The sequence below is a fragment of the Papaver somniferum genome, unplaced genomic scaffold (assembly GCF_003573695.1).
Source record: "Papaver somniferum cultivar HN1 unplaced genomic scaffold, ASM357369v1 unplaced-scaffold_115, whole genome shotgun sequence".
NCBI lineage: Eukaryota > Viridiplantae > Streptophyta > Magnoliopsida > Ranunculales > Papaveraceae > Papaver > Papaver somniferum.
Genome location: NW_020620492.1, coordinates 1,899,114 through 1,971,202, shown reverse-complemented (window position 1 = coordinate 1,971,202; position 72,089 = coordinate 1,899,114). Strand labels below are relative to the sequence as shown.

Below are 72,089 nucleotides of genomic sequence, written 5' to 3'. Positions count from 1 at the left end.
TTTGATGTCTCAAGTTTTTTTGTGTAGCAGGTTCCTACGTGTGGCGTGGCCAAAGTATTTGGCGTTTGTAGCCAAGTTGGTGCCGTGACCAAGAGTTAGCATCGCAGCCAAGACATTGCCACAATTCGTTTGTTGACAGGTTTGTACGGATGAGATCTGCATCTCAGGAGGAAGGGTAGTCGTAGATTGTTTTAACCCTTCGTTTGGCACCCAGCGGCATGGTTGCAGTGCTTGCATGCTCTTGGCTCGGCCAAATGAGGGTTTTAGCGTTGTGGCCAAGAATTGGCGTTGTGACAAAGAGATTGCCACGAATCGTTTGGCGGCATGTTTGTTTGGCTGAGATTCGTATCTCAGGAGAAAGGGAAGCCGTTGATTGTTGAAACCCTTCGTCTGGAAACTAATGGTATTATTGCAGCGCGTGCATGCTCTTGACACGGCCAAATTAGGGTTTTGGCGTTGTGGCCAAGAGATTTCCACGAATCGTTTGGTGGCAAGTTTGTATGGATGAGATTCGTATCTCAGGAGGAAGGGTGGCCGTTGATTGTTGCGACCCTTTTTTTGAAATTCAGCTGCATGTCCTTAGCATAGTTTATGCGCGGCCAAGCTAGGATTTTGGAAGATTTTAGGCGCGGCAAAAAACTAGGGTTTTGGCATAGTTTAGGTGCGGCCAAAATTAGTGCTTGGCATTGGGAAAAAAGTTTCCATGCGTTCGGTGGCAAGCTTGTACGGCTAAGATTTACATCTCAAGAGGAAGGGTGGACATTAATTGTTGCAACCCATCGTTTGCAGCCACTGGCATGGTTTAGGCGCGACTAAGCTAGGATTTTGGCGTAGTTTAGGCGCGGCCAAAATTAGGGCTTGTCATTGGGCCAAAAGTTTCCATGCGTTCGGTGGCAAGCTTGTACGTCTAAGATTTGCATCTCAGGAGGAAGGTGGTCGTTGATTATTGCAACCCTTCTTTTGTCAGCCAGCGACATGTGGTAGGGCCGGCATGGCTTTGGCATATTTTAGGCGCGGCCAAAATTAGGGATTTGGCAAAACCGTGATGTTTGTCCTTGAGACAGAAGTTGCCATGCGTTAGGTGGCGAATTGGACGGCTGAGATCAACATCACATATGGAAAGGTAGTCGTTCATTGTTGCAACCCTTCGTTTGGCAGCCTGATAGACGCATTTATGTGTCTATTTTGTTCTCAATTTTCTGTATTGTTAGACTCGATTAAGTACTTATTGTGTTATTTTGTGTTCTTGTAGGAAATTTTAGAGAAATAAGCCCTTGCGGCGAAATGGGCTCAAAAAGCAGTGTTTTACACCCCAGAGAAAATTACTCAAGGCACCCTGGAAATGTACCGTAGGCACCCCAGAAATGCACCGGAAGCGTCCCAGAAATGTCCCGGAGGAACCCAGAAAAATTACTATTTCCACCCAAATAGTTATTCGCACCCCAGCTTTGGTTAAGGGGCAACCCTTCTTCATCATTTGAAAATTCGAATTGGCGGGAAATTTAGTTATCGTCTGCAACATTTTGTGGAGCAGAATTGGACGAGATCTTATGTGAGTTTTTTCACGGGATTAGATTGCAAACAGCCTGTTTCACTCAAACAGGAAAGGTAGTTGACTCATGCACGTATTAAAGGGAAGATATGATACGATTCTAAGTGACACATGGAATGGAAAATTTTGAAGTTAAAGCAGAGAATACGTATCTTATGAGAACAGGGAAAGAATATATTCACAGGGTAATCATATATATCACATCCACAGAGTTTAGGAAAGTTTGGAATGCTGCAGACGCGTGATCAGAAAAGAAGGGAAAAATCCCGTGAAAATATTTTTTATTTATCACGGAGAATTTTGGAGTTATTAGAGGAGATTCAAAGTCCTGCTGTGTATAAATAGTCTACTGTGGTTGATTGGAAGGGGTTGTCGAGAGTTGGGAGGAGAATAGAGGAAGCTGCAAAGGAAGAATCACGAATTCTCTCTGCTGTTGCTGTTGTTCGTGATGAAGATGAAGAACATGAAGAACGGACTTTCCAAGACAGTCGTTTAATAACTGTCATAGTTTGCCTTCATTTGCAGCAGTTATTCGCAACACTTCCTTTTTATCGTTCTGTAATAGTGGAGTCTGTAACGCTTATAAACGTTGCAGTTTCCCGATTTTCCCGATTTTCTCCATTTTTCACCATTGTAAACCATTTTTGAGCCATAATTAAATATTTTGAGAGTATGTTTGCGATGATGAGCTAAAACCCAACACTGGGACGACGGAGGAGGCCGAGCTTCATACATGGGTAATTTTATTAATTCTTTGTAAGACTTTTGCATTAAAAATTAATTGAAATATGATTTGATAAAATTTGGTTGTTATTTGATTAGATGGGTCATGCTTAGCTTAGGTGATTTGATGTTCCATGCTAAACATTTACAATCAATTTTTTTGAGAATCTACTTTGGCAAAATAAGAGTCCATATAACTTATGTTTTGAGCGATTATTGTCGAGAATAATTCATTGAGCCCTATTTTATGAAGATTGGCCGAATCATTAGTCCCAGTACCTCTCACCATTGTTAATATTTTATTGTATATATTTATCTTTTTTATTAAGTCTAAAAAATTATCCTTCACAAATCTGAGAGTTTGATCCTTCATTACTACAACCCCAGAAAATCTTTAAATCATTTTGGCGACGCCGACGCGGAATTGTGTTTAGGTAGAATTTTTTTTAGATTTATTTTTCTTTGTTCTTTTTTACGTTCTTTGGGTATTTGTCTATGTGATACAGGTTTTGAGGCTTGGATCGAAAAGAAAAAAGAAGAAGAAGTTGTGAAAGATTTTTGGTGATTTCATAAAGACTAGGAGCAAAGCTTAAAGCAAAAAGAACGAAAAGAAGACGAAGGACTTTTTTTTTTATTATTATTTTTTAGATATTTTTTTTATTATTAATTTTTTTTAGAAACTGTAGTTAAGGTTTTTATTTTTGTAATCTTTTATTTTTAGACATTTTTTTCCGGACATTGAACGTTGGACATTATTTTTAAAACCCTACGGAAGGCTTATAAATTAAAAAAAAATAAAAAAATTCAAACTGCTTGCAGGGAATGACGACGATTACTATATCGTCTCGGCCCCTCGGGTTCGCACACTGACACCGGAGTCAGTGGCCCGAGTCGACTACAGAGGTTCTTCGCCCGTTTGGTACGGGAGGTAAACTTCTAACACCCACGAATCTCCTGCAAGCGGGTTTACTGTTTGCCTTAAGGTGAATATATGCTGAGGACTTGAATACGGTTGTTTTAAATTCCTAGTAAAGGGCAAGGACTGGCCAATACAAGATAAGGGTTCGGATTTCATCACCGTTCTCTTCTTGCCCGCCTTAGGAAAACGAAACCGAACGCGAACCTAAGCTTTAAAATTTGGAATAGAACGAGACCGATAGGTGATGGTTTTCCAAAATTTGTTGTAGTTGTGGTAAAAACTGGGTTCTTTTCAGACTTGTGAAGGAAATAATTTTTAGACTTAATAAAAATAAAGATAAAACAAATTAAATTCAAAGGTAATGTAAATATTATGGAAAGACCAGGGTTTAGGATTTCACCATTCACCAAAATTCATGTGATTCAATAATAATTATTATCATGCAATTCTAGACATTATAATTCAAATCAAAAATAGTTGTGATTTTAATCATTGCCTAAATCAGATTTTCAAAACATCCATTGTTAATCGCAAGCATGAAATATCAAAAGCAATAAACCAAGCATATTTCATCAAGAGAAAACATAATTAATTAATAAAAATCATTTATTCAATTTTCATTCGGTGCAATTAATCATAAAAGGATTGCATAAATAAATTTAAATGAATTTTACCACATAACTTTTGGAAGAATGGCTTCCTCCATCACCCCTGGGATTGGGTTTAGCTTCTCATCCCAAAAACACACTCACAATATAAATTCATGGCTAAAATAGGTGTTTTTATTGATGTATATAAGATGAAACAGGAATTAGCAACGTTGTAGAAGTGTTACAGTGTCACTGTTACAAAGGGGTAAGTGCGACTGCTGTAAACGATAAGCCATTACTGTTGTAAAAGAACGACACTGGTATTGTTTTTAAGACTGTTGAAGAACGACTGACTATGTGTGTCTGTTCTTCGTGTTCTTGAAGCTCTTCAATGGCAGCAGCAGCACTGTCTTCTCTGTAATCGCTTCTCCTCGGCTCTCCTGGACTCTAAACTCTCTCCTAAGGTTTTCTAACCCTTCTATGATGAAAACACAGCTATTTATAGGCTTTGAATCACCTTGAAACACGATCAAACTTGTTGAAAATCTCCATTATTCTCTACGGGAAGTTTGAAGAATAATCCTCTTCTTATTGCGTTTCACCCTGTTTTTAGCTATTCTCTCGTCTCAAATATCTTCTAGGACTTGGACTCAACTTATTTGAAGTATATCCCACGCAAGAAAATCCCTTAAATATCTCAAACTAATCTCAAACCCTAAACAGGGACCGTGTTTCTGTCTTGACTTTGTGTGGATTTTCCGACTTACCCAGCCCAATTGGATGGGTCTAGATGATTGCATTAGGCCTGTTATGTCTCCTAGAGTCCGTAGGTACCAAATATACCCGTTTAATCTCCTCAGAACTCGCTAAGAATTCAACTCCAAAACTGTTGTCGCTGCAGCCAATTCTTCCCGCCAATTTCTGTTTTGAATTTTGAAGATGACCTCCCCCTATCCAGTTCCGGTGTCCCTTTAGTACATGCCCTGAAATGGGGTGCCCCTTATCCAAATTAGGGGTGCCTTTAGCAATTCTTCTGGGACGTTTTCCGCACTTTTTCAAAGTTCCTCCGGGGTATTTCCGGTACACTTCTGGGGCATTTCCGGTACACTATCTACGGAGGTTAAAATGCCACATTTTGAGCCATTTCGCCGCAAAATATTATTTCTCCAAAAACACCTACAAAGAGATTAAAAACCAAAATAAGTACAACAATGGGCACTAACAATATACACAATTGAGATAAATTAGACACATAAATGCGTCTATCAAATACCCCCAGACTTATTATTTACTAGTCCTCGAGCAAATCTAATCTAAAATAAAATGACTACGCTTAGCACGTGCAGTAAGACGTTAAACCACTAGGTGGCCCTAGTGGCGGAGTGTTGTCTCCGGAGGGTTTACCAGAGGTGTACCCACAAAACCTTTACTCCTAATTGGTCACAAGTATCCAAAGAGCTATGAGGACATACATATTCTCAACCTATCTCCAAGTAACTAGAATTCCAGAGAAATTAAAGGTGTCAGCTCTAAAGCTAACTGAAGAAAAGGGGAGACACATCCACACGACTTCTAGATAAAGAGATATCCGCTACACAGCTAGATAAACATTGTAAGATGCATCCGCTGCTTTACAGCTGGATAAGATTAGGAGAGAGATAAAAATGAGAGGGACATCTGCTACACAGCTGGACTAATTACGTGTGATGAGTTAAACCAGTGCTAGAAAGATCTTGTGCCAGATTGAAAGCAGACTAACAAAGCAACCAAAATGCATCTTTCTTCGACTCTCTCACAGTGCCCAGTAGAAACAACGCCTTCTTCGGTCTTCAATTGTTGATGATAAACTCTCAAACCTCATAGAACCTTGACAATTAACTCTTCTCTTCGATTTCTTTCTTGACTTATAAATTTCTTCTTCCCTATGGCCTTATTTAACAAAAAGAACGTAATGATGTTTCATTTTATTTTTTTTTCAATTCATTTTTTTTTTCATTCATTTTTTTTTTTTTTTACAAAAATTTACATGGCCATGAGAGAAGGACTTTCAAAACTTGGATCTTCGCAACTTGTGATGTCTTGGTATCATGGATTCTAACAACTTATATCATTTGCTCTTATAATTTAAACTTTGATTTTTGAATTATTCTCTTCTATTGTTGCTTCTAAACCTAAAACGTCTTCACTTTCTTCGTAGATTTTGATGTCGCTCCGCTTGTTGATGATGATAAGTTTCTACTGAGAGAGAGTCGCAATCCAGTAACTAAGACTACATTGTGAGGTTGCTTTGTCTTTCTGGCATTTCCTGACCTACTTGCCTTTCCATCATGTATGGTTAGGTCCATCAATGTTACCCTCTAAAAGGAACAAGTTCTCTCCTGAATTTCAAGGATCTCAATGTCTTTTTCTCTAATGTCTCAATAAGTTGTTATCTGTAGCATTCCATTTTCTATCTTTTCGGTGAGAAACAATATGTAAACTTAGCTAACCGGATACCATGTGACGCTAGAAGTTTCAAAAGTGCAACTAAAAAGTTTCTTCCATACCCCAAAACTTAAATCTTATTGTCCTCAATGTTTCTAATGATAAAATTAACAGCATGAACGAGGAGAAATTGTTACCATTTGAAGCAAAAAGGGTTGAGGAAAGATATTACCGTGTTGCGTGAGACTGGGTTACCTCCCAAGAAGTGCTAAGTTTAAAGTCTTCAGCCAGACATCAAATACCTCAAAAAGGATCTTTACCTTCCAAAGTCATATACCAATAGCCGAAAAAGTTGTGGGTCCATAATACCAAATAGAGCTAACACCAATATGAGACAACTGCACTGGTTCAGAAAAATGAACAGAAGGAGCACATCCTCATCTAAGGTTTCTTGCAAGACAACCGGATCTATCCAGAGCCTCCAGTTGGGCTTCATAAGAGTGTCTTGAAAAATAGATTCATCCGAAAAACGGGTTTCTAATATATGGATTTCCTCCTGAACAGTATCAGGCGGATCATGTTGTGGAGTCTGAATAGACTCAAGCGATACCTCAGATGCACTAGGCTTGAGTCCCAAGTTAGGGACTTCTACTGGGTATAATTGACAATCTCTACCCCCAAATTTAGGGTAATCACTATTCTCCGTAAGACCTTTAACTATGGCTTGAATTTCCGGATCCGGAGAGTATTTAAAATACTCTAGAGATTCTTCTAGTTCACTACCCCCAAACATAGAGTTTTGGGTGTCTCTAGATAAACTAGTCACAATATTCCTAATTTCTAGACCATCCGATTCCTGAAAAAGGTCAATTGATTTCTCTGAGTTATAATCAGGTGGTTCATCCTCTAAATTCTTTTGAGGTATACTAGGTATAGGACTTATATGTTTCATATCCTCTATGGTCATCCCTAGAGTTTCCTTATTGTGTTGAAGCACGGTTACTGGCCTAATCTCATGATCACTATCCAAACCGGAAGTTATAGGCAAAATCTCAGATGGGCCTACAAATGCATAATTGGGGTGAAACTTAGGAGGATATTTAGGCTCTTTGAAATAAGGGCTCAAGGTATATTTGGTAGCTAGTAATGGTTCAAACCTAGATTTCCATCTATCGATATCTAACATAGGAATAAAATCTTTTTTTTGCTAGGTCAAAACATAGGAATAGAATACAACAGAGCATTTACTTGTTCAATGTTGCTATCATCGTCGAAATACATGCTAAAAAGGGCTAGACAACTCTCTAATGGATCTTCCGATTCGGTGTTTGGTACAGACTTCGGGACTAAGGTTCCTATCATGTTGACCTATTCAATGCACGTGTCATCTAGCTCAGAATGTAGCTTATTGACATTAAAAATATTCAACTCAATATTCATATTACCAAAAGATAGATTCATAATACCATTTCGACAGTTTATGATCGCATTAGACGTGGCTAAAAATGGGCGACCTAAAATCACTAGTATTTGGTTCTCTGGGTCAGGGACAGGTTGGGTATCTAGGATAATAAAATCCACTGGATAAATCAACTTGTCAACCTCTATGAGAACATCCTCGATCACACCACGAGGAACTTTAACGGACCTATCATCTAACTGAAGTGTTACCTGGATAGGTTTCATCTCACCAAGTCCTAGCTTAATGTACACATGGTACGGAAGTAAGTTCACACTGGCTCCTAAGTCAAGCAACGCTTTCTCAACACGGTATTTACCTATTGTGCAAGCAATGGTAGGGGAACCTGGGTCTTTATACTTAGGAGTAGTGGTATTCTGAATAATAGAACTCACATGACTAGCTATGAAGGCTTTCTTCTGGACACTGAGCTTACGCTTTCGCGCACACAAGTCCTTAAGGAACTTGTCATAAGAGGGAATCTGCCTAATTTCATCTAGTAGTGGAAGGTTTATAGTTACCTGCTTAAAAACCTCCAATATATCATTAAAGTTTGACTCCCTCTTATCCAGAACTAGCAGCTGTAGGAATGGGGCTCTGGGAACAAAGTCGGGCTCATCAGGATCCACATTGGTCTCTTTGGAGACTCTATCAGTCTCCTCATTTTCTGGCTCAGAAGGGTGAACTACAGCATGTTCACTATCAGGCATGGCAACCTTTTTTTCAACCTTCTTTCCACTCCTCAGGGTTGTGACAACATTCACATGATTGTACAATTTCTCTCCTTTGGGGTTAGGATCAGTATGACTAGGGAACCTTCCATTTTCTATCTCACTTATAAACTTAGCTATTTGTCCTACTTGAAATTCTAATTTGGCAAGACTCTGGGAAGTATTCTTCAATTCCTTCCTAGTTTCTTGTTGAAAGCTCATGTGGTTCTTTGATAGCATGTCATGGTTACTTACTAACATAGTGATAGCTTCCTCTAAGGTAGAGATATTTTTCTCAGAAGTGTTCTGAAACTGGGTTTGACCTGAAGAGTTCTTAAAAGCAAAACCTGGGGGAGGCTGAGAATTGCTAGACTTGCCTTGACTCTGGCCCTTAGACCAAGAGAAATTAGGATGGTTTCTCCAACCAGGGTTGTAGGTTTCTGAGTATGGGTCAAACTTCTGACGGTTCTCAAACCTAGCATTGTTATAGACAACATGGGCTTGTTCTTCACTAACCTGACCTTCCCAAAATGAATTATCGGGTTCTATTCCACAACTAGAGACTTGAGAGGCTCTATTCCTATCACCAGGTTCAGCAAGAGACCTATGTTTAGACGGATTCAATTCCAAAGCTTCTAACCTTATGGACAAAGCAGCAAACTTAGCATCTGACGCAAAACTCGTATCTACCATATTGGTGCTACTTCTTTTGACCAAGAGTCTTTTAGGGGGTTCAACACAAGATTCCCACTGTTGGGATTTTTCAGCGATAACTTCTAGGAAGGTAAAAGCATCATCAGCATTTTTACTAGTGAACTCACCAGCGCACATAGACTCAACCATGGCTTTGGTCGAATATTCTAAACCATCATAAATAATATGTACGAGTTTCATATTATCAAATCCATGGTGAGGACACTGAGATAGGAGATCATTGAATCGCTCTAAAAACCTATAAAGAGAATCTCCATCTTGTTGCACACTAGCACTAATTTTCTGCCTAACAGCTGCAGTTTTATGCTTAGGGTAGAACTTCATATAGAAGGCAGCGATAAGTTCCTGCCATGTTTCTATGGATTCATACGGTAGGTTGTTCAGCCAGGTCTTGTCTTTGTCTCTCAAAGAAAAGGGAAACATCTTAAGTTTCAAGACTTCATCGGTAAGGTCCTTTATCCTAATTGTTCCACAAATTTCCTCAAAGTCCCTAATACGGAAATAAGGGTTCTCATCATCTTTTCCTAAGAATATAGGGATCATCTGAAGAATACTAGGTTTTATCTCAAAATTAGCCGTAGTGGATGGCAGTTTAATGCATGAAGCTCGGTTGGTCCTAGTTGGGAACATGTAATCTTTCAAAGTTTCCATCGCTGGCACAACAGAAGTACTAGGGGTACTTTCCTCACGAAGAGATAGGTTCTTAAAACTGAAGTTTCCAAAAACGGGGCTCTCAAAAGAAGAGTCTTCGATCTCCCCGCTTCCACAAGAAGATCTTTCGGCTCGTCACTAATCAAACGACCAAAATTATCTCTTTTCCAAGCACGCTCTGTAAAGGAATCGAGCGCTCTTGGATTACAAAAACAAAAATCCTAAGGAAGGGAGGTTCTAAGCAAACACACAGCAGGCCGACTCCACCAAATCAAACCTAAAAATTTCTAGCAAACAAAAAGCATGATGGCTCCACTTAGATTGTTTCTAGACCAGCTTCTAATCCTTCGAAAGGGAATTCGTTACAGTTGAGCAACCCCTCTGGATCAATCCGAGCTAATGTGAGATGAAACTGAGGCGAGGGAAGCTCAATGGAGCTTTGATACCCAAGGCCTCACCGGCGTTACAAGGCGGCTTGTTTCAACTCCCAGAAGTCATCATGAACTTTGAAGTTGCTTAAAAGGTGACCAATATCCTTCGAAAAATTTTCCTAACAAGCTCGATACCCTATAGATCTCTTTCTAATCAGATTTTAAAGCTTGGGTTCGCGTTAGGTTTTGTTTTCCTAAGGCGGGAAAGAAGGGAACGGTGATGAAATCCGAACCCTTATCTTGTTTTGGCCAGGCCTTGCCCTTTACTAGGAAAATAAAGACAGTCTGGTTCGTCCTCAAACAATTAGCGACTTAAGGAGTACAGTAACTCGCTTGCAGGGGATTCGCGAGTGTTTCGATTGGACTTACCTCCCGTACCAGACGGGGGATGAACCGCTGAAGTCGACTCGGGACACGACTCCTATGTCATGTGCGAACCCGAGGGGCCGAGACGATATCGTAATCGTCGTCCTTCCCTACAAACAGTTTGTATTTAAGGATACCCTTCCGTAGGGTTTAAAATTAAAATAAATTTTCCAAAGTCCAGAGTCCAAAGTAAAGTGCAAAAATATTACAAAAATTTCCTAATACAATTCTAAAAAAATTAAAAATTAAAAAAAAAATGAAATAATAAAACTAAATCCTAAAAAATTATTTGTCTTCTTTTTTTTCTTTTCTTTTAGCTTTGAGCTTTGTTCCAAGTCCTTAGTATCCAACTTCAAACCTGCAAATCAAAGACACACCCAAAGAAACGTAAAAAGGAACAAATGAAAATAATAATAAAAAAAAATCTAAAAGTGCTACCTAAACACAAATCTGTGTCGGCGGCGCCAAAAATTGGATGGTTTTCCAAAAGTTGTTGTAGTTGTGGTAAAAACTGGGTTTTTTTCAGACTTGTGAAGGAAATAATTTTTAGACTTAATAAAAATAAAGATAATACAAATTAAATTCAAAGGTGATGTAAATATTATGGAAAGTCCAGGGTTTAGGATTTCACCATTCACCAAAATTCATGTGATTCAATAATAATTATTATCATGCAATTCTAGACATTATAATTCAAATCAAAAACAATTGTGATTCTAATCATTGCCTAAATCAGATTTTCAAAACATCCATTGTTAATCGCAAGCATGAAATATCAAAAGCAATAAACCAAGCATATTTCATCAAGAGAAAACACAATTAATTAATAAAAATCATTTATTCAATTTTCATTCGGTGCAATTAATCATAAAAGGATTGCATAAATAAATTTAAATGAATTTTACCACATAACTTTTGGAAGAATGGCTTCCTCCATCACCCCTGGGATTGGATTTAGCTTCTCATCCCAAAAACACACTCACAAGATAAATTCATGGCTAAAATAGGTGTTTTTATTGATGTATATAAGATGAAACAGGAATTAGCAACGCTGTAGAAGTGTTACAGCGTCACTGTTACAAAGGGGTAAGTGCGACTGCTGTAAACGATAAGCCATTACTGTTGTAAAAGAACGACACTGGTATTGTTTTTAAGACTGCTGAAGAACGACTGACTATGTGTGTCTGTTCTTCGTGTTCTTGAAGCTCTTCAATGGCAGCAGCAGCACTGTCTTCTCTGTAATCGCTTCTCCTCGGCTCTCCTGGACTCTAAACTCTCTCCTAAGGTTTTCTAACCCTTCTATGATGAAAACACAATTATTTATAGGCTTTGAATCACCTTGAAACTCGATCAAACTTTTTGAAAATCTCCATTATTCTCTACGGGAAGTTTGAAGAATAATCCTCTTCTTCTTGCGTTCCACCCTGTTTTTAGCTATTCTCTCGTCTCAAATATCTTCTAGGACTTGGACTCAACTTATTTGAAGTATATCCCACGCAAGAAAATCCCTTAAATATCTCAAACTAATCTCAAACCCTAAACAGGGACCGTGTTTCTGTCTTGAATTTGTGTGGATTTTCCGACTTTCCCAGCCCAATTGGATGGGTCTAGATGATTGCATTAGGCCTGTTATGTCTCCTAGAGTCCGTAGGTACCAAATATACCCGTTTAATCTCCTCAGAACTCGCTAAGAATTCAACTCCAAAACTGTTGTCGCTGCAGCCAATTCTTCCCGCCAATTTCTGTTTTGAATTTTGAAGATGACCTCCCCCTATCCAGTTCCGGTGTCCCTTTAGTACATGCCCTAAAATGGGGTGCCCCTTATCCAAATTAGGGGTGCCTTTAGCAATTCTTCTGGGATGTTTTTCGCACTTTTTCAGGGTTCCTCCGGGGTATTTCCGGTACACTATCTACGGAGGTTAAAATGCCACATTTTGAGCCATTTCGCCGCAAAAGCTTATTTCTCCAAAAACACCTACAAAGAGATTAAAAACCAAAATAAGTACAACAATGGGCACTAACAATATACAAAATTGAGATAAATTAGACACATAAATGCGTCTATCAATAGGGTAACGAGCTTAATAGGAAACTCGTTTGAAAAATACTGGTTGCTCTTTAAGCACACTTCAAAGTTCATGATGGTTTCTGTGAGTTGAATGCGTGACTGCGCCGCCTAATGCGGTGAGGCCCTGGGTATCAAAGCTCTACTAAGCTTCCCTCACCTCTATTCAACTTACTTTGACTCGGATTGATTCCAGAGGGGTTTGCTCATATTGCAACAAATTCCCTGTCAAAAGATAGAAGCTTGTCTAGAAACAATCTAAGTGGAGCCATCATGCTTTTTGTTTGCTAGATTTTATAGGTTTGATTTGGTCGAGTAAGCCTTGTTTGTGATTGTGTAGAATTTATCTGTAGTTTGTGTTTCTTCGGTGATGAATCCTTTTCAGGAGACGCCACCTGAAATGACGTTACGAGAATATATGAGTAGAAATTCTCGTTATCAAGCAACTTCTTCGAAAATGACTCTTGGTGAATATATGCAAGGGAAATGACATTGGGATGTTCCAACGGTTAGCGATGAATCACCTCTAACGATCTACGAGAAGTATTATAAACATAGACCGCCTAGTTTGGAACAAAGATTGAGAATTATTAAATGTCAAAAATTATATTATGATGATGAAGATAGTGCTGATGAAGAATCGGAAATGTGTGGGAATAGTGATCAGGAATTTGTTACCCCAGTTGAGCCTTATAATGATTATATTATTTCTGGTTCAGATCCTAATAATTTTAAAAATTATTCACCTATTCAAAAGGACGAGGATTTGACTAGAGATGCCCCCGTTTCAGACGATGTAGTATGTCATGTTTACGAAACCAAGAAAGGTTTAGAGGAACCGGTTTATCCTGAGAATACTGTTTTAGAGTCATACGATTTAGATACAATAGTCTTAGATGAACTCGTAGAGGTGAGTGAGGATGCACCGCAAGATTACAACTTAGAAGAATCAATTTCCCATTTTCAAGAATCTGATGACCTACAAATTAGGGAAGTTGTGACTAGTCTATCTAGAGACACTGAAAACTCTAAGTTTGGGGTTGAGTATCATCCTCCATGTGCTTTAAATCTTAGTAAGGTCCCTCACTTGGGACTTGACATCAATTCCTCAACCATCTTACAAGATTATCTTCATACTCGTTTTCCAGAACCTAATGATATCCAACAAGAGTCTCAATTGTTAGAAACCCATCCTCTGGTTGATGTGGTTAACCCAGGCAATAATACCAAGATTGATTTGTTTTCCTACCAAATAGTTTTCTTCCAAATGTGGGAACATATAGATTTCAAATGTGTCGAATATTAAGTTGTGATACTAAACCTAAATACTTTAGGAAATTAGAATCGACACATTTGCTTAAGAATGACCACTACTCTCACTGTGGTCAATTATGTAAGTCAAACCCGATTGACTTAGAGGATCCTCAGTTATTTAGGTTATTATTATTTTGTGATTCTAAGTTCTTATTTGAGTTTTTCCAGACTCTAGGACCTAATAATTTGGATCCAACCTATGAAGAAACGCAGCCAATGAAAATTTTCTATTTAGACCCTTTCATAGAACCTGAACCTGAACCACAATTAGATATAAATTTCTTAATCAGGAAACTAAGTAAGGGAATGCTAGTCTTGTTCACTTTCTTGGTTCATTGTAGTTTCCTTTGGTCAGCTCTATTTAGTTTTGAAGACCCACAGTTATTTCGACTGTTACTTTATGGTTCGAGTTGACTAATCCTTTCCTAAGTCTGGCTGAAGACTTTAAACTTAGCACTTCTTGGGAGGTATCCCATGCTCATGCAACACGGTAATATCTTTCCTTAACTCTTTCGCTTCAAATGGTAACAGTTTCTCCTTGATCATGCTTTTAGTTTCATCTTTAGAACATTGAGGACAATGTTAGATGTAAGTTTGGGGGTATGGGAGAAACTTTTTAGTTGCAATAAATAAACTCCAGAGCTTAGAAATTTATGCCTATTTAGGATTGCACTAACTAATCTAAGTGGATGGAAGCATTTTGATCGTAGGAGTTGAGGAACCAATCTCAATAGATGGAAACATCTAAAGAGTCTATTCATAAAAGCACAGAGCTCAGGTGTTAGAAATAACATAATAGTTTCACCATATTTCGTTGAGTCCTTTTCACTTCTATTTTTATTTTATTTTTTTTTCATTTTAAACCATGTTTCTCTAAGTGATTAGGTGGGGCACACGATTCAAGTTGTTACCACTGCTAGGGTGAATTAGAGTGATTGAGTTACTATATAAAAAATAAAAAAAAAATTGAGACCGGACCAATTAGACCAATCGGAATAAATATTAACACTTGGATAGCAATATGCGTGTGTTCTCCTTGTTTCCGTCGCCTAAGCAAGCGTGGAATGCAGGACCCGTGGGAACTATCGTGTAATATGCTGACAAGAAGCATGCGCTTGGATCCAAAAGATCTATTCATGCCGTTAAAAAAAAAAAATCGAGAAAAAAGGTTATTATTCTATGTAGTCAACCACTGGTTCCCTTGTATATTCCAGTTTGTTGATCTAGATTTAGGTTATCGGCCGCTGGTTCCCTTGTATATGACAGCAGTGTTGATATTAGTCAGACCGGTATCTCAGTCCATTAGGATAGGTTCATTTTAGCAGTGGCCTTCAGACAGATATGTGAAACATAGATCATTTGGTTAACATCAACACCATCTATGTTTTTTCTATATCCATCTCTTAATATTTCCATGTGATTAGTTTGACTCCGAATATGATGTCCATAGTGCAACTATCTGAGTAGAGCTCTGTCACTTATATATGAATTTTAGTATGCTTGAGTGCAAACTCGTGTACAGCAATTGGAATTTCGCATCAGGGTTCTTCCTCCCATAAGCAATAAGTATGACAACCAATGAGGTTCTTTAGTGCCTTCCAAGGTTCTGTGTAGATAGTTAGGGTCTGGAGTAAAGGTTTTGTGGGTACACCTCTGGTAAACCCTCCGGAAACAACACTCCGCCACTAGGGCCACCTAGGGGTTCAAATGATTTTCCTTTCTAGAATAAATTTTCTCGAGGACTAGCAAATAATAATTTTGGGGGTATTTGACAGACGCATTTATGTGTATATTTTGTTCTCAATTTTCTGTATTGTTACACTCGATTAAGTACTTATTGTGTTATTTTGTGTTCTTGAAGGAAATTTTAGAGAAATAAGCCCTTGCGGCGAAATGGGCTCAAAAAGCAGTGTTTTACACCCCAGAGAAAATTACTAAAGGCACCCCAGAAATGTACCGTAGGAACCCCAGAAATGCACCGAAAGCGTCCCAGAGGAACCCAGAAAAATTACTATTTCCACCCAAATTGCTATTTTCACCCCAGCTTTGGTTAAGGGGCAACCCTTCTTCATCATTTGAAAATTCGAATTGGCGGGAAATTTAGTTATCATCTGCAACATTTTGTGGAGTAGAATTGGACGAGATTTTATGTGAGTTTTTCACGGGATTAGATTGCAAACAGCCTGTTTCACTCAAACAGGAAAGGTAGTTAACTCATGCACGTATTAAAGGAAAGATATGATAAGATTCTAAGTGGCATAGGGAATGGAAAATTTTGAAGTTCAAGCAGAGAATACGTATCTTATGAGAACAGGGAAAGAATATATTCACAGGGTAATCATATATATCACATCCACAGAGTTTAGGAAAGTTTTGAATGCTGCAGACGCGTGATCAGAAAAGAAGGGAATAATCCCGTGAAAATATTTTTTATTTATCACGGAGATTTTTGGAGTTATTAAAGGAGATTCGAAGTCCTGTTGTGTATAAATAGTCTACTGTGGTTGATTGGAAGGTGTTGTCGAGAGTTGGGAGGAGAAGAGAGGAAGCTGCAGAGGAAGAATCGCGAATTTTCTCTGCTGCTGCCGCTGTTCGTGATGAAGATGAAGAACATGAAGAACGGACTTTCCAAGACAGTCGTTTAATAACTGTCGTAGTTTTCTTCATTTGCAGCAGTTATTCGCAACACTTCCTTTTTATCGTTCTGTAATAGTGGATTCTGTAACGCTTATAAACGTTGCAGTTTCCCGATTTTCTCCATTTTTCACCATTGTAAACCATTTTTGAGCCATAATTAAATATTTTGAGAGTATGTTTGCGATGATGAGCTAAAACCCAACACTGGGACGACGGAGGAGGCCGAGCTTCATACATGGGTAATTTTATTAATTATTTTTAAGACTTTTGCATTAAAAATTAACTAAAATATGATTTGATAAAATTTGGTTGTTATTTGATTAGATGGGTCATGCTTAGCTTAGGTGATTTGATGTTCCATGCTGAACATTTACAATCAATTTTTTTGAGAATATACTTTGGCAAAATAAGAGTTCATATAACTTATGTTTTGAGCGATTATTGTCGATAATAATTCATTGAGCCATATTTTATGAAGATTGGCCGAATCATTAGTACCAGTACCTCTCACCATTGTTAATATTTTATTGTATATATTTATCTTTTTTATTAAGTCTAAAAAATTATCCTTCACAAATCCGAGAGTTTGAACCTTCATTATTACAACCCCAGAAAATCTTTAAATCACAGCCAGCGGCATGTGGTAGGGCCGACATGGCTTTGGCATATTTTAGGCGCGGCCAAAATTAGGGTTTTGGAAAAACCGTGATGTTTGGCCTTGGGAAGGAAGTTTCCATGCGTTAGGTGGCGAACTTGGACGGATGAGATCTGCATCTCAGATGAAAGGGTAGCCGTTGATTGTTGCAGCCCTTCGTTGGGCATCCAGCGGCATGTGGTAGGTCCGGCATGGCTTTGGCATATTTTAGGCGCGGCCAAAATTGAGGTTTTGGATAAACCGTGATGATTGGCCCTTGTACAGAAGTTGCCATATCTTAGGTGGCGAACTTGGACGGCTCAGATTTGCATATCAGATGGAAGGGTAGTCGTTGATTTTTGTAACCCTTCGTTTGGCAGCTAGCGGCATGTGGTAGGGCTAGCATGGCTTTGGCACGGAGATGTGGCTGGCATGGTATGTCGTTGGCACCATGGTGCGGCTGGTATGTTATGCCATTGGCACCGTGGTGATGCTGGCAAGGTTGGCATGCCTTGGCGCGGAGATGTGGCTGGCATGGCATGCCATTGGCACCATGGTGCGGCTGGCATGGTTGGCATGCCTTGGCGTGGAGATGTGGCTGGCATGGTATGCCACTGGCACGGTGGTGCGACTGACATGGTTGGCATGCCTTTGGCGCGGAAATGTGACTGGCATGGTATGCCATTGGCACCGTGGTGTGGCTGGCATGGTTGGCATGCCTTGGCACGGAGATGTGGATGGCATGGTATTCCATTGGCACTGTGGTGCGGTTGGCATGGTTGGCATGCCTTGGCGCAGAGATGTGGCTGGCATGGTATGTCATTGGCACCGTGGTGCGTCTGGCATTGTTGGCATGCCTTGGCGCGAAGATATGTCTGGCATAGCATGCCATTGGCACATTTGGCTAGCACGCACAGCGGGCATGTGTAGAGATGATGCCATTCAGTACCGAGGTCTCTGGCGTGGAGCATGGCGAATACATAAAAAGGTACCCCGGTAATTTTACGCAGGCATGTTGAATGGTTCAATAAATGTGCTAGTGGAGACACTATTACTCAAGTGTGATGTCACTGTTTGACTAAGGTTTTATGATTTTAACCCTAAGCTAAAAACCACCATCAAAATTAAGTCCCCTGCTTATCTCGGAACAGGGGATTTGTTGCGAGGTAAGTATAAGATGGTGACAGACAAGGACAAAATCGAAACGGCAAGTCATGAAGAGATGGTCAGGAAGATTCGTCTAACCTTTTTCGGTAGTGTTTTGAGAATCCATGATTCATGCGTTGCCGGCTTTGCGTAAATTCTGCTCATGGTACTGCTGGATAGGTTTTGAAATGGTGGAGGAGGATGCTGGCTGAGATGTAGAATGTTGGCGTCGCTTGGGATGGCTGTGCGCCGTCTGGACTAGGCTTGAGAATGTAGAACGGATCCGTCATCATAGACTTGGCACTAAGTGGAGCTGCTAGCATTGGATTGGCTCGGAAGGAGTCGTTAGCGTTGGTCGGCTTTGGATGGATCCGCTAGCATTGGATTGGCTTGTAAATGAGCCGTTAGAATTAGATGGGTTTATACTTGGAGTGGCGCGGACTATTGGCGTGGCGCGGACTATTGGCGCCGTGCAGCCTGCTATTGCGATCCTGGTTTCCTCTTTCCATGCGTGGCTTCAAATAGGAAATCCCTTCCTTATTTAAATTCCAAAAGCGCTGCGGCTACAAAAGGGGAGGTGATTTTTCCTTCTCATGTCATATCGCTGGTTTTTCTTCCGAGTCTCGGTGTTAGCCGTGGAGTGGTAGCAATAACGCTGGCAAGCGTATTCCCGGTACGTATCTCCATTTTTCTTTACTCTTGATTAGTGTTTTAACGGGAGATTTCACTGAGACTGAGTTTTTGGATGTAATGTAGGCCCGTCTTGTCCGCTCAGCATCCATTTCTCTTTCTATTTAGGGTTTTTGCAGTATATATACCGGTGAAATTGTATCATCTCCCTCTTTTCAGTGCAAAGGTTTCTTCTTGCCGAGTTCATATTTCTTTATCATGTCAATCAGAAGTGGATCATCCTCGAGCCATCTAGATTCTTCAGCCAAGCGTGTGAGGTCTGGCTCTCGTAAAAATTCACCTACCCGGTTCATTCGAGTCAAGAAGATTATATCGATATACTTTCATTGATCAATAGATGTTTCATTGTTTGATGACGAGTGACAAAAGGTTTTCTTATGTGCAAAGATATCATGTTGGAGCATGCGTGACTATCGTTGATGAGGATGAATTGGTTTCCCCCCTTCTTTCGAGTCCGATCCTGCCAACCGCGGTAGATCTCGAAAACGCCGATTTAGGCATTTCTTGTCATGAGTATCCCAATGCAGGATTGTCGTTTGAGATCCGCATGAAGTGTTTATCTTCCAACTACCAGAATGTTGGTGGTTTTCTGGTGCGGAAGGAATTCATGACTCTTTACAAAAAGATATGGAAAATATACGGCCACATCGCTACCAGGAGCGTGGTGCAACATTGCTCGTTTGCTTTGGTTTCCGCAGTGAATTGTCTGTTGCCTATGGTCGCTGAAATGGAAGGTATATCCATTCGCGCCGTCGTGGAACCAACTATTAAAAAGTGGGAGAACATGGTGTCTACCTGTGAATCCCTGAAGTTCAATGTGAGTTTTTTAAAGAATCGTCTTGACATCGTGAAGGTCGACAGAGCCGGTATTCTCGTTGACGTCGTCCCTGCTGCAAAGGCTATTTTGGAAGAGGAGAAGACTCTGGCCATGGAGTCACAGAAGGTGGAAGAGTCAATCCAGAACTTGAAGAGCAGGACTGAAAGGTATCAAAACCGATTGAAGATGATGCTTTCGAGGAACTACAATCTGTTGGATGGGCTTTTATGAGTTACGTAGTTGCGAGATGTTTGGTTTCTTTCTGGATCTCGGGCGCGTTTTTTGTTATCGTTTTTTTTTGTATCCTTTTTTTTTTGAAGAAATAAGAGAATGTTATTGTTTTGCTTCAATTAAACAAAATAAAAGAAACTTGATAACTGATATGTGAAAGGAAGCGGAAAGATTCCTGGCTAGCCGTGTTATGATATGGCGAGGTGTGAGGCGACGGTCAGGCGTAGTATGCCTTGAGCCACTTTCCGTTGATGACCGCTTCCAGTTTTCCTCCGTCTTCTTTAATGACCTTGTAGTACCCACTGTTGTATGCTTTCGTGACTATATAAGGCCCTTCCCATTTTGGGGAGAATTTCGGTACGGACGCGTCTTGATGGATGTATTTGGCAGTCTTCAGTACCAAATATCCCACTTGAAAACCCGAGGCTTCATGGATTTTTTATATGCTCTGGAAACCCTGTTTTTGTACGCTTGCGCGCGTTCTTCCGCTCTGGATCTTCTGGAATCCACAGTGTCAACGATGCTACCCTGGCGCTTAATGCTTCAGCTTCATTCATCGAACTTCGCTTGCTTCGGAAATCCTAGCTGATGGGATTTTAGCTTCTGCTGGGAGGATGGCGTATGTGTCGTAGACGAGGGAGTAGGGAGAGGCGCCAGTGGAACTTCTTGGTGATGTCTGATACGCCCAAAGTGTTATTGGCAATTGTTCGTGCCATTTCCGAAGATTATCGTGCACTGTCCAACTGAGGATTCGGATCAAAGTTTTGTTAGTGATTTTAGACTGTCCATTTCCTTGGGGATAGTACACGGTGGAGAAAACTTTCTTAATTCCATATTTTCAAGTAATTCCCGTACTTGGTTATTGGCGAAAGGAGTGCCGTTGTCGGTGATGATACGCTTAGGCACGCCAAATCGGCAAATGATGTATTCCTTAATGAATGCCGCAATTTTGGATCCAGTAGTTCCTCGTAAAGGTATGGCTTCGACCCATTTGGTGAAATACTCGGTTGTCGTTATTATGTACTCGTGCTGTTTTGAGGACGGCGGGTTGATCTTACTAATGATGTCGAGTCCCCAGCTATAAAAGGGCCACAGACTGCTTATTGAGTGCAGAGGAGTTGACGATACATGGATAAGGTTTCCCTGGATTTGACATTTTTGGCATTTCTGAACAAAAACAGCCGCATCATCCTCCATGGTTGGACAATAGTATTTCTCGTGGATCTGAAGAAATAACTTCTGTTTTCCTTGAACAAAAACGACGATGGAGTGTTACCACTAGTGTTAGCCCGCAAACTTCACCATGGACGCGGTTGAGTTGTTGTCGCGCCTCTTTCTCTCTGAGGTATCTTGATAAGGAACCGTCTGGTTTTTGATGGTACAACAATCCTCGGAGCATGAAGAAATTTTGTAGAGTTTTGAGACTGACCTTTCCCTGGAAAAGCGAGCTGTTAAGATCTTGGATAATCGGTATTCTTCAGGCGTCGGCTTTATCCTCCTCGGGTTGCGAAATCCATGTTGAAGCCACAGTTCGTCTCTTCACTGTCAGGGTTTCCTCAAAACCTTCGAATTGTAGTTTTGATGCTAGTGTGGCTAGACAATCAGCATGTTTGTTGTCGTTGCGGCCAACATGCGTTATGGTCGCGTCGACGAAGTAATTTAGTAGCTTTTGTGCCTCGTATCTATACAGGGACAATGTTACTTCCTTTAGTGCATATACTCCATTCACCTGGTTGAAGAGTAATTTAGAATATCCTCCTATTTCCATACGCGTGGCTCCAGCTTGTTTAGATAAGTCCGATGAGAAATGATTTATATTCTGCTGAATTGTTGGTGCAAGGGAAGTCTAGATTGAAGGACTGCGAGGAGACTTCACCGGACGGGGATACTAGAACCACACCTACTCCTCCTTTACCGTTGTTATGGGTGGAGGAACCGTCAAAAAATAGTATCCACGTTTCTTCCTTGACGAAAGAAATTTCCGGAAAATCTCCAGGGAGGTCCTCGTGTAGTGTTGTGGTAATCTCTCCCGGGAATGCTGCTAGAAAATCCGCAACGGCTTGCCCTTTGATAGCTCTAGGGGAAGCGCATCTTATGTCATATTCAGACATTTGGAGGAGCCAGTTGGATGGGCTTCCTATCAGGGACGTTTTTGAGAGGAGGAACTTCACAGGATCGTACTTAGATATCAGCACCACTTTGTTGGAAAGTAAGTAATGTCTGAATTTCTGGATGGAATGAATCAGGTCCAAGCACGCCTTTTCTGCTTTGGGATATCTGAGTTCGGCATCTTTTAAATTTCAACTGAAATAGTATATGGGATGTTCAGTCCCTTCGTCATCTTCTTGGGTGAGGAGAGCTCCGACGGAAGTGTCACTAAAAGAAGTGTAGAGGAACAACGGTATTCCTTGTACGGAAGACTTCATGATGGTTGGGGAAGACAATATTTGCTGAATCTTCTGAAACGAATCCTATTGTAGCGTGGTCCAGACAAATCTCACTCCTTTCTTCAGCAAGGGGGTGAACAAAGCAACAAGTTGAGCCAATCCCGGTATGAAGCGGCGAATGCCGTTTATTTTACCCATGAAACTCTGGAGTTCTTTCACAGTTCGCGGTGGTGGCATTGTGAGGATGGATTGGGTTTTGACCGGGTCGACTTTAATTCCCTCGGCGGTTACCTGGAAACCTAGGAACTTGCCCGAAGAGACACTAAAAGCACACTTCAATTGATTCATCTTCAGTTTGTACTCGCAACACCTTTCAAACACCTGCCACAGAATCTCCGCATGGGCCTCCTGAGTTTTTGATTTAACCACTAGTTCATCTACATAATCTTCGACTTGCTTGTGCATCATTTCATGAAAGTCATGGCGCGTTGGTAGGTGGCACCAGCATTTTTCAAACCGAAGGGCATCACAGTATAGTAAAAGTTTCCGAGAGGAGTTCGAAAAGCCATCTTACTTGCGTCGTGGTCGTATATCTTTATTTGATTGTAGCCGATGTACCCGTCCATGAAAGAGAACATACCGTGTCCACTGGTGGCGTCTACCAGCATGTCAATGTTAGGAAGTGGAAAATCATCTTTAGGGCGACATTTGTTCAGATCCCTAAGATCGACACATCACCTGATTTGGCCGTTATTCTTATTTATCGGAACTACGTTGGCCATCCAGATAAGATGGTGAATGGGTTTGATGAAACCAGCAGCTAGTATCTTTTGAATCTCCATCTTGATCTGTTCTTCCGAATCGTGCCTGAACTGTCTCGGGGATTGCTTGACCAGTTTGGATCCGGGTATTATGTGTAGATGGTGAGTGACCAGCTTCTCGTCCAAGCCATGAATTTCCTCGTATGTCCATGCGAATACGTCTTGATATTCTTTAAGAAGGTCTAACATCTTTGCGCGTTCTTCTGCGCACAGAGTCGAGCTTATTAAGACGGGTCGCGGAGATTCTTCACTCCCGACATTGAAAACCTCAAGTCCGTCCTTGGTAGAGTTGGTTCCGTCCTGTAGTTGTCGTGGTGCATTTGGTACTTCCTCTACCGTCTCGTTACTGTGTTTGCATTCTTCTGGGCGGAGAGACTGTTTGGTAGTCTCCCCTGTTAATTGCTAACAACGGCGCTGATATACAATTTTCCCTTTTTCATCATGACTTATGATAAAAGTCCGTTCTCGCTTCGTACGGGAGCGATCCAAACTCTGGTTTGGCGGGTGGAGACTGGCGCGCTTCTCTTCCGAAGAGGTGGTGTGAGACCGGGTTTCTCTGTGAAACGATGCAAGACCATCGCTTTCTTCGATTAACGTCCACTTTGGCAGTGGAGTGTGGTGAGTTTTGTTGGCTTCGCCCCGCGGGCACTTCTTTGGATCAAACATCTCCATGCCACAGATAGGCGTATAGGGAGATAACGATGTAGAGATGCAGATGACTTCTCCGTTTAGCATGGTTTTCAGGCACTGGTGATATGTCGAAGGAATGGTTCTGTTGTCGTGGATCCATGGCCTTCCCAGTATCATATGGGAATCTGGCTCTTTTTCGATTACTTCGAACCTCACCTTTGACTGGACCGGTCCTACTGAAAGATTCAGGTTGATGTATCCATACGTGCTGGTTTGGTTTCCTTCGAAATCGGTCATCGTAGTGGGATATCGCACGACCTCTCTTGGGCGCACCCTGGCTGTTCTGAGCGTCCTGAGGGTAACGACATTGGAGGACACTCCTTTGTCGATGAGGGACCTTTTGAATTTCACATCCTTGAAACGGGATGTGACGTGTAGGGCCCGGTTATGTCCTTCTTCTGCCATTATTTATTTTTCGGTAAACCTGACATTGTTGATGGAAATCTCCGGCATTCTTCATGTTTCCAAACGCGAAGAAATCAGGGATGCATTTAACACTATTCGATTGATGGCAATGAAATTCTCCATCCGTTGATCCTTTGAAAGATGTTGGAGTTCACATAAAATTTCCACCAATGAGGCTGCTTCCAGGCCTACTGTTTTCTGATTGGTAGTGAAGCTATTGACTTGGGAATGATCGTCTGGGACGTTAGTCCCTAGTCCTGGAGTTTCCGGGACAAATTGGTCATTCAACTCCGATGTTAAGCTGATTAGGAAGTCGAGTATGATGTTAATCGCCGCTTTCATCAGATCCATATTCCTGGTGTGTATCTCCTGAACCCGTGCCAAATCGGCCATCTTTGGAACTTCTTCGTCTATTGCGTTGTTTGATGTTGTGTTGGGAGGGAAAACATTTCCATTCGCCTGAGTGGAACTTGGGGGCACGGATTCGTCCCTAAAACCGACCATCTTCTTGAGTTGGAGTTAAAAAGCGTAATCTGAAATTAGTATTGCAACCGAGAGATTAATCTCCCATTGTGGTTGCCAATTGTTTGAGGGTGAAAACACTTTCTGCTGATTTTGGTACTTTCGAGTGTGTGGGTGAGAAACGAGTCTAAAACCTATACAATGTACTGCAAGGGAGTACTTTGATTCGAGAGATCAATATGTACAAATCCGGCCTAAACAAGGAAATGGTCGTTCTAGACTTGCTTCGGTCACAAAGTGAAGGACAAGGATTGGTTTAGGGAGGGAAGCGAAGAGAGTGTTGAGACCAGAATATTTGATTCGGGAAAAGTAGTTGTTTGACGACTTGTATCAGAAAGTGGAAAGCTAACAGATGGGAAAGCTAACAAGTGATTTCTGAATGTTGTATTCTCCTGACCAAAACTTCTCTTTGGTGGAAATAGGTGAGACCTATTTATACAAGTCGCAACGAAACGTACCCTGGTCTCATAAGAAGTGGAAACTATTGAGTAAATGGAAGAAAATGGTAATGGGTAACGCTTGGAATTGATGTTTCCATAATGAAGGAAACGTTTCACCATTAATTCTTGTATTTACTAACCTCCTCACCCTGATGACACTTTCCTGTAACGGGCCTAGCGTCCGCCGCACGATGTAAACCGCCAGACCAATACCCTGATGAGCATCCCCCAGTTTGTGACATGTTTTGAAGTCTCGAGTGTTTTTGTGTAGCAGGTTGCTACGTATTGCATGGACAAAGGATTTGGCGTTTGTAGCCAAGTTCGTGTCGTGACCAAGAGCTAGCATCGCAGCCAAGAAATTGCCACGAGTCGTTTGGTGGCAGGCTTGTACGGATGAGATCTGCATCTCAGGAGGAAGGGTAGCCGTAGATTTTTGCAACCCTTCGTTTGGCAACCAGCGGCATGGTTGCAGCGCTTGCATACTCTTGGCATGGCCAAATTAGGGTTTTGGCCTTGTGGCTAAGAGATTGCCACGAATCGTTTGGCGGAAAGTTTGTATGGCTGAGATTTGTATCTCAGGAGGAAGGGAAACCGTTGATTGTTTCAACCCTTCGTCTGGAAACCAGCGGTATTGTTGCAGCGCGTGCATGCTCTTGGCACGGACAAATTAGAGTTTTGGTGTCGTGGTCAAGAGATTGCCACAAATCGTTTGGTGGCAAGTTTGTATGGCTGAGATTCCTATCTCAGGATGAAGGGTGGTCGTTGATTGTTGTAAACATTCTTTTGGCGGCCAGCGACATGGCCTTGGCATAGTTTAGGCGCGGCCAAGCTAGGATTTTGGCATAGTTTAGGCGCGACCAAAAACTAGGGTTTTGGCATAGTTTAGGCGCGGCCAAAATTAGGGTTTGGCATTGGGCCAAAAGTTTCCATGCTTTCGGTGGCAAGCTTGTACGGTTGAGATTTGCATCTCATGAGGAAGGGTAGCCGTTGATTATTGTAACCCTTCGTTTGAAACCAGTGGCATGATTTAGGCGCGGCCAAGCTAGGATTTTTTCCTAGTTTAGGCACGGCCAAAACTAGGTTTTTGGGATAGTTTAGGCGCGGCCAAAATTAGGGCTTGTCATTGGGACAAAAGTTTCCATGCGTTCGGTGGAAAGCTTGTAAGGCTGAGATTTGCATCTCAGGAGGAAGGGTGGTCGTTGATTGTTGCAACCCTTCTTTTGGCAGCCAGCGGCATGTGGTAGGGCCGGCATGGCTTTGGCATATTTTAGGCGCGGCCAAAATTAGGGTTTTGGAAAACCCGTGATGTTTGGCCTTGGTCCGGAAGTTGCCATGCGTTAGGTGGCGAAATTGGACGACTGATATATGCATCTCAGATGGAAGGGTAGCCGTTGATTGTTGCAACCCTTCGTTTGGAAACCAACGACATGTGGTAGGGACGACATGGCTTTGGCATATTTTAGGAGAGGCCAAAATTAGGGTTTTGGAAAAACCGTGATGTTTGTCCTTGGGCCGGAAGTTGCCATGCGTTAGGTGGCGAACTTGGACGGCTGAGATCTGCATCTCAGATGGAAGGGTAGCCTTCGATTGTTGCAACCCTTTGTTTGCCAGCCAGCGGCATGTGGTAAGGCCGGCATGGCTTTGGCATATTTTAGGCGCGCCCAAAATTAGGGTTTTGGAAAAACTGTGATGTTTGGCCTTGGGCCGGAAGTTGCCATGCGTTAGGTGGCATACTTGGGCGTCTGAGATATGCATCTCAGATGGAAAGGTAGTCGTTGATTGTTGCAACCTTTCGTTTGGCAGCCAGCGGCATGTGGAAGGGCCGGCATGGCTTTGGCATATTTTAGGCGCAGCCAAAATTAGGGTTTTGGTGAAACCGTGATGTTAGGCTTGGGATGGAAGTTTCCATGTGTTCGGTGGAGAACTTGGAAGGCTGAGATATGCATCTCAGATGGAAGGGTAGCTGTTGATTGTTTCAACCCTTAGTTTGGCAGCCAGCGGCATGTTGTAGGGCCGACATGGCTTTGGCGCGGAGATGTGGCTGGAATGGTATGTCGTTGGCACCGTGGTGCGACTTGCATGGTTGGCATGCCTTGGCGCGTAGATGTGGCTGGCATGCTATGACCTTGGCACTGTGGTACAGCTGGCATGGTATGCCATTGGCACCGTGGTGCGGCTGGCATGGTATGACATTGGCACCGTGGTGCGGCTGGCACGGTTCACATGCCTTGGCGTGGAGATGTGGCTGGAATGGCATGCCATTGGCACCGTGGTGCGGCTGGCATGGATGGCATGCCTTGGCGCGGAGATGTGGCTGGCATGGTATGCCATTGGCACGGTGGTGCGGATGGCTTGGTTGGAATGCCTTTGGCACGGAGATGTGGCTGGCATGGTTGGCATGCCTTGGCTCGGAGATGTGGCTGACATGGTATGCCATTGGCACTGTGGTGCTGCTGGCATGGTTGGCATGCCTTGGCGCATAGATGTGGTTGGCATGGTATGCCATTGGCATTGTGGTGCGGAAGGCATGGTTGGCATGCCTTGGCACGCAGATGTGGATGGCATGGTATTCCATTGGCACCGTGGTGCGGCTGGCATTGTTGGCATGCCATGGCGCGTAGATGTAGCTGGCATGGTATGCCATTGGCACCGTTGTGCGGCTGGCATGGTTGGCATGCCTTGGCGCGGAGATGTGGCTGGCATAGCATGCCATTGGCACGTTTGTCTATCATGTGCAGGAGGCATGTGTAGATTTGATGCCAGTCAGTACCGAGGGCTCTGGCGTGGAGCATGGCATATACATAAAAAAGGTACCCCGGTAATTTTACGCAGACATGTTGAATGGTTCAATAAATTTGCTAGTGGGGACACTATCACTCAAGTGTGACGTCACTTTTTGACTAAGGTTTTACGATTTCAACCGTAAGCTAAAAACCACCATCAACTGAAGTATGTTTACTTGATAATAGGTTCGGACTTAACAAAACTATATAGGATTACTTATCTAGTAAGATAGGAATTGCCGTTTGTGTATTTTACTTCTAATTATACTAAAAAAATTATAATTGAGGAAAAAGAACGAGGAAACCGCAAATGCAGAAAAACCCCGGGACCTAGTCCATATTGAGTACTCTCAGAATTAAGCCGCTACACAAAATCTAAACCAACTTTGTATAGTTTAGACTAAGCAACTAAACTTATAGTTCACCTAGTTTCCTCAATATCCATGCGCCTCCAACATGTAATAAGTCACGCACTTGGAACAATTCCTTTGCTTAGTATTACAAATAGTAAATGAACAACAAATCTGTTCGGTAACAACTCTTTTCAAACAATGTGATATAAGTTTGACAAAGGCTCTTCAATAAACTCCTCTGTCGGGTCTTTAGATCAATCTCTCAAAAACTACCGAAGCAATTGTTAGACTTATGCAATCAATATTTTTAATCACAAAGAAGTGTATTGATCCCAGTCTACTCAATTAATCAATCAAGATTATCAAAAAGATAAACTGATTGTAGTTGGATCCCTTTCCAGCCGAATCAAGTATTGTGCACACCAAAGATTATGAACCCAAAAAGTCTTCTTTTCTTCAAATCTTCTTTTATCTTCAATAAACACCTGCACATAATCAACTTGAATCTCTTGTAATTAATCACACACAGAACGAGGTCTGTTAACGTTGGATTATCACAAGACGTATTTATATCTACAAACAGTCTAAATATCCCCGTCGAAACTTCGATCTAGTTTGAGTGAATCTTATATCATAAGAGAAGATTCTCAAGCATAAACAAACTAGGTGCAATCAAAGTTCAACTACCGTTAGTTAATAAAATCAATCGAAAACTAATAATAAATTGCAATTATCTAGTTTCCCGCCAACGGTACTAATAGAGATTCTCAATCCCAAATAAGTCTTTAAATCAAGCGGTCGTAAGAGATTTCTCCTAATTGGGGTACTCTCCTCTCCGATAGGCGTCTCCACCAGTAACAACACAACTAAGGTAGTTTTGCTGGCTCTAAGGATTAGTTTGATAGAAATGCAAACTTCAATATTTATAGACAGCGGAAGTTTGGACACCAAGGAATTTCCAAAATCGAATATTCTCAAAGATACGGAATAAACATAAAATTCGTTTTCATAACTCCTGGAAATGCATTATCCAAATATTAACCGAAATCCCAATCGAAAAATCTATAATTAGTAAATGCATATTATAATTATTAATTTTCTAAAGATATGCATTTAATTGCTCGAAATTAAATAGCATATAAAAAATAAGAAACCTTAACTAAAAGATTCTCAATTTATTTCGATCCTGGGATTCTCTTTTAAATATTAAGGAATATCTTTGAACAATTAACGATAAGAGTTACAACACGTGTTCAAAGTATGTCGACATCCTTACTTTGCAAGTGATTTTTCATACTTACAATCTTGGAAAAGATTTATATCTGACTTCCAAGAATTATGTGATTGATTATCCTATCAAATCACCAAACATGAGTTTCACGGCTCTACCAAAACAAGTTTCGGTTCTACCTCCATGTGAGTACTGTGCATAGTCACACTAGTTACCAAAACTCGGTTGACTAGGTACTAGGATTGATTCCCCACATACTTATGGTAACTACATGTAATTTGGTGCACATGTCCATGGGATTGGTTCCCCCATCTTCTAAGAACTTATTGCACATGTTCATAGGATCGGTTCCTCCATCTACTAAAAACTTGTTTCACCTCTTACAAGGATCGATTCCCCTCTTGCAAATTTGTTGCACCTCTTACTAAGATCAGTTCCCCCATCACTAAATAAAAGTTGTTATTTACAAGGCATAAATCATACCATCTTGAGTGATTACTTAAGATCGGTTTTATTAATAAAAGTTATACCAGAAACATAAGTCAGGCCTTGTGAATAGTTTTACCAAGAACATAAACAAGTTTAGGAGCGGTTATACTAAACACACATATTGGTAATTCAAAATAGATTTGCAATGAATAACAATACCAATAAGCCTAGCGATTTCCCTTTCGATCCACAATCGAGTTTGTGAAATTACTTCCTTTAAGAGAATGTAAGACATTGTTTCCTATGATGAAATCTTGACTCATACCCATACATACTCACAATAGCATTCATACGATTATGTCGATGTCTTATATACAAAGTTTAAAAGTTAATTAGTAAACCTCGTATTGTATTCCTTAGTACTATGTCTAACTAGAGTATAATACACAGCTTCGCAGTTTTGTTTTCAATATGAACGACTTGAAAGATACATTAGGGAATGAAACAGTTCAATTCAAATATTACTAACCTCAAGAGGAAGGATGATGTTGTTGTTGTAGCTTTATACTTCTTCGCAATCTTCAAGTCTTCATGTAATACTTGTTAAGTCTCATATCGTAATAATTTCAAGCTAACCTATACGAAGTTGACTCTAGCATAAAATCAAATGACTCTTTAATGAGTTTTGATTCACTAAAATATGACAATCAAACTTGACATACCAACGCTTGGTGGGTTCAACCGAGAAATGCTCTAACAATATCCCCTTTTGTCAATTTTAGTGAAAAAACTCTTACATCATATGGATAAACAAATTACAAGAATTCATTATACACATACGTTTGATTCCAAGTTCAACATCACAAAACCTGCATTAAATTCAATCCTTAAACTTCGATGCTGACATCACAATAACAAATCTAATACTACCCCTAAAGGTGAGATAGGTGGATTTTCAATCCGCACATCTTTGTTATTTCAATATAGTTCCTTATAACTAGATATCATATGGTATGTGACTCCCCCTTAGTCTATGCTTTCACTCTTTTTGTTAGAATAAACGTTTTAGCACATATGTCCTTTCCCTTAGTGATACCAACTCACAATAATCCAATATCACTTGTTTACTCCATATATTTCTCCCCTTTTTTCTCAAAATGACAAAAAAACGAAAAAATAAAGGACACACCGAAAGGATCTTACAAATCTCACAAAGAGAATTTTCTAACCTATAAGAGTTGAGCACGAGGGTTTTACACACCATTTTTGATAACCAATATCAAAAAATAAACTATAAGTAATTTGGTTTTAACATGTTATCTAGGAAGCAATTTCCCGAAGCAATTTCCCGAAGCAATTTTCCCTAATATTTTAGCACACAAATCGACTAATCACTTTAGTTCTTTTGCTAAACCGATTTTACAAATACAATCGCTTGTTCGATAATACCAAAATAAAGATAAGAATTAACTTTATTTTTATCATCATGCTCTAATTATTCTCAATAATAACTTAGACCTTTCACTTTTAACAAGACAAATACTAGGTTAGTTAACTAGTTATTCTTGTTAAGGCATTTGATAAGTCTAACTAAGATCCGAAAAGCTTAGTTTCTCTTATCCGGAAATCACTTGAACTAAACAAATGATCCCGAAAACACTTATGCTAAGATATAAACAATCCATACAAACCAAATAAATCAACTTGCATAATTATTTATCTTAATCGGAAGAAATTGAATTAACATACACATTAAAGTACTGCAATTGCACCTAAATTTCCTAATCCTAAACAATTGATATCAAACAATAATGAAAGATTATAACAGTTTTTCTTAACCGGAAAAAATTGAATCACAATCAAAGATCCATATACAAATAATGGATTAAACATCAATTGTACCGAAAAGTTTGTTGAGCAAAAGCAATAAAGATATGAAATATTTTCTTAAACAGGAAAACATTTAACTAACAAGATTGTTACCTAAAATTCCGCATCCTCTTATCCCCTTAAGATATGTCATTAAGCGCAAGTTCACTTAGAAGTATCCCCCGTTAAATGTTGTAATCCTCTAACCAAAACAAAAGAACAACAACACAGAGCAACCTTTGCCAGATAAAGGTTGAAAACCGATTTTAACTTTGCGATGCAAAAGTTGAAACCTCGAAACACATATGCTTTTATGCTAAACCAATAGATTCAACATATTGTGACCTTTTCACATATTTTTTCTACGGGAACACCTCATGATCCTTTGATAAAGCCAACCAACATGGGCTAGAACTTAATCCTGCTAAATAAAAAAGTCACCCAAACCATAAAGGTTCACACAATTATGAGATCGAATATCAAGGTAATAAAACCTAAATCAAACATCCCATAAACATGCAATAGAAATAAAAAAAAAAAAATCATTCAAGCACAGGCTATGTAACCGAAAACTATCACAAGAAAAATTATAACATAATAATTTTATTCATAATAAGATAGTTTTATTCATAATAGACTTTACAATTATTGAAAGAAATAAAAAACTGAAGTCTATTCTCCCTTGGAATTACTCCTTCATCTCAACACTGGTGAGAAATAGGGTATTACTTTCGCACTTTCACTTGTGAAGTTCTTCCAATAAATGACCTTTTTGCTTGACCAGAACTTCTTGCAGTTGAGATATTTTTGAGAAGGATTCTGCAAAAACATGTAGTTCAATTTTGGATCGAACACAGAAGTGTGTCAAAGCTTCGATACACTGATCTTTCTTCAATATACTCTTTTTACCTTGTTGCTAAGCCAATCTCTCCTTTTGATCTTACTCCTTTATTTCTCATCCAGAGATGATGCAGATTTATTCTTCAAGAGATCTTTCTGATCTAGCATCTTATCAAGAGAGGAAATTCAATCCAGACCCATAGTTCGGACAAGGAATGACCAAATTAGGAGAATGATCTTTTTATATCTTTCGTATTTTTTCCGAAAATATAATATTCCTATAAATACGAATATCTTGAATATTTTTCATTACTAGATTTTAATCTCGTAATTTACACAAAAGGTGCCTTATCTTTCTTCTTCCTTACACAACTTGGCACACAAAGTAAGGAAGACATTTTAGTATCGATTAGGCGGTATTAGAGTGAGATTTTTTCTCACTACGGAGTCTAGAACAACCAGGGTGTCCTTGATATAGTATCATATGAAATAATCTCTTTTCTTTACCATAATTAACCGAAATATCTTGAGATTGACTGAGGTTGCATACACAACTTTTTGCAATTCTGTTCTTGAGACAGTTTTTGCATCTTGTCTTATTTTTCTTTTTTCCTTTAGATGATTTACTAACATCGGAAGACATATCCATTTTAAAATGGGCAAATCGTTAATGGAGGAGGAATAAATAAGATTGAAAACTAATACAATATTAGTTGTTTCCTCTTCTTCAGCATCATATGAATCAGAGGTCTCCTTAAGAGTTACAGCCAGTGCCTTGCCTCCTATGTATTTTTAAATATTGGGAAAGTCTTTAGCAATATGACCAAACCATTTACACTTGAAGCATTGCGGCTGATATTCATCGTCTTCTTCCCGATCTTTTTTGACTGGAACACGATCATGTGGCCGAGATGATTTTTTAATGAATCTCTTACTTATTTTCTTTAAGAGATCTCGAAACTGTCTAGTGATCAGTGATAATGATTGTTCAATTTCATCATCATACAAATCTGCAATTTGTTCAATTGAATCATCCAAATGTCTATTTTTCTTCATTGGAGCTTTCAGAATCTTTGCAAATTTAAAAGCAATTCCCTTAGTTTGAATAGACTGTGATTCATGATCAAAGATCTTTATATTTCCAACGAGTGTGCTTCGTGAGAGTGTTGAAAGATCATTTGCTTTTAGGATTGCATGCTTCTTAGAATCGTATGTTGATGGCAACGATCTGAGAATTTTGCATACTATATCTTTTTCATAAATACTCTTTCCAAGAGAGAAAGAATCATTGATTATCTCAGAGAGTTTGAGGTAAAATTCTTCAAAAGTGTTGTTGTCATCCATTCGAAGGTTTTCCCAGTCGGATGTTAGAGTTTGAAGTCTCTGAAGTGTTTCCTTCGAATGCGATCTGAATATTATCCCAAGCTTTTTTCAAAGTTAGGCATGATACAAGATGTTGTAGATCACAACTTACAGCATGTATAATAGCATTCAAACCATCTGAATTCGGCTTAGCAAAAGCCTTTTATTCAGTTGAGTATTCAACTAAGCGTTTATATTCATTTTCCGAATTTGCTACTTTTGGACGATCATAACCATCCACGACTAATAACCATATATTAAAGTCTCGTTACTGAAGAAAAGATATCATAGCATATTTCCACCATGGATAGTTTGATTCGTCGAATCTTGGCGGTACGTTAATCGAAGTCGATTCATGAGAACTCGAATTCATTTCTTATAGGTTGGATCGCACCAAACACAGATTGTTAAATCTGTTCGTGTTTGCATGCTCTGATACCAATTGAAAAGACGAGGGTACCCAAATATACCTCAATCTAAAACTTTTCCACCTATAAGTCCTTTCCCGAAAGTGATTGTATATGGACCGCGTCGTCTATGGATACGAGATCGAGACAATACAACAACGAAGTAGGTTTACTTGATAATAGGTTCGGACTTAACCAACTATATAGGATTACTTATCGTGTAAAATAGGAATTAATGTTTGTGTATTTTACTTCTAATTATAATAAAACAATTATAATTGCGGAAATAGAAAAGTAAAAGACACGTCAATATTTTGTTGACGAGGAAACAACAAATGCAGAAAAACCCCGGGACCTAGTCAGGATTGAATACTCTCATAATTAAGCCGTTATACAAAATCTAAAAAAACTTCGTATAGTTGAGACCAAGCACCTAAACCTATATTTCACCTAGTTTCCTCAGTATCCCTGCGCCTCCAACTTGTAATATGTCACGCACTTGGAACAATTCCTTTGGTTCGTATTCCAAACAGTAAAGGAACAATAAATCTGTTCGGTAACAACTTTTTTCAAACAAGGTGATATGAGTTTGACAAAGGCTCTTCTGTTAAACCAATAAACTCCTTTGTTGGGTCCTTAGATCAATCTCTCAAAAACTACCGAAGCAATTATTAGACTTATGCAATCAATAATGTTAATCACAAAGAAGTGTATTGATGCTAATCTACTCAACTAATCAATCACGATTATCACAATGGATAAACTGATTATAGTTGGACACCTTTCCAGCCGAATCAAGTATTTTGCACACCAAAGATTATGAACCCAAAAAGTCTTCTTGTCTTCAAACCTTCCTTGATCTTGAAATCTACAAAAAATTTTGTGTGTTTGACACTGGTTTGAATTTATGATGGTGGATTGAAAAATGTCTCCCACTATTCATAGATCTTCGCTTGAACATTCTGAGTTACCATAGGGTTCCAAGTTATTTTTGCTGGTTGATTTTGAAAATTCATTTCCATTATGGCTACAGGAAAAATGGAACAACATTCGAAAACCACTTGATTTAACAACTTGTTATTTTGTATGGTGAACGACTGAAGTGGTCGAGTTTATGGGTTTTTGTTAAAGAACGAGAAGAAATAATCTTATATGTACATGTGGCAACGAAATATTATAATGGCCTTGTTAGTAAATAAATGAATGTCTGATATGAAGTTGGTCATTTCCATATTTAATTAATACCCATAACTGTCAACGCGGTCAATTACGGTCCTGGGACCCAAACTATAATATTAAACTTTCTAGGACCCAAACGCAGTACTGGTCATTTTTGTGGGACCAAAAGTAAAAATATCCCTTTTTGAAATTACATAAAACCAAATAACATGGAAAAGACTAACAAGGGTTTTAATTCTACAAGTGAGAAAAATGATGTTCCAAAGGATATCTTGATCATTCCCCGTATCGGCTTGTTAATCACTGATTGTATATCCCTGAATTATCACATCAATAAGATTACGATGTCTCTTCAATTGAAATTCCAAAGAACATACCTTTGTCTCATCCTCCAGAGAAGAAGTTGTATCAAAATCCATCTGGCATCCCATTAATTCTCCTTCACTGCACCAAATCTGGGATTAAAACAGAGCGAAGGCGTTACGAATCAGGGTTGTGACGACCACTGCCTGTTTAAAAGGACGTATTATAATTTTTTGTAACGTCAATAGAGTCGTTATAAATTTAGTGTTGTAACGGCGTTAGAACAAAAGGGAGACGTTACGATTTGGCATGTGGTAATAGCTGAGAGCCGTTACGAAATTTTCGCAACTACAGGGTCATAAGAAGTTTCATCCGGTACGATTTTTCAACGTTGAGTCGCAGTAAATTTTTTGCAGGAAATAAGACGTATTTTTTATAACCTGCATCCACCTTTCATGACATACATCATCAAAATTCAACAATCAATTCATATCACATTCAACAATTAATTCACATCACATATTCAACCAAATACATGCCAAAAAATAACAAAAATTCTTCTAGTTAGAATTTTTCTTTTGTTAAGTACATAAATTCTTGTAAGTACCAATTTTTTTGTTAAGTATCAAATTCTAAGGGAATATATAGGAACTAAGTTCCAAATTTCTAATGGAATACGTAGAAACTTACTAACTTCCTATGTAGAAACTTACAAAACTTGCGCTGCTTTATTCTCCACCCTTTCGATTAGAAAACGCATCATTCAAAGAACCTGCGAACATAAAGACTGTATACTTAGATGTCAGAAGCAAGAAAAAACTGTAAGAGATGACAAACACAATAAAATGTATACTTAGATGTTGAAATTAATTGAGATAGAACACCCAGGTCTAGAAATCTTAAGTATACAACAATAGTTTTCGCAACACAAATAAAAATTAGGGCCTTATATTAGGTCCTTATAAGGAGTTGATATTCGGAAACTGAACCAACTCTTAGAGCAAGGAAGTTTTACTTACAAGGTAAGCGGATGCACTAGATCAGCAACAGAAGATGGCACATGTCCTGAAAAATTATTGCTCAAAAGATCACTGCAATCAAAACATAAATAAGTTAGCTTAGAGAAACTTTCCTGGGAGAAAACAAAAACTACCCAGGCTCTTTAGACTTGCTATATGTGAAGTTAACAAGACTTGCTACGGCAGGAGAAGGAAATCCGAAAAGACGGTTTCCTTTGAGAAAATTTAGCTCTCTAATGCCAGACAGCAATGGTGTGACTTCATGAATCTAATATCTTCAATTTCCAACAAACAAGGCAATAAAATGAAAATCACAAATTATACCTGTCCAGTAAGTTCTTCGTGTATAGTAAGGCCCACACTTCCAATTCTCTGCACATTTTGCACTTGCGTAATATACAAATTTGCATCAATAATAAATCAAGGACAACTGACATAAAAATAACGAAGGGATATCGACATACTTGGCACCAATTGAATCCATTGTGCAGCTAAAGGTCTTATTATCTTCTCCTATACCAGCAATGACAGGATAGGCTGGTAGAAATGTGGACCAAACCTACGAAAACAACAAATAGACATTGTTTCCAGTACATAATCTTCACTTGTAAACCCTAAAATTCAACTTCACATAATGTAAACCCTATATACTTCACTTGTAAACCCTAAAATTCAACTTCACATAATGTAAACCCAACCAGTAGCGTTGCTATGTTCTCATTAATTACAACAACGTGTGTACAGATATTTCAGAGGTGTAGCTAAATCTTGAGAGAAATACAAATACAATTAAGAAATAAATCCTGAATATCAAACCTTTTCTCGTAGAGAATAGCAGAAACAAGACTGGAAACGTTTCAGGTTTCATGTCACTCTCTTCTCTAAGTTGATATAACTTGTGTTGGGAGATAAGTCTTCGATGCCTTCAAAATACAACAAAACAACACACCTGGTCCACCATCACCACCACCCCCCCCCCCCCCCCCCCCCCCCCCCCCCACCCCCCCCCCCCCCCACCCCCACCACCACCACCCCACCCCCCAGATTGTGTCCCAATATGACACGCACATTCACATGTAAGCTGAGCTATCTCTTTCTGTAAAATGGAATCAATTTGTATCTACATAAGACATACTAAAACAAAATGGCGAAGGTATAACTTTAGGGTACCTTTGGGAAATTCACGTCAAAAAAAGCCATCAAGACAATTGTTGAGGAACAAACAAATGCTTCTGAACTTGTTAATCCAGATCCTATATGTGTACTGTTATTAACCTGGTTTCAGCAAAATTGAACTGTTTTAAAAATAGCATGTAATTATCAGAAGTGCGGGGAAAACCTGTAGGCACTGTTCCATGTACTAGAACATTGAGACCAATTAAACCAAATCAAGGATTTCCTCATGGAAATAAAGTGTTACCGAAAAATACAAGCTAATTTCCCTAACAAAAAAAATAGTTATCGATAGGGCGTTAAATAATGTGTTAGAATTTTGCCTAACTCTTTTAGTCCATTATGGAAATTAAATAGCCTAACACTTGATTTTCATTACAAGATTTATCCTAACTATTAACATCTTACCCTTGATATTTACTTTCTAACGTAGAAATTGTGTTATAATTTTGGCCAACACTTTATATAACTATCAACATCTCCATTAAGCAAATGACATGTGTCTTTATGTTTCATAATTCTGCAACACAGTATGTCCGTTGGAGAGTGTCAGAAAGATGGCAGTTTCAGGTGACACGACATGCAATTCGCCGGTCACCAGAAAGTTTCAGGTGACCGGTACCTGATAAGGTCCGTTCACCTGATTATAAATATTACTTTTGAACATGCTACCATCCATCCATAAACACTTGAAGTAATCAAGAAAAAAGGATTGAACACAGGAAAACCGCATGTATCACGTAATCATAATCAAGGAGCACAGAATACTCCCTTAAGTTTACATTGAAGAACGGATGCAAAAATTACAAATTAACAACTTCAAGTATTTTACAGAAAAGTGGCTGCTCGAAATGAAAGCAGGGGGCCTGGATTGTTGTTGGAAGGATGTCGGTTTCCTTCGACATTTCCCCATATCTTGCAACACAACCTGTAGCAAGAAGCAAAAAACAGTTGGTTAATTCACACATGAAACATTGAGCAAAACCTTACAAGTTGAATATGGCTTGAGCCAAATAGGCTCATTCTGGAAAATAATTCAACAACACAACATTTGGGAACTATAAATCGATTTCCTCATCCAGAAAACAAGAGATATTGCTCTCAGAATGACTAGCTTGTTCAACTGAAGCACACGAGATACATCTTTCATAATTGAAGATGAAAAATAGAACTCAAACCTTAGAAAGTAAATTGGCACGGTAGAAGTAGAAGTAATAGAAGGAACTGTGAGTAATGGTTCCTTATTAATCAACTGAAAAGTCAACAAGAAACATAATCAGATCATATTCTACCGACTAACAGCAAACGAGCACTGAGACTCCACAATTTGAATAATGAAACAGAAAAAAAGAACTAGAAATGATGTTTCACTATATTGATTGTGATACTACCTGCTGCTGCTTTTCTTATACCTTCTTTATTTACTTGTGGGGTTGGGTTGTAGATAGGTATGCAATTTACTAACCTGTTAGTCATTTACACAAAATGAGATCGACAGATACAGAGACAAGGAATTGAACACCATATCTAAAACTAAAAGAGATGAGAGAAACACAAACTGGATTTGAATCAGTCAGGAATCTTACCTGAAGTGGTTGGGATGGTTCAATTTAGAAACCACAGAGATGAAACTGATAGATTGTCCAAGCAAGCAACCCACTTGTCGTTGCCACAACCAGAAAAGGAAGTAGCCTAACTACGTCATTACAGAGAGGAATTGCCACAATCCAATTGTTGCCACAACCCAAAACAATTCAATGCTATCACAACAATAACACTGACTAGAATCTGCAGCACACACGAGATATTGCTTTTAGAATGACTAGCTTATTCAACTGAAGCACTTGATAATAGAAAAGTTAAATCCATAAAAATTGATCTCCATAAATGAATGATATACAAAAATACTGAAGACAATACAAATACAGGGCCTTACCTGTCAGCATTGGTTAGGTCTTCCAGTTGTATGTGTTTCATCATTCATCTGAAATATCAACAAGAAAAAACATCAAAACCATCATTAAACCACAAACAAAGCTTAACAAACACAAATCCTATAAATTTAAAATAGATATAGCAGACTTGTATTTGCTTAAATCTAGGAGGCCAATGATTAATGGCATTTATCTACATAAGTTAGTTCATCCAAAATCTTCCCTGCTCACCACCTTCTTGTGTTTCAAGTTGAATTTATCTGGTTTCAGAGAGGGGGGTTAGAGAGCCTAAGTAGAAGATCAGAGTACTTATTTTCTACTTCACAATTCAAACACACATATCAACCATAGGTCCACAGAGATAGCATTCATTCCACAAATGCTTAAAGATGATAAGATTTAAAGATTTTACTCAAAATCCAGAGAAACCAGAAACAAGTCTGAGTTGTAATAACCTTAAAAATCATCTTCCTCACCCACAAGAAATTTTCCCCCAAATCTCCCCACAAGATAACATCTGCATCATTCAACAAACCAAATTAACACCTACAATTCTAATTGGCTATGGGAACAGTTAAGACCACTGATGCTAATGGTAAAACAAATTACCAGAAAATACCAATTCCTTGATGTCGATGCTTTGAGTTGTTGAGGAAATAACCTAAAACGGAAACCCATCTTTAGGCCCTTTACATGGTGAAATCTGCATAATACACTCTCAAACAGTTCAGAATCATGAAATAATCGTTATCCACCAGGGAAAAAACAAAATAAACTACGAAAGAACAGGTTAACCTATACAGATTTAAGAGAAGATCACACAAACCCTAGATTTTGCTTCAATCAGTGAGTTTAAGTTCTTAATAACGCCCAAAGTTCAGATCCAATGCCATGTATGTCATCACTGCTTTACATACTTGTAGTTCATGTTAAGTAGACTTCGATTTGGAAATTTTGTTACGAAGAGAGGGTTTTGGAGTAGAGGCAGAGTTAGAGAGGAGAACAGACGGAGAACGAGAAAAGAAAGAAGAGAAAGGGGGAAGTGAGATGAGAAATCACCTTTACGTTTTTGTATAAAATATTTTGGACGGTTGAGATCAATTTTCATACGGATTGTGGAGATATCTGACGGTGGAAAGCTGGTTCTGGATACTCACACAGATTGAGAAAGTGTGTTTCTTTTCAAGACAAAGTGTGTTTCTTCTCAACCTTGGTCGAGACAAAAATCTAAGGAATACATATAAATCGGAATAAATTTGGATATTGTTATCTACCTTCGACTAAATATAAATCCGAAGAATATATAAAATTGAATTAAAAGAAATAAAAATCAAATCGATGATTGATATTCACCTTCGATTAAACAAAATTTCAAATGCTAGTGACGAAAGATTAAGGGTTGCGGTAAAGATTCAGACTTTGTGGAAGAGGTCATTAAGGATATAAGACAGACACTGGTAGGTTTAGTGCTCCATAGTAGAATTTGACTTAGTAGAAGGAAACACTGAGGATAATATGAACAACATCGGTAGGTTTATGATTCTGATAAAGATTTATATGATTAGCTACCATTGCACCACAAGTTCATGAGTTACGTGAACCACCTAAAGTCACAAGATTTATATGATTAGCTAGCGAAAGTGTCAATACCTTTGCAGTGGTGGTAGTTTGCGGTTGCAATAAGTCTTCTTTCACATGAGAAGTATGCCCATGTTCTGTTTTAAGAAAAGCTCGAATCATCTCAGATGTCACACCATGAGCTAAAGCTTCCTCTGAAATCTCTGTGAAGATAGAAAAGTTGAACGTACAATAGAAAAAAAGAAAAAATAAGTGAAAGAAGGCGCTCAAAATAGCGCTGAAGTAACATAAACGTTACAAAGTTAAATGGACCCACAACATATTTTTGGCAAGGCCTATCCAAGCTCCTTGCCTTGTGTCCTCACAGAAACAAAACGAGAAACTCATAAAAAGTGAAAGACCAAAAAGAAATCGGCAGAGAAACTCTAAATTGGATACCTGGATACCATTACACCACAAGTTCGGGTTATCTATGTTCTGTATGTGGGCTTCAACATTTCTAAGGATTTCAAATAAAGTTATACAAATAGAGGTTGCGGAAAGTAGAAAAATGGAGCAATACTCGTGCACATAAACTGTTATTTCAAACTGAGATGAAGACCAATGATTATAAATTCAATATATTAATCTTCTATGCTAACATGTTCGTTGTGGTAATTGAGATGTTTAGAGAAATGAATACTTACATAGTGACAGAATATGATGACCTGATTTTCATGTATTGCTGAACATGGTATCAAGATAGACCACACAAAAACCTCACAGAAATTGAAATTTTTCAATAAATCCACCTCAATTGATGAAGAGAACCCACGCTGACCTCAAGAAAGCTTACCACATTTTACGATGCAATAAATAGAAGTGCAGAACCCATACCGGCCTCAAGCAAGCTTACCACCAAACAAGCCCCATTCCTAACCTTAATCAAACTAACATTTTATATCATCTGCTATCCCCACTTTAAAGTCTAGAAAGATCATTTAGTTTGTTATCCTTACTTTAAATTCTAGAACAATCATTTAGCACAGAGGTCGGAAGGGATATATGAAACAGTAAAAGGAATTCTACAAGAATCTATGGACCTAGACAAATAACAGTCATTAAGTGCTATTTCCCAAAGAATATCGTCCAGCATCCTGGATACGAGTATATCAAACCTACTTGTAGGTTTAAAGTTTATAAAAATACGTAGAGAATGTGAAACTAAAATGTGCATTGTATTAAGATGATGGCCTTTTAACCTAAATAAATATCACAAGCTAAACAGAGAACTGGAGAAATAATGTTGCACCTTTGATTTCTTCAACCTGGATTTGTTCTGCACACCAAGAGTCATCCTACTTTGAAGGGAATCAATGACCTTCTTCGCATCGCGGAAGACATCAATGTCAACAAGATCCTGTAGGAGAATTCTGGTAAGTATCTTCAACAGAAAATGTAAATGAGAAGCAATGTGTTACTTTCTCTATATACAAAACCTAAAGAATGATAAAAGCAAAATAAAACCTCCAGAAGTACCACGTTCAGAAACCTCCTTTTTGCTAACTCAAATTTTCAGTTGCGCAAAATGTTAACGATACAATTACATTGTGGCTATCCTTGTCTTCTTGGAGGCATAAAAATTATTTTGGTGAAATTATGATTGGTTCATTCTATAATACGATGCACATACAAAAGTAAATAGAAATGACAAAAGAATCTAAGAAAAATTAGTATTGGTTCATGCTATGCTCTCTGGAATTGTGCCGCTACAGAACACTGTGGTGTTGACTTTTAATGTTACCCAACCTCATCTAAGATAAGAACTGTACTATGGAAATCATCAAACCAGAGCCTTGGAAACACAATAAATATGAAAACATATAATAAAGAACGTGGGCGCACTTCAGGTCTCTCGAGAACAAATTGCAATACCAACACTAGAATACGATAATGTTATATGCACGCCGAAATTACAATTCATACCATAAGATTAATGCTTATACCCATGCTTTCGTCCGTTGTGTCCTTCAGCAGCATCCAAAGCGTACAACCAACACTAGTGTCATCAATCAGAAGTTATTCGAGAGCACAACCGTCCAGCAACTGACTACCACCAGTATTTAGAAGAAATGAAAAATATAATCTTCTAAGTGTGAAGAAAATAAATAAATTTAAGATATGGAATGAAAACATAGTAAAAGTAGACGAAAAATTACCAGGTTTTACTTGCTGCAGGCATTCAGCATTTATAATCTGAACCGTTTCATTAGTCAAAGCACAGTGAAGGAACATAAGGTCACTTGCTGCAAGCAAGTCGTTAAGTGTATCCGTTCTTCTTGCAGTAGGAGGTAAACTAACATGTGCCCTTCCTTTTCCCTACACAAGATATATACAGTAGTATAGCACACAATCAGTATGAAGCTCGTTAAACGAAAAGTAATACGCCCTTAATTAGATGTGAAATAGAACTAAACACAAGAAAATGATGAAGTAAACCAAAATCGTCGAGGAGTCCACAGCACCTAGTGAGAGAGTTCTATAAAGGTTAAGTAAGATTTGACATTTGACAAAACTTAACAGAACAACTATAGTAATGCTATTCCAGTCTCTAATTATCATAAAAGACCTAGAATTGGCTCCACAACTCTTCAATTTCTCACTGTATGTAAGAAACACATTATTGAATAAAATTCACTTGATTGAAAACAAATTCGACAAAAATTTTCTACCTAATACACCACAATCCAATAGAAGACTACCTAACTTTCCCATATAGACTTTCCTAATTCATTTTTTTTTTGGGCCTACCAAATTTCAATGTTACTCATTATGTTGCATCATCCAATTGTCATAGAACTCTGAGCAGTGAGAACTGCAAAACTAATTTTAAAGAAAATGAAGAGAAAAAAGAGGCAGGATTTTTTTTATTACCTTAACGAGAGTGCTATCGTCTAACTGGACTGCATCACTAATTTTCAGATCTATTTCTTTTGCGGAGTATATTTCCTCAAAAGTTGTAGTAGCAGTTATACTTCGAATGCCCTTGGAAAGAACCTCCTCAGATAAAATAGCAAAGGCTTTAGCCACTCGCGTATTTGACATACGAGTTCCTAGTTAACAACAAAAACAGGTTTTAGAGCATGATAAGTTGGTAAGAAAATCTAACACTAAACCAAGATGAATAGAACAAGGAAGGAGAAGCAACAAAACTCTAGAAAAAAGTACTGACTTCTGATTCGATCACTACTTCTTTTTTTTGTTCATTATCCTATTTTACAGAAAAGATTGGAAATTTATTATTTGGGATTCAATGCTCAAACCCGGATCAGGAAAACATAATATTACCATTCCCAAAAATGCCAATTTGCATACAAGTTAGGCTAACACTTCATCACTGGGATCAAAAACATGGTATTAAAATTTCATCTATCAATAGTACGAAACAAAAATCTATTTGAGATGGCAGTTCTACAAAGGTAAAACTAGAACCAGATCAAATTCACCTCAAACATTATTTTACCTCCCAACACCGGCTAGGTTGATCAATAAATTTTCAATCAATTGATTATTGAAAGCAAACATATTTAGGGCAATATCATGTATTAGGTTAATTAATGTGAATCCAGTTTATAAACCCAATGTTACAATAACCCAGATTCCACCTAATTCACATACTAGTAGAATAAAATCTGAGCTCAACAATAGAAACCCAGATTGCTATCACCATCCTAAAGCAACAAAAAAAGAAGAAAATACAAAAGAAACCCAACCAGTACTGCTATTTGGTCATTCAGAGCAATTTTTCTAGCAAAATTAGGTAAGACTGAGCACTCTATTTCCTTATTTTGTTCATCTTAAACCATAACCGCCGCCGCAAACAGAAAAAACCAAGAAATTCAACAATCATAAACCCCCAATTTTAAAAATACCTGATTGTTTAAGCCCTAGGTTCATAATTGAAGAACTGTAATAACAGTAATCGAAGAAGAGGAAAAAGAAGAAGAGAAATCATACCAGCAACAATAACCAACGAATTTCACCAGAAATTGATGAGTAAAGAGAAATCATAAGAATGAGATGGGGTTTTCTTTAATTAGAGTTTGTTTCGAAGAAGGATCATTTGAGTTTGATTGGGTTTTTCTCTTCCTATGGTTTCAATCTGAGCAGAAGAAGGAGATGGAATAACTTCCAAGTCTATATTGTGTTCGACTGTTGACTTTGGTTCTGTCGTCCGTGGCTAAGATATATATGGACTGAAATTTTGGATTCCGAAAATATTTGTTCCGGGTTTAGATTAATGCAGAGTTCTAGCCCCATTATTTGGTTCCAGATAAAGACTTGTAAAATCTTAAAATTCTATTTTGCATTTTATAAATTTCAATAATAAATCATTGTTAACTATGTAGTGTGTTATTAATAAAAATGATGAAGAGTTATAAACATAGGGTTGATTTTAGTAGACATCTAATTTTGGGTAGGAATAGTTATAATAGTGATTTAGTAGAAAATGTATTAGGTATGTCTAACTAATGATCTCACACTTCGAGTAATTTTTCAGTTTTTATGAATTAATTCCTAATTATGGTAATTATTGCTTAAATTACTAACACCTTACAAGGATTACTAGATTAATAACGAGTGATTTGAGTTACCAAAATAAAATTATAAAATTCATGGAATCCTTTGTACCTGCAGACACATTGTACACAGGAAATTCAGCATTTGTTGCCATCATCTCAGGAAAAGAGTCCATTCTTAACCACAAATAATATAGTGTCCTCCCTTGTGATTCTTCAAATCCATGTCCCCCAAGTAACCCATCGTTATTTACTTTTATTAAAATACACAATGTAAACGGGCACAAAAAACGATACTAATACACATCCATAAGATATATTGTTTGGGATTCATAAAACTGACACAATGGTTCATTACACAATCATCTGCAAACAACAGAAAAAACTATGATGACTCAATTGGTCAATCAAACAAGCAATACTAGCAGAACTTCAATGTTGTTCGGGATATATAGGGTAAACATAGAAATTAGAATGTGTTGATATATAAACGGTGGAAGCTATATATATGGGATTCTCCTGCACATTTTAATCTTAGCGATGGAGGTCAGTGTTTCGTATGTGACTACAGAAATGCAAGCATATATGTTATACAAATGACAATGCATAAGCTTTGAGATGCTAAGTTACAACCTCTTTCCCCCTTGTTAGTTAGGACTATCGTTTAGGAATTAGCTAACAGTGTAAAGTCAAATTATATTCCAAAAAATCAAAAACGATGTTCTGCGGGTTAGGCCTGGCACTTTGTTCGATTTAAGCTCTAGCTGGCGAGGTAGACACCTAAAGCTGGCGGACAAATTAGGCGAGTGTCCCACACCTCTAGTTTCGAAAGTGGTCCCTTCGTAGGCTCTTGAGTGGTTATGGCCAAGTCAATTAGAAAGCCTTTCCTAAGATCCAGGGTCCGGCTTTGCAACTTACCCAAGTCAATCTGCAAAAAATCCGTACAACGAGAGCCACTTAAATAGAAGCAAAGACTCTCAAAGAGCACGAGAAGGTCATTCTACTGAGCCCATGTTGATTCCGTTCAATTTGTTGTCCGAGAGATTCTCCAGCAACTTAATACTTAATCCATTTGGAAGTTCGTGGACCATGATCGTACGGTCGTAACACCAGCATTCTTGTATAATAATTCAACGATACATGTAGAAGAAGCAAAATTACTAGCATAAACGAGCGTCCGACACTCAAATCCCCTCGTATATGCTAGTGGGAGCAACTATATTAGGCTTCTCTTAAATATAGTCCACGCTTTTATTAACCATAGTCCATTTAATTTTGGTCAATATATTTTTACTAAAATTTGAAATTTGACCTTTTTTATTATTATTCATAGCCCATAAACTAGGTTAGCAAATCAGTGAGAGAGTGAGTTAGTGAGTCAGTGAATCATTAAGGAACGTCTATAAAAAACGTTTTTAGTTTTTTTTTTTTCTTTTCGGTTTTTTCTTCTTCTTTCGTATTAGAATTTTATACATGAGAAAAAAATTTAACCTTTAGAACCCTAGTTGTTACTAGATACAAAGTTCATAAAATTATTATTCAAATATTTGTTATTAAAATGGAAGAAAATCCATCAAGTTCTCACCTAAAACCCTAGAAAAATCAATTGAAAACTAAAGGGAAGATCATGGTGGTACCAACAATTCTAGTAATACCTTGATTTCTTATAATGAGGTAATACTACAAATCTTTTATGATCTTATTATTTAATTACATGTTGTATATGTAATTATTGATTGTACTATTTTTTTATGAATGTATCTTGATTTACGTAATGAAATTGTATTTGTAATTATTGATTGTACTATATTTTTATGATTATATCTTGATTTACATAACATCGGCTTACATGAACATCGTCGTAGTCCATATATCAAGCATTTGGTGTATCATGTTTCCAGAACTGCATTGGATTTTATTTCAAGGGAAATCAAGAGTTTGAGCAAGAGAGACCCGGGACGTTGTCAACATTTAATTCGCAAAACCCATGGGTTTCCCTGTGCTTGTGAGATATCTAAATCATATCGCTTGGTCAAACACTTCAGCTCGATTGTATTGATGAACATTGGAAAAATCTCTCATTAGTACCGGTGCATAAGAAGGTGGTGGGAAATGTAGATTGGGAATCAATTGTTGAAAAAATCAAAAGTAGGTATAAAGGATCTACACAAGAGCAGCGTCAAGAAATGTTGGATAACTTACATGAGATAGCAGACCCAAGATCAACACTAATGCAAGAACCCAAAGAGAGTTTTGTAGTAAAGGGTCGTCCTTGTGAAAGTGCCTTCATGACCAAGACTCAAAAATCGAAGAACAAATCATACACGAGATATTCGTCCTATTGGGAGAGAATTCTTGGTTCAAAATCTAAAAAGTCGAAGAATGTTCAAATCGCGACTTGCATGTCCCACAAATGGGTGGAGAGGAAAGTTATAAAAAAGTAACTAACGCTCTTAAATACACTTACAATATTACGGAAAAAGATTACTGAATGAACTTGCCTGAGATGGGATATATTTTTTCTTCAGCATTCAACTGTATATTTACAGTCATTTCAGACAAAGGGAACAATTGCTTCTTACCCTTGGCTACCGGCCCCCTAGATATGTCAAGAATGTATCAATTTTCTATGTCGATAATCAACATTTTGCGAAGGCAATCCTCAAACGAGGAGCTCCCTTTCCACCGGTGTATCCCGGATGGGAAACTGTATGCAAAGAAGAAGCACTTTTGTGGACTCCTCATTAGAGCTAGCACTATGGTGCTAGCTATCCCTTCCCTATCCCTTAAATGTAGGGAAGGGATGGCACTTGAAAGGCAATCTTGCTATGGTGCCCCCTCATCCATTCCCTACACGAGACGCGTACTCAGTACCCGTATGAATAGTGCCAAACGGATACTCAGTACGCGTATTTTTTTTCGTTTTTTTTCATGAGAAAATATTTATCTAGGTAAAAATATGTTAGAATAAAAAAAATATATCAAATAGGTAAAAAAACGAGTATTAGTAAAAAAAAGAGTGAAAAAGGGAAGTTTTAAGGTAAAAGTTTAAAAACCAGAAAAAAATACGTAAAGTGAAAAAATAAACGGGTACTCAGTACCCGTGTGATATCCCTTCCCTACAAGGGTGATCAGATATGATCACTCTTGAGGAATCCCTCCAATATCCCTTCCCTACACTGATTTTGGGAGACCAGAGTAGATGGATTTTGAGGGATGGAGAGGGATAGGGAAGGAATATCTCTCTCCATAATGCTAGGTCTTATTAAAGAATGCATCAAGGATGGAATGAACTTGTCCCACCACAGGTCCAAGATGGCCATATTGAAACCATAGACCTTAACTTAGATTTATGTCTTTCTGATTAGAGTCCTATTATGATTCAAGTATTAAATTTTTTTGTTGAGATTCTTTAAAAGTTTTAGTTTTTCGGTATTATAAGGTTGTTTAATTTTGATCTTTTTTGTATTACATGTTTTAACTTTAATCTCGTTTTAATCCTTTTTTCCCTGACTTGGAAAATTCACGGACAATCTAATGGCCGAGAATTCACTGAATTTCCACACACCAGAACCACTGTGAAAAAACTCCCTGACTTGAAAAATTCACTGACACTTTAATGGCCGAGAATTCACTGAATTCCCATACACAAGACCCACTGTGAAAAAAAAACTCCCTGACTCAGACAATTCACGATCACTCTGGTGGACGAGAATTCACTGATTTCCTATACACCAGACCCACAGTGAAAAAAAAAATTCCCTGACTTGAGAATTCACGGACACTCTGGTGGACGAGAATTCACTGAATTCCCATACACCAGACCCACCGTGAAAAAAAAATTCCCTGATAAATACATCTTCAGTAGAACTACCAAACCAAAACATCCAAGACATATAATGTTATATGTTACGACTTCAAATGCAAACTTGGTTAACATTAAGTGAAAAATGAAGATTCTTAATGTACTCTAAATGAAAATTTAGAGTAGAATTCTTAACAATGAAGATTCTTAATGAAAAAACATAATATGACTAAACAATGAAGATTCTTAATGCAAAAACATAAAAATAACTAAACGAGTTACTTCTTGTGTTTCTTCTTGTTTTTGTCTTCATCCTTCAACAAATTAATGACAGGGATATCATCTTCGAAATTAGAAAAAAGATGTGAGCTTTGAGGGTTATCATAATTTTTGAGCATCGAGATTAAACGAGCTTTTTTTGAAGGGCTAATTGGCTCATCTTCAGCTTCAGAGCACTCTACAAAATTCAAAATAATTCCCATGTTTCGTTTCTGCACATAAAGAAAATCAAAATAAGTAGGCGACAATAATGAATATATCCCACACAAAAGTTGGTACCTAAATAGTGGAATAGGGTTAACTAAAGCCTGGCACATGCAGTCAAGAGATGGATAGTATAAATAGATTGCTTCTTCTTCCTCGACCTAATATGTACTTCCATGCCCGTTCTGGACTGCTTGCTAGAACTCCAACCATCCCATGCTCTTATTCAAGAAGAGCTGGCCCAATGATTATAAAATATTAAACAAAACAAAATTAAATCCGTGAAAATTATATGGGATTTTTAACAAACTGCCACACTTGCAAATCCCGATTCAAGAAAATGTCACCGTTTTTTTCAGAGTTAATTAAATGCCACAACCGTTAAATATTCCGTCAGGGCCTACCAAACCGGTCTATATGCGTTGATCAAGTCAAGAAAATATGTTATCATTCCCTATTTACCCTTCATAATCCTTAAAGACTTGTGAATCACTAATTAGGAGAACGCGGAACAAAGAATCTGAGAGAGGAGAAAAGCAGCAGCTGCTGCTATTATTGCCGAGAACTAGGTCGAGAAAAAAACAGAGAAATTGAGAGATGATATCGAGTAGAAAATGAAGATGGATATGAGAATTAGATCTGTTGAGATTGTGAAGGTTCAAATTGAGGATTTGTTTTAAAATTGGAGGTGTTCTTGGTGATTCAAATGAACATTTGGAGTTGATGTTGTTGTCGATCTCTAGAAATGGAAGATGAAGAAGAATTGATAGGGTACAATGATGAAATTGAACTGAGCTACAGTCATGGATAATTGAGAATAAATTGAACATTGGGTTTGATTTGCCGATAGAGATCAAGATATTGATCTGATGGATGTTGTGATGATTGTGGGTTTGAATCAAATCGAGAATTGGTTAGAATTTTGTGATGAAGCAAGAACATTGATGAGATGGTATCAAAATCAGTTTTGTGAAACCTACATATAGGATTTGTCAAAATTCTTTCTTAAAGTTTTGGGAAATAATTTTAGGGTTCGTCAAAGTTATGTTTAATTCACTAGAATTCAAGTTGTTTTAAGAATAGGGTTTAGCTTGATTTTCATTTTTTTCCAGTTTCGTATGTTAATTAGGGTTTCTAATTGTTTTTTACTGTAAATTGTTTTGATTATGATGGTTGTCGTGATGAAGCAGTATTGGTGGCTGATACTGGTGGTGATGCCATGGCTTGTTGTGAATTGAATTTGCAGGTGTTTCGATGAGTTTAGAAGCGCTAGAAATTTCAATGTTACACCAAGATGAGAATGGCACATTAGGTGTTCGATAAAAGTCCTAAATGGTTTTTTCTTCACCTCTTCAAGCTCAGTTTCTACCAGTTGAGCCTGTGTACAAGGTGGTTTGTGCTTGGTTAATGTCACAGGAGCTGCAGGGAGTTGTTGTAGGCTCTTGAGATGAAGCAAGAGAAAATGGCTGCGATGGTTGGTGATGAATTGGCATGGAACTGAAGTGTTGCTACAGAGTTCCATGGGTATTTGGTGAGTTAGATGAATGCTAGGACAGGTGACATGACAGTGTTGATGATGGAGAGTTTTACTGGTGGATGTTGCAGGTACAGTGAACCCAAGAACAAGGAGGAATCGGTGATGGATTACGGATGGGTATGATGCTGTTGAACTGGACATGGCGAGATTGCAAGCGAGATGAGTAACAGATGTGCTCGTAATGAAATTGAATTGGCACTGGAAATGGTATGAGGAGATGTATGTTTATGAGGTGAAATGGTGCAGCTGGTATTGTTGCCGCTGCAGTTTGGTGGTAGTTCTGATGTGTTCGCAGGCAGAGATTGCTGGAAATGAAGAAAGGAGGTTAAAAGGAGGTTAAGCTGTCCGTGGTCCTGGTGAAGCTGAGTATGCCAGATTACAGGGTGATGGCTGGAGTAAATGGAGTTGAGATGTTTAAGCAGAGATACAGCTGTGACTAAAGTGAAGAAAGGGCAAGAGAAGCTGAGGGTATATATGTCTTTTACTAAGTTGGATAAATGCCACCTATGCACTAACTGATGGCAACAGTTTTTTTGGATGGAAAAAGTCAAACGTGTGGCATTAAATAAACTCTGAAAAAAACGGTGGCATTTTCTTAAACTGCAAATTGGAAGTGTGGTACTTTATTAAAATCCCCAAATTATATTTGGCAAGCAGTATTCTAGGACATTTAGTTTCACCGGGTTTAGTTTGACCGAGATTATCTAGTGTTTTTTGGAAAAATGTGGACTGAATTTGCTTAAATATAGTTGAAGCGGATTAGATCTTGTTACTGTCAATTATTTATTTTAGTATACATGCTCTCTGTATCTTAGCAAAAACGATTTCGTTTGTGTTTTTAACAAGGAGAAACCAAAACTTGGAATGGATGGTGCGAAATATGCTGCTGTGCTACCAGGAACTGAAGATTAACCTGAAAGGTAGTTAGAACGGGAGAAAAACATCTTCAATGTGTTTAGTTCATCTCTTTTTCTTTTCTTTCTTTTTTCGGTAAACGCATATTAATATGTTGGTAGTGCTTGACTCAGGAACCAAATAATAATGAACGTAAAATATAGATGCTCCATGAAACATATTGCAACCCTTGTTGCAGACATCAAAAGTCAGTTTGCAATACATCATGCATTTCCTATATTCCAGGGAGCATGTTGGAATCAACTAAGGCTATCGACAGAGCGTTCTTGATTCGATCTAGCTTATTGTCTCGAAATTTTGAAAACTGCAGTTCCTGATACACTCGGGAAAGTTCATTAGATTTATCTAGAAGACGCGACTCAAGTTCAGAGGTTTTTTTTCTAGACTCACTGCACTCGAGAGAGGTGGATTGTAAATCCTTCTGACAAGAAAGGATGTCCTTCTTATTGCGAGATATTTCTTCCTTCTGGTCTTCCGCGGTATTCTTCAACTCGTGGACCTTGGTTCTGAGTGCCAGAATTTCTTTCCCCTTTTCAAGTTCACGATCGGTCCATGAAGTACTGTGAGAGCATGGGTTGTGCTCATCCTCTGCCTGTGACACCGTGTGAGAGCCACTACTCATGGCCTGATTTGTAAACGGATCTTCAAGGTGCAGAAACAGAGTCGGCGGCTTTCCTCTTTTTAGGTTTTCCTTGCATTGTTCAAGGATTCGCGGGGCCGAATTTGGAGGAACTGGAACAATATTGGAGGTGGACGACGGATCCATGCCTTTCTGGTTTTCGACAACTTCGGGAGCATTCAAGCATCGTCTCGAGTAAAATGAGAATTATCTGTATATATCAAGCAACAATTATCTGAGACAATGATAACCATTCCAACAAGTTGCACCGAATAGTGAGCTTGTCAAGATTTAGACAGCAAACTTCATCAAAGAAAAACATACCAGCAAGGGGTGAAAACGGGGAAGTTACGGCAGGCTGAAGAATATCAGCCTCACCAGCTCGATCACCCATGGGAAAGGGAATACCAGGCACTACAGTAGGAACCACCCTTCGGGGTTCGTCCTCAAGGGTTTCTCACTGATTCTGTAGCGGTTGGGGTTCTCATTCTCAACGTTCTCTCGGAGAGGAACAACGAAGTCACTAGGAGAATCATCAAAGCTTAGGTCGTCATATGTGTATTTTACCTTATTGTGAGCACGACTACTACGACGACATAAATCCATTCACATCTCCCCTGGCATTGCATCTATAGTACTTGAGGTTCAAAGCTTTGCTCGCAAGAGAACTTTTGGGACGACGATGGGAGAGGGCCGGCCCTGAGGCAAAGCACCCGGAAGTTGTGCTTTCGGCAGCAAAATATCGTTATTTTTGTCCGTTTTCACTGCAAAAGTCAACAATATTTTAGTTTGTATTTATGGCGTATCCAAAACTTTCGAAAAAGAGACGTGTTAGCACAAAAAAAATGCTAGTGAAGGGGCTGAATTTATTTGGCCCAACATAAGGACGTGATTATTCATCGTTAGGTTCACCAGAAATCAAGTTCTTTTTCATGTCTATTTTGACGTTTATAGATTGTCTAAACTAACATTTAACCAAGTGATTAAATTTTTATCCCGAAACATGATAAGAGGATCGATTGTAATCTAATGTGTTGTTTAAGCTTCACATTATTGATTTTTTTATGTGCATGGGGGATCATTTTGGAATATGACTTCGGGGCAATAAATTTTCAAGGCCGGCTGTGCTGCCAGGATAAGAATAGAATAACTCGTGAGTAATCTTTAGTTGTTTGAATGGTTTCTTTTATGCTTTTTATACGTAATTTGAAAACATAGTGATTTTTCTGCAGTTTATCGTGCAAAAAAGATTTAGATGGGCATTTCGAATTTGATTTATATAGCAGTGGGTCAAACTTGAATCATAATAATTAACTTTGAGTGAGCTAGAGCAGGAAACCAAGAAGAAGCAGAAGGACTTCTACTAAAGAATTGAAACACTACTTCAGCATACATGGAGAATGTGGGAACTTTATTGAGGCTCTAATGAAAAGAATATTTCGGTTGCCTGGTAAAGTATGGATATTTTGGAGGAGACAATCTAGGTTGTTTTTTTGTTCATAGAAACGGGAATGGGCTGGTTGATGCCTCAGTCAAGCAGGAAAAGTGTGATACTCGTAATCTTGATTGGTAAATAGTTCCCCGTCTTTGTATTAAGAAAAAACTATCGCAACCTTTACTTTTCTTGTACTTGTTACAGCTAACTCTTCGAGTTACTCATAAAGAAATAATAATAAAAAAAAAAACAAATTTGGAACTTGTATGGTTTATAGCTTCTCTAATGGTCATTTTGTGTGTTTCCTGTGTGACAAAACAAATAAGCCATCCTCAATCTATTTTCTATAAAATTAGGGAGAGAAAAAAAAAATGCATCTCCAATATTGCATGTAACCTCGGCGTACATGCATTTGGACCTGTCAGCTAATGTTTGCCATAATGTATGTTTATACCCCATAAAAGCGTCCACAGTGGTGCGACTAAAACCAAAGATCAAATACCATAAAAATGATCAAAATTTTGGTTTAGTCGGCGATGTGACGCTAGGGTGAAAGATCAAATTTGGTCGAGCGTAAATTTAATCACCGCATGAAAACGGACGGACATTTAAATTACGTTTGATTACAGGGGCGGATATTTATATTACGTTTGGGACGGGCGGATGTTAAATTAATGCCTCACGACATGCGTAATTATAAATTACGTTCCATATGAGACGGGTTTTTAATCTCCGCCTGATTAACAGGCGTAAACTCAAAGCTACGCCCGATGGAACGTACGTCAAAATTCCGCCCGTAACGGCATAAATATAAATTACGTTTAGATGTGAGTATAATAAATCTCCGCCTGTTGGTTTTGACGGGCGTATAATATGTTTCCGCCTGTCGGTTGGTGGACAGAACCAAATCCGCTTGCTATGGTTTTCTCGTAAAGTGTCCTATTAACAAGAAGCTGCAATAGGAGATTTCTAGTAATACGTTAATGAATTATAAAGCTTCGGCAATGAGAGAGAAAGACTCAAGTTCAATCTCTAGGATGTGAGTTACACTAGTTTCCACATTGAGGCTCGATAACTCACTTGATATCGATCCCATGTTTGTTTGTAACCCAGTACTACACGTGACACATATAGCACAAGGGCACTGCGCGCAATGGCATCTAGCAGGAATGCTGATCTGCATAAATATCATCATATGTTTGTTTACGTTTGGGACGGGCGGAATTTTGTTCTACGCATGGAAGGGGCGTAAAATTATTTTACGCCTGAGTCAGGCGTGCTTTAAGACTCCGCCTGTTGAGAAGCGGATTATAGGTTTACGCCCGGTGAAGCGTAAATTTTAGTTACGCCCGTCTCAAACGTAAACTTGTATTCCGCCCCAGCAACGAACGGATAAATAATTTACGCCCGTTAACAAACGTACTTCTTGTTTACGCCCAGAAACAAGCGGACTTTAATTTCCGCCCGACTATATTAGGATTTGGTATTTGATCGCGACCAAATATGGTCTGGGATTTGATCTTTGGATGGGATTTGATCTTTACTCCGTCCCACTGCGTTACGATCTCATCCCAAATTTTTGATTATACTCGCCCATTGTGGATGCTCTAAGTGAGTTGCTATGTTACCCTAGAATTTTTTTTTTTTACCGATGACGGCATTGGGGACAAATAGAAATTTGGCATTTGTCCTTCATTTCTTTACCTATTTTAACTAATTAAAGTCTTATTAACTATCAATGAATTTTCACACATGATAATGATAGTTTTCCAAGTTTTTATGTGCATGGGGCATCATTTTGGAATTTGACTTCGGGCCAACAAATTTTCAAGACCGGCTGTGATGGGAGTGCGTCAAAGACTTAAGCTGGAATTCCTTTGCGAAGCCTTTTGAGCTTTACCTCACTTTGCATGGGTCAGATTGACGGACGACCGAGATATTATCCCTGATTGGCTGGGTCTTAAAGATATAGGGCTTCTCCTCGTGCTAGAAGAAGACGACTCCTCACACCAGTGGATTTGTAATTGGGCCGACCAACCGGAGGGCCCGAAGAAAGGGAGTCCCTCTTTTATGACCGCTTTTTTTTGTAAAATGAAGCCTCACACAAATGTGTAATTTGATAAAATGAAGCCTAGTTATCAAGCTTTCTCGACAACTATTAAAACTCGTTTTACTCTCCCTTCTTTCTCTGAGTTGAAGCCGTTACTTCTCGACCATGAAATCCTCCTTACTCAATACAATCAACCCATACCAGATTCCACTCCTTCCACTTCCTTTTACGGTTCTATTTTTTCTTCCTCTTTTTCCTCAAACTTTCCCCCTTCTCGGTTTTCCAACAACTCAAGACGTGGTGGTAATAACAACTACAGAGGTGGTCGTGGTGGTAACAATGGTCGTGGTTATCGTGGTCGTGGTCGTGGTCTTGGTAATGGTGGTCGGGGACGTGGTAGTTACTTCTCTTATCCAACCTCTTTTTTGTTAACCAATCTCCAGAACAGCACCAGTCGATACTTGGTGCTCCTCCTACGAACTTTTCAGGCGGCAAACAACCTTGTCAAAAATGCGATTCCAAAGCGCATACGGCATTGAATTGTGCAAAAAAATTAAATCATTCGTTTCAGGCTCGTGACCTTCCCCAGTCGTTTGCTGCAATAAAACTTCAATCTACTCCCTTTGATCAACATTGGTATGCTGATACAGGTGTTACAAACCACATGACGGCCGATGTTAACCTGCTCATTGCACCGGTTACATACTCTGGTTCCAATCATGTTATGGTTGGTAATGGTAATCTTCTGCCCATTACTTCTACATGCACAGCTTTAATCAAAACACCACATAGTTCTATCTCCTTAAATCGAATTTTCGATGTACCGTTAATTGCGAAAAAATCATATTTTTGTATCTCAGTTAACTCGAGATTATAATGTTTCTGTGTGTTTTGATCGATTCGGTTTCTCTGTTAAGGATCGACAAACGGGGAAACTCCTACTCAGCGGACCCAGTGATGGTGGTCTTTATTCCATTCGCCATACCACTTCTTCCACATCTCCTCCATCAGTTTTTGCTCATATTCATATTGCAACTCTTTCCTCCTCTCAGTTGTGGCATCTACGTCTTGGTCATCTTCACAATCGAAGTCTCTCTAGTTTAGCTGCTCAGAAATTAGTTTCTATTCCTTCTGTCATAAGGCATACTTTATGTAACAGTTGTGTTTGTGCCAAGCATCATAGGCTACCTTTTTATTTATCAAATTCATTTAGTGATGGTATACTCTTTAAGGTTCATAGTGACTTATGGGGTCCCTCTCCAGTTATCTTTAATTCTGGATTTCGCTATTTTCTTCTTATTGTGGATGATTTTTCCAGATTTACATGGATATATTTTTTGCACAATAAATCCTAAGTTTTCAACTGTGGTAAGGCTTTTAAAGCTCAATAAAATCGTTTTTCCACAAGTTTAAAGATTTTTCAGAGTGATGGTGGTGGAGAATATATCTCTCATCCTTTGCGAGATTTTTTCGCTTCTCATGGTGTTTTACATCAATTTTATTGTCCTCACACTCCATAACAAAATGGTGTGTCTGAACGCAAGATTCGTCACATTTTTGAAACAAGACTTGCTCTTCTTCATCACAGTCATATGCCTAAGTCTTATTGTCTAGAGGCTTTTGCAACTGCAGTCTATCTTATCAATCGTATTCCTTCTTCTGTTATGGGTGGTTACTCTCCTTATTTAAAGTTATACAATCATCAACCTGATTAAAACTTCCTCCATGTGTTTGGTTATTTAAGTTACCCTCACTTGGTTCCATATAACAAAAAAAAAATGGAGTTTAAAACCATGTCGTGTGTTTTTCTTGGTTATTCTGACCAACACAAGGGTTACAAGTGCTTTGATTTAGAAGGTAAAAGTGTTTATACCTCTCGCCATGTTCTTTTTGACGAGTCATCTTTTCCGTTTTTTGTTACCAATCTATCTGTTCCTTCTGAGACTACTTCTCTTCTTCGTACTTGGTTTGTTTTTCCTTTAGTCACTTTATCGTCTTCATCTTATTCTTCATTATCACCTATTCCATCGAGCTCTCCTTCCATATTATCCAATACCACATCATCAAGTACTGATTCCTCGCCTTCTCCATATTCTCCATTGTTTCTATCTGCTTCCCAATCATCCTCTTCATCTCCTTTATCTCCACCTTTTACATCGGCATCTACTACTTAATCATCAACTCTTTCCCATTTTCTAGATCCCTTTGTTTCTGTTGTTCATGTTGTTCCTACTATTTCTAATGAGGGTCCTACTTCTCATCCCATGACCGCTCGTTTACGTGATGGTATTCGCAAACAACTTGCTCGAATGAATCTCATTGTTGTTACCAAGCATCCCATTGCTTCATATTTTATTTCTTCAATGAAATATACTTTTGTTGAACCAAGGTCTTATACTAAATCTTGAAAAATTCCTCAGTGGCAGGATTTCATGGTAGATGAATCTCATGCTCTAAGAAGTAATGACACTTGGTCATATGTTCTTTGACAGCCTTATATGAATGTTATCGGCTGTAAATGGGTCTATAGGGTTAAGAGAAAGTCAGATGGCACCATTGATCATTTCAAGTCTCCTTTATCTACACTCAATAATTTTTAATTGATTATGAAGAAACCTTTAGTCTGGTTATCAAACCCGTTACTATTCGATTGGTTTTAAGCATTGATGTTTCTTGCTCTTGGCCTATTACAGTTGGACGTTAAAAATGATTTTTTTCATGGTTTTCAGGATCAAGAAGTTTACATGTCTCAGCCTCCAGGTTTTTTTGACAAAATATATCCAAACCATGTTTGTAAACTAAATAAAGCCATATATGGGCTAAAACAAGCTCCCGAGTCTTGGTTTCAGCGGTTCACGTGTTACCTTTCAGAATTGGGTTTATTACTTCTAAATTTGATGCTTCTCTAATCGTTCGAAAATCTTATACTGTTGTTATGATACTTCTATTATATGTGGACGATATTGTTAAGCCGGGTCTGACCATGGTTATTTCTCTCATCTGTTAGCAGCTCTAAAACAACAGTTTTCTATGACAAACTTGGGTGATTTACACTTTTTTCTTAGAATTGAGGCACACAAGTATTCTTCAGGTCTTCATTTATATCTCAAACACGTTATACTCTTGATATTCTTCAGCGTGTTGATTTATTAACTGCGAAACCAATTTCTACTTCTGTTGCCACCGGTTCAAAGATGTCAGCTCATGAGGGTACTTTATTTCATGATGCTACTTTATATCGCAGTTTAGTGGGTGTATTATAGTATTTAACAATGACTAGGCCGGGTATTTCTTATGTTGTTAATCAAGTTCGTCAATTTATGCATGCTCCTACTGACATTCATTTCTAGCGGTCAAGAGAATCCTTCGTTATCTCAAAGGCATATTAGGTCGAGGTTTATTTTTTAATCCATCATCATCCTTTCCTCCTCGTAGCTGGTTACATGAAAATCCAATAAGATTAATTATGAGTAAAAATCAGTATCAAGCCAATACTCATCCGTGAAAAAGCCACAACAAGTCAAGTTGAATATAACTTCAAATCTGAGTAATGGGAGGACAAGAAGATCATGGTTCTATATCGTTTTTCGACTACCGAATTCAGATTTTGGAACACAATTACACGAAGCAAGCGCAATCCCAGAGATTTGTGTACCTTAAGATAGAGGCAGAACATCAGTGTGATAGTTCACGTTATAATAACGTCGTTATTTTGGATGGATGGAAAAATCCTTATCAAAGACCAAGAAATTTGGGGTCAAAATCGTTTACTGTTGACACCAAGTGAGAAGACGGAACCCAAATTTTAGGGGTTCCACTTTTAGGTACCTCACTCTCACCTCATACACAGATCAATGCGGACGAGGAACAAGAAGCATACCGAGATTTAAGAACGATAAATGTTTGTGAAAGTTATTAAATGGACATGTATTGGCGGAGTCCAATAAGAAAGAGATCGAGTTATTTCCTGTGCATCCGTATACAAACAAACTTGTTCTAAGGCATACTGAATTTTTCCGAAACATACTGAATAATGTAAAAATAGGGTCACTAAACAAAGAACAGCATCCCCATTATCTATCCTTTTTGATAATGACATAACTACTCTTATTTAACTAGTGTTAATAATTATGATTAATTAATAATTTTAATGATTGACTAAGTTAAGTTGTGAGTGTTATATTAATTGAAAAAGGTCTGATTTTTTAGTGAATGGGGTTTCTGAGAGAGAGGAAGAAGAAGATAAAAAGAACAAACAAACAAAAAAAACTAGGGTTTTTGAGGTTTGTGAGATTTTTGTGAAATGGATGATCCGTGAGAATCTTAATTTCGTAAAGACGATATAATACACATCAACTACAACAATGATCCGTATTTGGCCGACTTTTTGGATTATGAGAATGACTTTGCTCAAACTTTAACACGACCTCAAGCTAAAACTCAAGATGATAGTTTTTATGAGCCAAATCCAGAGGACAAATACATTAATGAAGAACCTTATGCTAGTAATACACAAGTATACTCGTATACGACATCTAATCTCTTTTTTTTAAGCTTCAATTCTTTAAGAAATTGAATTTTTACAAACTTTTTTGAAGTTATGTACTGGGTTCGGCTGAAATATAAGCACCGAACTTTGCAACATGGAAGAACAGTCCGGCTTGTTCGATCTCTTTCATTTGATATTCGAACCTATTGTTTCTTGTGTTTCTTTTTTTCGAGTTACAGTGTCATGTTCCGCTAAAATTATGTCAGCCGAACATTACACTATAATTTCAATGTCTACTCAATTCCAAAGTTCGGTCTAAGTGTACACTATCGAATTAGCTGAACTTCTAAAAGCTTAAGGTTTGGGTTTTGTTTCAAATTTTCAAATTAGCCGAACAATAATTTACTCTGAGAATTTCCCAGGTTCGGCTCTTTTTTGAAATTTTCAGAACTTCTAGTTAGTTTATTTGTTTGAGTTATCTAACCACGTTGTATTCTTGCAAATCATGATTGCTGAACCTCAACTAATGCATGATCAACCTTCAGTTGTTAACACTAGTTTCGAAGACAATCAAGATCACTTCGAAAATGACTTGGTAGGTAACAAATTGAGTGATGTATTACTTTATAAGTTAAAAGTATATATCCAAAATGTTTGCCAAGTATATATGTGACCTTGTATTCCTGTAGAGATGGGGAAGTAAAGCGAAAGGAAATACTTGGGGTTATGAACATGGATTGCTAATAAATTGTGTACTAGTGACTGGGAAACAAAGACGATAAAACCGGGTTGAAATGTCTTGTGAGATAAGTGACAAAGACGTTGATAAGCATAAAAAGGGTTCTGTGTATGTTGGGAACACGAGTAGAAAGAACAAGACCAAGACGAAGAAATTAGAATGTCCTTTCAAGATCGTTTTTAACTACATAGAAGAGAACAAAGATGAAAAATATTGGACTATGAATAAAAAGATGTATTGTCGTCATAACCACTCACGTGCACTTGATCTTCATGCACTTGAAAGAGTTGCAAGAATCAAAGACCATGAATACTTGGAAATAAGTAAGATGTCTAAAACACATATGTCACCGATTAAAATCCTAAGCAAATTGAAGGCGAATGACCCTAAAAAAAATGGACTCTACGAAATATCTATAACGCTAAAGTTACTTTGAGGAAGAAAGAATTACAATCTATGGTAGTGATGCAACAATTGATGTAGTTGGTGGGGAATAACAACTACATGGTCCAAAAGGAATTGGATGACTTCGGACAACTCACACATCTATTTCTTGCTCAATCGGATTGCGTTAAATTAGCTCAATGTTTTCCGCAAGTGCTTATAATGGATTGCACCTGTAAGAAAAATAAATATGAGATGCCATTATTGAACATAGTTTGGCATACCTCAACCAAATAACCATTCACCGTGGCCTTTTGTTTCTTAAGAAACAAGTTGAAAGAGAGTTATGTTTAGGCATTAGAGCAAAGTAAGTTATTGTTTCGGGAGGATGCGCTACCTAAGGTGATTGTAACCGACAAAGAATCCTCTTTGATGTATGCCATTCATAAGGTATTTCGAGACGCCCATAATTTTCTTTGTACCGTTCATACAGGGAACAACGTGAGGGGAAAATGTCAACCAATAATTCAACCGATTAAGATGAAAGACATGAAGGATAGTAAGTCACTACTAGATGGAATACGAAAAAATAAAAATGATATACTTATGACATATTATGATAAGAATGAAAGGTTGTGGGCTTATTTCGCACGTGAATGGGAGGCTTTGACGTGGTCAATCACGGAAGATGATTATCGGGTAAAACTTGAGGAACTTATTACGCATTGGGTCACCGAGTATCCAAGTTTCATTGCTATGTGCTTATCGAATATTTGGATCCTCACAAATAAAGGTTTGTGGATTGTTATATAAATCAATGCAAACATTTCGACAACCAACCTACAAGTATGGTAGATTCGACTCATCGTCGATATGAAGAAGAACCTTTTTGGGCTAGTTGACTCGGTTGTCACGGTGTTTGAGGCAACGGAATAGTATTTTCAAAAGGATATCGCAATAATTAAATTGGAACTTGAATATTGTTCATTGTTCAAGTATAAAAACTATGGGGACGATCCTTGGATAAGGGGATTAACTTACCGGGTATCCCATTTTTGTATTGACAAAATTATGCTTGAAGTAAAATTGATGAAAGCTTGGAACCCGAATGAACCTCATGATGTATGTATTTGTAAAATGAAAGAATCCATGGGACTTTCGTGTAGTCACCAAATAGATCGGAATGTGGATGGTATTATACCTTTCGAGCATATGGATAGTTTTTTGAAGCAATTGAGTTTTGAACCTCTCCCCAGTGATGATCCTGATGAGGAGATTTAGAATACTCCTTATGGGAAATGATTAGCTGAGAAATACCGAAGTGCATACCGGGGTCAAAAGAAAATAATTTACCACAACTTGAGAACAATCCTCTATCCTTTAATTGAGGAGAATCTTTTGGAATCGGAAAAGGACGAGGGGAAGGTAGAAAAGTACCAAATTGAATTGAAAAAAAGAAGAAAGTAAAAAACAAGTTGTTGGCTGCCAAAAGTGAACTGTCGGGAGTTGAGTATCATGGTGCAAAGTACAAAGCGGAAAAGATGGAAATCGAGAAATCAATAAAGTTGGAAGAAGATAATGTTTGAAGGAAACGTAGTCGTCCGAGTAAATATAAGGGAGAAAAAAGTAACCAAATGATACCCCAAGAGACGTTAAACTCAAAGGGAAGATGTTCCCTTCGCAAGGAATGGGGTAACAAATCAAGACGAAGGAAAAAAAACATATATGCGGTGGGAAAAATGAAAGGACCTAAAAAGGATAAGGATGGTAAGTACTTGCATCATACCAATATGATATATGACAATTACATAGAGGAACTACCAGAAATTATTCGTGACTACATTATGACCATGGACGACGTCGAAGGGGATGAAAATTGCGGTTATCATGTCACGACAGAGCGACTAGGACCTTTTCAAGAAGCGAAGAACTCGAAGTGGCAAGGAGACGAAATCAAGTATATAAAGAATCAGTTGGTACAAAGGTTACGCCGAAACAAGAACTTTTACAAAGCAATGATGAGAGGGGGTCCAAGAGGAGACGAAGGGGTGGTATCGGAGTATGTTGACTTCGAACGACGTTTACATGGGGGATTCCGTCATCAAAAAAGACGATTGGAGGCACATGCCGATTTGTGGGTTTTTGATAGTGGAGAGTTTAAATTGCTTGGTTCACTGTTTCGGGACCTTTGGTAATAGTGTTACTTATGCGACGGCAACAAAAACTAACCATGAAGGTCTAAAAGATAGAAGACTTTTTCTTGCGTTTGTTCAAATATTTCATTTTATCAGCCTCAAGCTTAAGCCCGGTTTCCCATTACCTCCTTTGAGTTGTGAAGCCTTTTTAGAAGAGATTCCGTTATAATTATTCAATGGATTGGTGTGCAAACTAAACGACCAAAATGGTCCTTTGGAAAGCTTCTTACATCTCTCTTATGAAAGATCAAGTAATTGTAATGATGGATGAAGAGATAAGTGAAGATGAAAAGGACGAAATAAATGAATCCGCGCTAAGATTAGGAATTCCATATAACATAATATAATATTTTTTTGAAATTGTCATAAAGGATCAGTTTTAATAGAAATTTTTTTATCAGGTACATAGGAGAAAAAATAACTCGCTTAAGATTAAGACTATCTCTTAACTAGGCCCACGGTACTAATATTAAGTTGTTAGAGGTCGCCCAAGGCTTATAAACTGGGGATCCCAAATTGCACATTATACAATGGAATTTAGTAGATTATGCATTCCTCACGACAAGTTATACCTAAATATGGCAATTAATAAATCCCGGAGTGCAAATTAATAGATCCCGGAGTGCAAATTTCTGTTAGTTTAGTGAAACATTAATTTCTCTATAGATTAATAAGTTGTTAGTGTATTAGGGAGAGATCCAAAAATAATAATATTCTCATTGTCAGGTCCACAATTAATTTTGGGTACCGTGACATCCATAATTATATGAAATTATTAAAAATGTCTGCGTGACAGATTATGCATGTTATTTTTTCAGGGATAACTCGTTATGCATCCTAATTTTTCAGGGGTATAATTGGCAAAACAACTTGGATATAACATATCTAAAAAACCGTGCCTTGAAATTTAACAAATTTTATATCGTCGGAAAGCTTTTAAAGAGAGCCACGCAACGAGCACAAACAACAATATCAAATTTTTGTTTTTCACGAAAAAATCGGAGGCCACCAAAAAAGATGCATAACACATTCTGCAGACGCATAACGAATTATGTAACCATTTTATCCACTGCATAACAAATTATGCATTTGGATAACAAAGTTATGCATCTATAACAAGTTATGTAACCATTGTTTTGGTTGATTTTAGTGCGTACATAAAAAAAATTGATGCATAATGCAGTATGCATCCATATTTACGGATGCATATCAAGTTATGCATCTATTTTCTCGATGCATAAAAAATTGTGCAACAATTTCCTCGACGCAATGCATTGTGCGGTCATATTTTCGGATGCATAACAGGTTATGCACCCATTTTCACGACTGCATAACATGTAATGTAGATATTATTATAGGTGCATGATAAGTTATGCAACCCTTTTTTTGTTGATCTCAATACCAATAAAAAAGTAGATGCATAACGTGTTACGCAACCATTCTCTGTATTGCATAACAAGTTATGCAAACAAAAAAAGACTGCATAACTTATCATACACCTAAAATAACAACTGCATAACGTGTTATGGAATCATTTTCGAGACGTCACAACAGGTTATATATCGATTTCGATGAGTACACATGCAGTAACATATGGTAGGGTTGTCAATGGGTACCCATTACCCGGACCCGGTATATTTGGGTCCGGTTTTGGGTCCTAAAGTTGGACCCATTAGCTACTTAGGACCCGGCGGGTAGTTACCCGATTGGACCCGAATTTAAACGGGTCCAAACGGGTAATACCCGTTGGGTACCCGTTTATTCATTCTTTTATTCATGTTTTTAGCAAAATTACAAGTATTTTTGCTAGTTTTAGCTTTGATATTTTACTCATTTAAATTTTTTCTCTTACATTTAACCTTTATTAGTACATTAATAAGAAATAATAATAAATTTTTATAAAAATTACTTAAATCCAAGCCAAAAAGAGAAATATATTAAGTTTTTGAGGTTTTTTAAATAGTTTTATTAAGACCCAATGGGTACCCGGAACCGACGGGTTCCCGAATATTTAAACGGGTCCAGTTCTGGGTCCACAAGTTTAGGAACCGGACCCGGAACCGTTAGAAACCAGACCCGACCATTATAAGTAGGGTCCAGGTCTAGTGATACCCGGGAGAATCCGGACCCGTTGACACCCCTAACATATGGCCACCTGCTTGGCTCTACGGGTATGGCCAGGGGATAAAACACGTGAAGAGGCTAAGAGTCATAAGTGGGACGTGGCTGTTTGTGCACCATATTTCTTGGTGACATTCTTAAGCATCTTCTCTTCTTTGTCAAAGAAACGAAATTATCATTTCCTTATTTGAGGCAGCAGCAGCAGCTGGTGGCGTTTCTATCTCATGGTACAAAAAGGTGATGGTGAAAGTAATTGATGTCTGAAGAAATGGGCTATTGTAGTGGTGGTTACTGCGCTACATTCGATGATCTCGTCTACATCAAATAGAATTTGGGGATTTTGAAATTAAATGAAGAACAGATGTTGATACTGTAAAACAGATGAAAGAAAAGTTTATTTTTGTTGATATTTTGGGTTAAATTGTGAAAGGAAGATCAAGGGGCTCTGAGGCATGAAAACAAATGGGTTCGATATTGAGGAGAGCTCTCTACATCAACAACATCAATGGGTTTGTGAGTCATCTTGGTCTGAATTTTGCCAGAAAATCAAATTTACGCCTGAATTTGCTTATGTTTATACAAATGACGATAGATGGGGATCGATTGTCTTTGATGTCGAAAGTCAAATCTTAGGGTTACTTCAAAATCAAATCTTTTCTTCGTGGGTATCTTAAAAATCAAATCTTTATAGGATCCATAAGACATAAACAATCTAAATAGATTTCAATTCCAAAATTCTGAAAATAAAAAGCCGACCAGATTATAACGAGATTCATAAATGGAGATAGGTAAACATACCATCACTGATTGGGGAAGGAGCAGGAGGAGGTGTTTGAGTTGGGAGGAAGAAGAAGACGAATCGAAGATGTAGTTTCTCAAATTTTATGAATCTCTCCCCTTTTCTGAATTTTAGGTATAGTGGAGAGGAAGAAGAAAAGAAATAGAAGATGAAGAAGAAAAATAGAAAAAAGACAGAAACAGAATTCTATAAATTTGGGTTTGAGAATAATTTTTCTCCAAAAAATGGGGACACGTCTATAATTTTCTGAGCGTGGGTTTCACAGTAGAAAAATCCGGAAGAATGGATCTCCCAGTAATTTTCACATCTAAATATAGAGAATTTAGAGTCAGACAGAAAAAAATAACTCACTTAAGATTAGTCCGTAAACACAAGAATCTCCATCCTGTGGACATTTATTGTTAATCAACCAGATGGACGGTTAAGATTCATCCTATACATCAATCCGCTAAGGAAGAGATACACCCAAGTCACGTGTATAGAGTTTTGGTTTCCCGCCGCTTATATACTCGCAGTCCACCTAACTCACACTAACAAACAAAAAATACTCCTCCTCTCTCTTTCCTCCTCCTCCTCCCCTTCTCTCTTTTCCTTTCTCTAAACAAAACCCTAAAAATTTGCTAATGGCGTCGCCGGTGAAAACTTGTGGTAGCATACCTGATGAAATAGTTACCGATTATGAGAATGGACAGTACAAGAACGCTATAAAAAAACCCTTCAATTACAACCTAAACATCCTAAATCTGCTTACATTCCGGTGAGTTTCTTTTTTTTTCTTAGTAATCTATAGGAATTCATCAAGAATCGGTTTGTTTGTTTGTAGTATTGTGTAAATCGGTTTGGATTTGAGTTGATCAAGAATCGGATTATGTTGTTGTTGCCTTGTTGGTGGAGTTTTAGGGAATCTTGATTTAGGAATTCGTCTTTGATTCCTTGCGACCTAATTTTTGGTTTTTGTTGGTGGTGGAGTTTGAGAAAGGTTCTCTAATTGATTTAATTGAGAGTCGGATTAGGCTGATTAAGAATCGGATTAGGATAGTTTGGAATCGGATTAAGCTGATGAAGGTGGAGTTTGAGAAAGATTTTTTACTGTTAGAATACGGGCATCCAACTCAAAACCAATTGGCTATGAGTGGAGAGGCTCTAATAGATTATAAGCTGCAGGATCTTAAATAATCCAACCATGTGAGACTAATAATCTCAACACGCCCCCTCACGTGTAGCGTCGACGGGTTTTACAAACACGTGGACAATTAAATCGGGTGACATGGAATAAAGGTGCGGTCAACTGACTCGATACAAATAGCCTGCTCTGATACCATGTTAGAATACGGGCATCCAACTCAAAACCAATTGGCTATGAGTGGAGAGGCCCTAACAGATTATAAATTGCAGGATCTTAAATAACCCAACCATGTGAGACTAATAATCTCAACATTTACCATTACCGATGTATAATGTAGATAGAATCGGATTATGATAATATAGAAGCAACTGTTTCAGTAGTGTGGTAGTGGAGATGGTGGTAGTAGCAGTGTTATGATAGTAGTGAGATTTTGAGATAATCAAGAACTGGAATAAGCTATTGTGGTTTAGATTTAAGGAATTTTGCTATGAATTTTGTGAATCTAAGTTAGTCAAGAATTTGATTAAGTTTCTCAAGATTCAGATTAAGTTGCTGTTGTTTTAATTTAGGAAATCTTGCTATCAATTTAGTAGAAGCAACTGTTTCAGTAGTTTTTTCTTTTCATTGGATTTCTGATTTCCTGCATCTTACTGTATTGTCACTTCATGGGTCAGTTCCATGTAATTTTTACCTTACTGTTTCAAGAACCGGTCATATGAAAGTAACTTCTGTGTTTCTTTAGATCTATCTACGAAATTTATCTTGAAGACAAAACTTGCTTTGCTTTGACTTTGATAAGTTTAACTGGTTCTTGTTTTAATCAATTTCTTCCATGTAATCTATGTATCTGTTCTTTAGAGAATTGGAGACAATCTTCACCTTTCTGTAAATTGTCTTTCATTTTAGGCATTGAAGGCTCTTGTAGGGGAGAAAATGGGAAAACATGAAGAAGCATTACAGTGGTGCTTAGAAGCCAGAGAAAAGTTGTTGAAAGACCTACCAGCTCTCACCGACGATAAGATGGTCAGTGCTGTACATGCTGTTTGTCAAAAACTTGGTCGAAGTAAGTAAATGTTCTTTAAGTTCTAGGATGTCTTGTTCTAGTAGTCTCTAAATCAACTTCTCCTTAAAGAAGCATAAAAAATCGTGCTATTATTTATTATTTTCGTTGAGATTAGGCATTTTTTGTGCTAAAGATACTCATTCAACAGCTACACCGCTCGGCCCACAGCCTGTGCTACTTGTGAAAATGGATATTTTTAATTTTTTGTTCGTTCTTGATAAATATTGCAGCGGATATAGCGATTAGTTGTTATGAAGAAACAAATGATGATGAAAAATAAGTATCCTTGCTCTAACGGAGTATGGTGACAAGTAACCAATGATGATATTGTTGATGAAGATTATTATGATGTTAGTATTATTAATATATCAATTAAGAGAGTGTTGAAGGTTATCTTGTACTACCTCTATCCCACCAAATATGAACTTTTCATTTTAAATTTGTGTCCCTCTAAGGTTAACTCTTATAGATAAAAAAAATGCCATATTACCGTTTTGACATATGTATTATTTTTTTTAAATCTTAGTATAAAAAATATGTATAATTTGATAGCCATGTTTATAATATTCGTTAAGTATGTGTTTTTAAATTCTTTCCGACGATTGATATATGTCATTTCTGAATTTTACTTTTTTGTAATCCATGAGGATATAATTGGAAACAATACTGAAATCCTTCCCCATCTTTGCTTTAAGAATTGTGCAAACTTGAAATAAGTCATATTTGATGGGACAGAGGGAGTATATATTAATATTGTTGTATATACATTAGTTTATCTTAGTTGTATTAAACTAAAGTGATACTCACTATCAATTCAAGGGAGTGTAATGCAGCGGAAACGTATGATTTGAATCAAAAATACAAACAATAATAAAAAATAGTGTGAGATCAATAGATTCACAGAAGCAATAACAAAGTAAAGATTACTGAATAAGAAAATAAGTTTGATATTAATCAAATAATAATATTGGTCGTAAAATTCTATTAGCTTTCTCGACAATACTTTTTGTTTTTTGTTTTTTTTTTGTTTCATTGGTCAATCAACAAATTTCAGTTTGTTCAAATCAAAATAGTGTTTAGATGTTCATTTACAAGATTAACAAAAACATCAACATACATAAATAATATCAAGATAATCAAAACCCCAATACAAATAAAGATATCAACTACAAGTAGATCGCGAAGAGAAAGAGCAATAAACCGCAGAGATACCCATTTTTTGATTATGTATAAGGGAGAGATGATGGTATATTCCGAAAATAATTCCGACCATTTGATTTGATTGTATTCTTCCTTGAAAAGAGATGCTCCTGAAAGGAAGAAGTATTTTGCCCATAAACTTATAGACCGAATCGTTGATGTTTTTGAATCAAGAGTAGCAAGCCACGAACCAGCCATCAAAGATCGAAGAACTCGCCCCACAACGATGAAAAACATTATAACTAGGAAAGTTTTGTCGGCAATACTAGGCCTTCTTATATTGACTTCAATATTTACTAAAAGCATTGTAACTAAAAAAAAAATCAAAATAAACAAGGAAATAAACTAATAATACTAGGAAAAGGAAGTCCTTAATTAACAAATAAACAGAACTAGGAAAAGGAAAACCTAATAATAAGTTATAATACGAAATAAAGATTTTATGAGTATGATGTCCTACATCAGGGCCCCTTATTGAAAAGAACTCGACCTCGAGTTTAATTTAGAGAGACAAATGCCCTTGTAAGGATCATAGGGTCGGAAATAACGACGAAGACCGTCATCGATCAGATACCTTGAGTTTGGTATAAAGATAAACACCATTGCCACCAGGGTCATAAGGTCGAGAACGACGACGAAGGTCATTATTTAGCATATATTTCGCATTAAAAGCTTTCTGGAAACTTTTGTAGGAAAGCACTTGTATCCTCCAAGATGTTAACACTAGACTATGCATGTTTCCGAATAGTCACTCCAATATCCTTCACCCGCT

At 38.0% G+C, this 72,089-nt stretch overlaps 3 long non-coding RNA genes across 10 annotated transcripts; all 3 read right to left on the bottom strand.

Annotated features, from left to right (window-relative positions):
- Positions 1-35,934: 35,934 nt before the first annotated feature.
- LOC113329027 lies at positions 35,935-37,901 on the bottom strand. 2 transcript variants are annotated; one of them, XR_003349705.1, is made up of 4 exons: positions 37,578-37,901; positions 37,438-37,485; positions 37,114-37,185; positions 35,935-36,881 (listed from the first exon to the last, which is right to left on the bottom strand). It is a non-coding gene; the product is annotated as an uncharacterized LOC113329027 (long non-coding RNA). The 2 variants fall into 2 exon arrangements; XR_003349704.1 differs by having other exon boundaries at positions 35,935-36,866.
- A 1,080-nt stretch (positions 37,902-38,981) lies between these two features.
- LOC113328993 lies at positions 38,982-45,984 on the bottom strand. 7 transcript variants are annotated; one of them, XR_003349679.1, is made up of 13 exons: positions 45,795-45,984; positions 44,712-44,890; positions 43,997-44,156; positions 43,764-43,883; positions 43,090-43,197; positions 41,871-42,717; positions 40,830-40,923; positions 40,676-40,737; positions 40,223-40,270; positions 39,873-40,074; positions 39,678-39,751; positions 39,465-39,538; positions 38,982-39,214 (listed from the first exon to the last, which is right to left on the bottom strand). It is a non-coding gene; the product is annotated as an uncharacterized LOC113328993 (long non-coding RNA). The 7 variants fall into 7 exon arrangements; XR_003349677.1 differs by having other exon boundaries at positions 41,871-42,001; XR_003349681.1 differs by having other exon boundaries at positions 41,871-42,001; positions 43,784-43,883.
- Positions 45,985-53,268: 7,284 nt separating this feature from the next.
- Positions 53,269-68,107, bottom strand: LOC113329024. Its single transcript, XR_003349703.1, has 3 exons — positions 67,928-68,107; positions 54,041-54,480; positions 53,269-53,927 (listed from the first exon to the last, which is right to left on the bottom strand). It is a non-coding gene; the product is annotated as an uncharacterized LOC113329024 (long non-coding RNA).
- Between the last annotated feature and the right edge of the window lie 3,982 nt (positions 68,108-72,089).